At 40.9% G+C, this 72,089-nt stretch overlaps 2 protein-coding genes and 1 long non-coding RNA gene across 5 annotated transcripts; all 3 read left to right on the top strand.

Moving 5' to 3' along the window:
• The first annotated feature begins 3,208 nt into the window (after positions 1 to 3,208).
• Positions 3,209 to 13,910, top strand: LOC118235454 (patched domain-containing protein 1-like). The gene is made up of 4 exons (XM_035432850.1): positions 3,209 to 4,044; positions 4,873 to 5,307; positions 8,621 to 9,281; positions 11,086 to 13,910. Exons 2-4 carry the CDS (start codon positions 4,882 to 4,884, stop codon positions 12,732 to 12,734), a joined length of 2,736 nt encoding a protein of 911 aa, XP_035288741.1. The 5' UTR covers positions 3,209 to 4,044; positions 4,873 to 4,881; the 3' UTR covers positions 12,735 to 13,910.
• A 7,050-nt stretch (positions 13,911 to 20,960) lies between these two features.
• Positions 20,961 to 51,533, top strand: LOC118236758 (mucin-5AC). Of its 3 annotated transcripts, none has more exons than XM_035435367.1 (35): positions 20,961 to 21,401; positions 25,093 to 25,203; positions 25,971 to 26,143; positions 29,613 to 30,197; positions 31,117 to 31,140; positions 32,196 to 33,362; positions 33,478 to 33,537; positions 34,592 to 34,639; positions 35,305 to 35,387; positions 36,597 to 36,676; positions 37,064 to 37,112; positions 37,655 to 37,692; positions 37,771 to 37,904; positions 38,212 to 38,323; positions 38,548 to 38,624; positions 39,268 to 39,315; positions 39,409 to 39,476; positions 39,912 to 39,955; positions 40,224 to 40,260; positions 40,354 to 40,376; positions 42,136 to 42,263; positions 42,424 to 42,541; positions 42,946 to 43,395; positions 43,855 to 44,011; positions 44,241 to 44,390; positions 44,799 to 44,918; positions 45,937 to 45,982; positions 46,148 to 46,251; positions 46,472 to 46,596; positions 46,938 to 47,209; positions 47,472 to 47,574; positions 48,388 to 48,671; positions 48,853 to 48,954; positions 49,162 to 49,314; positions 50,745 to 51,533. In XM_035435367.1, exons 1-35 carry the CDS (start codon positions 21,316 to 21,318, stop codon positions 50,846 to 50,848), a joined length of 5,463 nt encoding a protein of 1,820 aa, XP_035291258.1. In that variant the 5' UTR covers positions 20,961 to 21,315; the 3' UTR covers positions 50,849 to 51,533. The 3 variants fall into 3 exon arrangements, with proteins under 3 accessions (XP_035291258.1, XP_035291259.1, XP_035291261.1); XM_035435370.1 differs by having other exon boundaries at positions 20,962 to 21,401; positions 26,040 to 26,143; XM_035435368.1 differs by lacking the exon at positions 31,117 to 31,140.
• Positions 51,534 to 53,247: 1,714 nt separating this feature from the next.
• On the top strand, positions 53,248 to 54,304 carry LOC118236373. The gene is made up of 2 exons (XR_004767023.1): positions 53,248 to 53,507; positions 54,158 to 54,304. It is a non-coding gene; the product is annotated as an uncharacterized LOC118236373 (long non-coding RNA).
• Positions 54,305 to 72,089: the final 17,785 nt, after the last annotated feature.

The following is a 72,089-nucleotide window of genomic DNA, read 5'->3' as shown; positions in this document are numbered from 1 at the left end:
TTCAGGATAAATCTCCTGTTGTCATATATATATATATATATATATATATATATATATATATATATATATATATATATATATATATATATATGACACTCCTGCATTTATCTAAGAGAGAATGCTCTTAAATGGGAAGGCTTTGAATGGAAGGGGAGGTAATAGCAGCATCATCTTGAAGATTCTGTGCTAGACGCACATGTAAAGTCAAAGACATTCACTGAACATATACTTAGTTCTTCATCTCCATGGGAACAGCTGTTCTGTGCGTCAGGTTCTGTGGAGAAGGAAGTGAACCCTGGTTGCAGCTTCAGCCCTGGGTTACCGTGGAAACAATTTACAGAGCTCTTTTTCTGCCAATAAGGAAACACTACTGGCCCACTAATGGCCAAGGCTTAAATAGGGCCCCACCCCCTCTCACTGGGGAGAGATATAGCCGTTTTAATATAGATACTTGTGCATTCTTTATTAAAGACATGCATTAATCATCCCACGTGTAGGGCCCCTGGGAATATGCAAGATTCTGTCTGACTTTCATAGATCCTGTCAATTATTTAAAATAACCTACCACTGCAGAGACAAGATTGGTTCACATCTCACATATGGAGCCCTGTATCACTGTACAATCCAATCTTAGCAACAACTGTGTGAACCAATGTGGCATCCAAGGAACATATTCACAAAATTCTTTTTTTTATTCTCAAATTTTACCAAAATGAATGCAAGAGCTCAATGTGGAAAACAATTGTTATTCATTTCACAGATTCCATCTAAACCACTGCCAATCTATTAATAAATGGCAATTGTCCCCTTTCCAAAGACTGGGGTAAAGTGATCTTGGACATGTTTCTGATATCAATTCAAAACTGAATGATTTCTGATAAAAAAAACAGCAAAGATCCAGATTATTCATTACTTATTTCTTATATATTTTCCTTACGTGTACTTTATTCCTGCAAACGACAAATGCTATTTTTAAATTAGCTTAGTCAATACAATACAGTCCAGAGGGACTTGCATGGCTTACATATTATTCATTTATACAACAGGCTGAAAAATAAAGCTATTCTGGTACTTAGCTCAATACCTCTCCAAGGCTTCAAACTTGTTACATTTTTCTTAAAACTCAATTCTGCAACATCTCCTGAACCTTATTTTATGTCAGTTTAGGAATGGCTGTGGTGTATGGGTCTGAAAATATTATGCTCCCCCCCCTCCCCCCCTGCAAGGAAATGAACCATCTCAACATCTTATCCTCTGCCATCAAGGGAGGGTTTGTAGGATACTTTCTTTTGCAATAATTTAGTAGTTACAGGGTAAAAACTATCGCCTCACAGCAAGAAGTTCCTGGGTTAGAATCTGGGGCCTGAGCCCTTCTGTGTGAAACTTGCATGTTCTCTGCTTGTCCATGTGGGTCTCCCCCACAGTCCAAAGACATGCAGATAGGCTAAATGGACTCCACGTTTCCCATAGGTATGTGTGTATGAGTGAATGGTGTGTGTACCCTGAAATAGATCGGCAACTTGTCCAGGGTGTATTCCTGCCTCTTGCCCAATGCACAATAGATAGGCTTCAGCACCCCTTGCGACCCTGACCTTGATAAGCGGGTATAGATGATGAATGGATAGTAGTCAAATGCTTTGAGTTCCAAATGGTGCTGTCTTTTATATGCATTTGCATTGTGTTTTTAAAAATTTCTTTCAACTGATACCGATTTTTTTCCAAACAATTTCCCAAATCTAAAAATACCCTGCATCGCCCAGAGAGAAATTCTGAAATGAAAAATGAGATCAATGTGACAAATCATGCTTTGGGCATGTACAGCTGCCATAGGTAATGACTCACTTATATTGATTGATGACGTAACTGCTGATAGCAGCAGCAGAATTAATTTTGAAGTGAACAGAAGCATCTTATCCGGGGATATGTCATTTTTACATGGTGAAACCAAAGAGTATAAATGTCCTTAAATAAAATCTGCACTTTAACTACACATGAATTGTTTGATTACAAATCTAAAATTGTGGAGTACAGAGCCAAACCAAGATTAAAAAATATATTTGTCCCAAACATTATGGAACTCACTGTGCATTTTGAAAATCCACAGACAGCATGATTCACAAAAAAGTCGATATCCTTATCGTAGCAAAGGTCCAGCGAACATAATCCATTGCAGTTTTTAGTCTCAAAAACATACCCTGAAAATATTATGACCCGAAAAAAAGTTCTTGAGATTATGCCTAAGAAGGTTGTTGTTTTAGAACAGAAATTTATTTTTCAATGCCTAAGTCTAAACAGAAGGCTTTGGAGGCATTTGCAGGCCTTGGAAATTATCACTTGTGGGAGTGAATATATTTGAGGACAGTAATAACAGCTTTGACTCCACAGCAGAAGACATTTCAATGAAGGGCTTGATCTCATTTTATATCAGTGAACGTCTATGCACATTCTCAAAATATTTTTATTATTATTCAGTATGCTTATACATAGTAGGCCTGACTTAATAATACATGTGGCACGTGAAATTGTGTGATGTGTTTGACGTGTTGATGGAGATGGGGTATTTGACAAAAACTTAAATCACTGGATTAGTAAACTAGATAGCTAATATAGTTATTTTAAACAATCTTCCGACCTCCTGCTGCCAGAGGTGAGAGCAAGGAGAGGGAGGTGGAGTGGGGGAGGGGAGGGGGGGGGGGGGGGGGGGGTAGCGAGAGGTGGATGGTGACAAGAAATGGGAAAGCAAGCTAATTTCAGTACAGTACACTTCCTCAATGAGAATACGGCATGCGATATGTAGTATTTCACACTTCCAAAGACCCATAATATAATTTGGTTACCAAGTGTCATTTTGGAGCCTCCAAATTTTGGAAACCTGCCTAAACATAGCTTATTAAAAAAAACCAATGCAGAATGCTAATTTATGTGGCATTGTCATAAAATATGAACCAACATTTGTCCAGCATTGTGGCTGTGGCTCCATTTTGTTCTAAATCCCCCAAGAACACCCACAAGCAGCTGTATCCATTAAAACATTTCAGTCAGATGATTAAAAAAAATAAAAAAAACTTTCATGTCCACTGTGTTAATTTGTTTCAGTAATATTTGGAGGAATTCTTTCTTGGGAAAACAAACTTCCAAGGGTTACCTTTCAGATGAGACCAGGATTCTGCCTGTAATCAAGAATAGTAACCATTTTATTTTGGGTATGTCATTGTCATGCTTGTGTCAAAAAAGGGGGTGCTACAGAAGAGGTTCAACTTCAAGTATAGAGATAAACACAACCATACAGTAAATAAATATATAGTGTTCGGTCAATCTATCCACACCGCCCGGATGTGTGTAGTAGAATGCACTAAAGACAGCAAGGGTAGAAAGAGCATTCAAGATCTTGTCCTCCTTTCGATGCAACACACTGTTTGAGGCAAAATACCAGCTCTCGTGCAAGACTGATTCAGCACTTGGCTTGCCAGACAGCACCGGCAACGATGGAAGGATTATATCGACAAGAACATAAACATACACAAAAATCCGCACTCCCATCGTTGACCACAAGTAAGGCGGAGTACAACGGCGTATCACAAACATTATTTCCAGCGATTTATCTTCGCATAAAGCGGTCTGGTTAAATACTTCCTTTAAAAGCCGTGCATACCGTCTGAAGACCAAGACAAAGGGATTTCCAGTCACTTTGAAACAATCGCACGATGTGTGCCGAGGACAGAAGGTTGCCGAGATGCGTCGCAAACCCTGCCATAGCCTGCTAACAAACACGCGACGCAGAGGAATAGCCGGGATAATCACACCAGTGAAAGGAACGCACCTGTGTAGGCTGGTTCGTGACTGAGTTGCGCGGAATTTTGCTCAAGTGTTAAATACTAAATCAACTTCTACATTAAGTGGACGACGATTCTTCTAAATATGTGCAATACAACAAAAAAAAGATTAAATACGTGAAATTGTTAGCTATTTATACAGTCATCCATATGAACGGGGTGATGCTGGTGGAAAACCGCAATTGATGCGCCAAACCAGTGCATTGCCGAGGTATTCTTTTGTTATTTTCTGGAGCAAGTGAGGTTGACAATGCGAATTGATCAGTTGTCTACATCGTATCATTTACATCAGTCAGGTTTCATTATTTGGTATGGAAAAATATGGATTTGTTGATAGGGCTGTATTAAGTGCGCGTTCAGGAGATGTTAAATGATTATATGACACAGCGAGAAATGTGCAGCGACGTGACTGGTCGTATGTCAACGTTGTAAACTTCAGTATGAAGATCGCAGCGATGTTTTAGTGTACTAAATGTGTTGTACCCTATGGTGTTCTGCTCTTTTTGACTGAATAGTTGTTTGTATAAGTGATTACATATTCGGCAAATATAGCCGACATAAAACAGTCGTGACACTTTTCTGCATTCTGTTTTCCTCATCGCCTATATATTTTTTTGGAACGCTTACCGTTTGCAACAGTAATTGTGTACGCCTCTGACATCGGTTTTAAAGAGTCTCTTACGTATCTGCCTGGATTCCTGCGTTTTTTCCCGTTTAAATATATATATATATATAATAACATTTTAGCGACAAAATCGGTCTTACTTTTTACTATAAAAATTGTGTGTATGTTTTGGTAATATACGTAATGTAAATACAACTGGATACAACGTCTTACAGATTTTCTTCAGTAATTTCGTAGCTATATTTTTGATAGGTAATTCGCTATTTATTTTGGGGATGTGCAGGAGAATAAGCATGCTGCCAATAATCAAAATGTGGCAGTGCCTGACCACGGAAACTTGAGAGGAACTGATCTTACTCAAGGCACCGCTAGGCCTTGCGTTTTACACTCTGATATCGGGTTTCCCTATGATAGAACCCCCCGATGGTGGTGTCTCGGCGGTGGGAGAGGCTCGGATCCCGCAGGCCTTTCCTCTCCCTCCCGTTGTGGCTGCAGTCTAGAATGTTGCGGCAGGTTTTGCGTGAAGGGCTGAGGACGTCTTTCTACAAACTCGGCCACTTTGTAGCCAACCACCCGGTGTTCTTCTTATCTGCTCCGGTGCTCGTCTCCATCCTGCTGGGAGCCAGTTTCAGCCGCTATCGCGTCGAAGAAAACATGGAGCACCTATTGGCCCCCAAACACAGTCTGGCCAAAATAGAGGGCAAACTGGTGGACAGCTTGTTCCCTGTCAACAGATCCAAACACACTCTTTATTCAGATCTCCAGACTCCAGGGAGATACGGCAGGGTGATTGTCACCACAGGCCGGGGGAACGTATTGGACCAGCATCACGTCGATCAAATTCTGGAGGTACGAGGTATTTTAAGGCTGTATACAGCTATGTCTTTGATTTTCTTATTATACAATGTAATTAACCACTGTAAAAAATAACACAATTGAGAATATAGAAAAAGAAGCAACACGTATTTGAAATACCCTCATAAAATTGAACAAATAAGAATAAATCATTTTTTCCTCAGATTTCTCTATTAACTGCTCACTTATTGTCAATGTAGGCCTACGTAAAATTAACAGCTATTAATTAGCTACACTGAATTAGGAATATGATAAAATTTACAGTAACTTCCTGTCAGCAATTAGCTTATAAGTTGTTGTAATACACAGTATGTTTACTGTAATAACAATTACAGTACTGGAATTACTACTGTAGCTATTTCTGGGGCCTGTCCTTGCATGAATTGGGCAAGAGGCAGGAATACACTATGGACAGGTCACCAATCCATTGCAGGGCCCATGTACCATTCACTCAAACCTACAGGCAACCTTAAAGTCTCCAGTTAGCCTAACCTGCATGTTTTTGGACTGTGGAAACCCCGGGAGAAAAAACACACGAACTATGGGCAAAAGAAACTTCCACACGGGATTCAAACCTGGGACCTTCTGGCTTGATGTATTTCATTTGCATTTTAATTATGATAGGGTTGTGTCATGTATGGTATGGAAAATAATATGGACTTTGCACTTTTCAAATTGTCAGATGAAGTCTGTAAATTTGTACTTTACTTCAAAACAAAAGAAGTGTTACTCAGTATTGCAAACAATTGTATTAACTATGGCATTTCCAATTAAGGAAAGATAACTGGAGGGTGTATATGGCTTAAACCTGCTTGCAGCACTCCTTGGATCCTCCACTGGGGTCACTAGCACAATCACTAATGCAGCTTTTATTCAGATGCCTCCAGGATGGCAAGACCTTTACCCCTCTTGCTAACTGTGACATCCTTTTTCTTTTTTGTTGTTATGAAATTGGAAGTTTAAAAATGGGATCCGTTTTAAAAAAGTAATCTCTTTGTTCCATCCACAACAAAAGCAGAGTATAATGTCCCCAGGGTGAGGGGTTATGGTCAGAAAAGATTCTGGTTTGCCTGAAAAATGGAAACTCTGAGACTGGAAGCCCTGCACACCCAGGGGAAAGCGCATTTCTGTAGCCCTCCACAAAATACCTCAGTGCCAATACAGAATAGATGCTGACCTGTCTGGCTCAGTAACCTTCAAATCTCCTTTTTAAACCAGATTAGGCTATCAAGTGATAGCTTCATGTCTCCTGTCTTAGCAAAAGAGAACAAAACAATGGTGTGACCTTATGAGTAGGACCACCAGTTTGTCTCAGTTTTCTCACATTTTCTCACTTTCTTCTGCCAACAAACAAGCTTTTTTATTAAACCATGTTTCAAAAAATTATTTTGATTGTACCTCTTGGTTGTACTTCCCCTATGTTCATAAAGTAATTACCTCTAATTTAGCACAGACGAGTATTGACGGGGATGTTTGCAAGCAACAGTCGCATGTTAAATTAAGAGTGATTATTTGGGAGAGTGGACATGCAGTATTTTGAAACATATTAGTTTAGGTTTAGTAAATACATTAAAATGAGAGCAGTTACATAACTCAAACACATACATAACGGGTACTGTTGCTCTCATTACCTAAAAAAATGCTTTTCGTATTTTGTGCATTTGATGTGCCATCCATGTTCACTTTCCTTCCTTTCACCCTCCCTGTGTTAAGTCAGATACAGTTTTTTATATAAATGTCAGAATTAGCCACTCATTAGCCATTTCACTGTGCCCTTCGAGTGCCTACAGGGAGTCCTGGAGGATTGCACTAGTAACAATTAAAACACTAGCTGAAATCCCTGCAGGTTATGTGACTGAGACACACCAGGTGCCCCTACTCCTGAGGAAGAGGCTCGTTCAGTACGTACAGCTGCTTCTGTCCTGTAACTATCTTCATTTATTCATCCTCCAAGTGATGCAGCTTTGTAGATCAAAGTTCATCTGGATTTGATTCAAGAAAATTTGACGATCCAACCTCAGCTCTCCTGCAGTACTCTTCAGAGGGTGCCGCAAACAGAACAAAACTCTGGGAACAGAAGTTGCAGCACTTTTTAACCATGAAGACCGCCAACATGTTCTCAAATGAGTTAAGCCTTCAGATGCACATGGAAGGAAAAACAACCAGCTTCAATGCTGGTGCCAAAAAAGTCTACCAGGGCTTTATAATCCTGCCTACAACATCTTGTACTGGAGCTGTTGGAGGTTCCCCATCCTCAGCCACCAACAAAAAAACCATAACTCTTGGTTCAATTAATTACCGAGATCAAAGGCTACTGTATGTTCTCAAATAGGCTTTGAGCGAGGTCATCTTTCTAAAAATTCCATGTTTTTATGTGTATCATATGCTTAGCACTTTATGTAATTGTCTTGAATATTTGAATCCGAAAGACCATGGGACATTCAACAAGAAATCGGAGATATCTTTTTACAGACTGCCAAGAGCAAAGACCTTCAAAATCTTTACGCAATAATATTAAAATAGTCTGCTGTTGTTGGATGGCAAGGTAACCTAAAGAGCTCAGACATAAGAAACGGGTATCTTTTCTTTAGTTTGGTGATGCACCACTGCAGTCAGCCCAATGCTCAGGTGTGTGACCGTTTGATAAAGGTGTAGCTCTGTTTTGAGTACATTCCATTTCCAATTCAAATCTTTTCAGGAATTAAACTGACATTAAACCCATGAATGTTATTTGAATATTTTTTCAGTGAATTGATTGAAATTTCAATAATTTTCAGAATTTACTGAATCGAAATGGACTTCGACCTTGGAGTGTTGAGTCTATTGCTCACAGGCAGTCTGGGAAAAATGTTGTGTAGCTCCCCATTGCCTTGTCAGAGGCCATTGTCAACAGAGATAATGATTTTCCCACATATGAAGGTGGCTAGCTACGGGATGAGTCACCTTTCTGTTTTCCTCAGCATCCCAAAGAAGTGTAAAATGTGCATAATTAAGCCTTATTGCATAAGGTTCTTATTTTCACAGAGAGGGAAGATGAATTCATGAAGAAAGCAGAGGAATGGATATGAAAAGAGAGGATAGATTGACATGTTGAGAGGGAGAAAGAGAAGTATAGATTAGGTCTGCCTAATTTTTTATGCAGGTGCAAACAGGCTCAAGGTCCCTCTCTTTCCAGTCGATGTTTTGCATTTTGAGCACCAAAACATCTGAAGGAGAGACCTTGTCTTCTGCCCCTCCCTGCCTCACAAAGGGTAGCTCTTAGAAGAGGGGCTGGTTGATTTTAAAGCTCCTGTGTTCTGTGTTCCAGCTCCACAGTGCGGTCACTATGATGCAGGTGCACGTGCTGGGCTTCAACTACACGTTCGCCCACCTCTGCCTGCTGGACGACAACAGCAGCTGCATCGTGGACGACATCCTGCACGTGCTGGAGGAGCTACGGGCGGCGTGGGCCTCCAACCGCACCGCCCCGCCCCTGCGCTATCCCATCACCACGCTGCAGGACGGCCGCGAGGCGTACATCGGGCACCAGCTGGGCGGGGTGCAACAGGGGGGGCGCAAGAGCGTCCGCTCTGCCCGGGCGCTGCAGCTCACCTACCACCTGCAGGCGGCAAGCCCCCTGAACGACATGGTGGCCACGCGCTGGGAGGCGCAGTTCTGCCGCGCCCTGGAGCGCTATCAGGCTAGCCACCCCGAGATCACCCTGTACCCCTTCACCTCCTCCTCCCCACAGCGGGACTTTCAGAAGACCACCAAGGTGTCGGAGTGCCCTCTGCTGGTCAGCCTGTGCCTGTGCGTCTCGCTGGCCGTACTGTGTTGCTCCATGAGGGACTGCGTACGGACCAAGCCCTGGCTGGGGCTCCTGGCTCTGGTCAGCGTCGGCCTGGCTACCCTCACCTCTGCTGGCATTATCAACCTCGCCGGTGGCAAATACAACTCTACCTTCCTGGGAATCCCCTTCATCATGCTGGGTGAGACTCAGACTTCACTTTCTTACATCCATTTATCCATTCAGCCATTTTGTTGAACCTGCGTGTCATGCTACAGTAAGTGAGTATTTCATTCATTCACTCAGTCACCCATTTATCCCCTCAGGTTGAGTTTCCAGTGTGTGATTCATTAATTCATGAGCTCCATTTACACTGCATGCTTCATCTGTGAGCCAGGGACGGATCTAAAAAGTATTTATGCTGAAAGCCCCCCCCCCCCCACTACACACACATACATACACACATACCCACTCCACCTCTAGGGGCCCCCTAGATCTACTTGTGGCTAGAAAATCTTTCCCTGTTATGCCTTCTTAGCTCCACCCCTGCTGTGAGCAGCAGTAGTTGACTGCTCTGGCAGGGGGGATGAGAAGTGGTAGAAGGTCTGGGAAGAAGAAAGAGTTTATTAGAGGGCAATGTAATTTTTTAAAGATCTTGCAAAAATCCATCCTTCATAAAGGACATCTTAGAGCCAATATTAAAGTAATGGTCTTATATTAAAGTGATGGTCCGTGGGTATTTTTAAACCTCTTTTTGTCATTTATCCTTCAGGGAGAACCATCTTACAGTATTCATATAAATACATATTCCTGTTACAAGGGATATAGAAGATACACTGAAATCTTTGGAACCTTATTCTAATTACACAAAAGTGATGACCCAGGGGTACTCCCCCCCCCTGCCCCCCGCCCCCCCACTCAGCAATGCCCTGGATGTGGGTGAGGGTGAAGTGAGTGTGGGTGTTTTAGAGGTCAGTTGGGTTTCAAAGAGAGGATACATTCAGAGGGCTAGTGCTGGCAGGGCCTGGAAGGTTGTTATCCCTCCAGAGGGTCAGCTGACCTCATATCCCTGGCTGCAGGGATACAGAGCAGACATAGCTCAAGTAAGATGCTAATAAAAATGTGCTGTAGTAATTACAGTACAAGGACCATCCACCAGTACAATAGCACTTATCTCTACATGCCAGAAGCCATTCATTTAAGAATCAATTTCTCACAGGCGCATTCATCCGCGAATGGGCTTGCGTGCTAGTGTAGAATGCGTGGTGAATGGGGGCAGGGGAAGCTGGGGGGCAGTTCAAGCTGGGGGCAGGGGTGACTGGGGGAAAGGGAGGCTGGGGTAGGGGGGACTGGGGGAAGGGGAGGCTGGGGGCAGGGGGGACGGGGGGAAGGGGAGGCTGGGGTAGGGGGGACTGGGGGAAGGGGAGGCTGGGGGCAGGGGGGACGAGGGGAAGTGGAGGCTGGGGTTGGGGGGACTGGGGGAAGGGGAGGCTGCGGACAGTTCAAACTGGGGAAGGGGGAAGCTGGGGGCAGTTCAAGCTGGGGGCAGGGGGGACTAGGGGAAGGGGAGGCTGGGGGCAGGGACAAGCTCCTATTTTGCGCTCTTAATGCGTACATCCCAGGGCACTTGACAAAAAATGAAAATTAAAAAGGGGAGAATGATGCTGTTCTTACACTGTCCAACATCCCTGCTGCCTGTATGATTCCAGTTGTGCTCTAACATGATCCCACTGCAGCTCTGTAGTTTCCATTGCCTGAGTATGTGCAGTCGAGTGCTGCCATTGCCATAACATTTTCCTTGATTTGTTTGTTTGTTTATTTGTGTGTGGTGTGTGTGTGTAAATTGGTAAAATGAAAAAAATGTTCTCGTATTATATGTGAAATCTCAAGTGCAGAACTGCTGCAAGTGCAGAATCTCCACACAATATCAGAATATGCAAGAAATATTCTGATATTATGCTTCTTGAATATACTGTATATTCAAGATATATTCTGCTTCTTACCAGGTCATGGGCTGCTCGGGACTTTTGAGATGCTGTCATCATGGCGACGGACACGGGAGGACCAGCACGTGAAGGAGCGCGTGGCGGCAGTGTTCTCGGACTGCATGCTCCCGTTCACCGCCAGCACTGCCTTGTACCTGGTCACCTTCGGCATAGGCGCCAGCCCCTTCACCAACATCGAGGCTGTGCGCCTCTTCTGCCAGAACACTTGCATCTCTGTGCTCTTCAACTACCTCTACATCATCACCTTCTATGGCTCCAACCTGGTCTTCACCGGCTACATGGAGAACAACTACCAGCACAGCCTCTTCTGCAAGAAAGTGCCCAAACCCGAGCTGCTGCTCCAGAAGCCGGCCTGGTACCGATTCCTCATGTACACGCAGTTCAACGAAGAGGCATCTGAGCTGGGGGACCTGCGCACATACGAGAGTCACCTGCTGGTGGCCTTCATGAAGCGCTACTACTGCGGGTGGATCACCAACACCTACGTCAAGCCCTTTGTAGTCCTCTTCTACCTGGTCTATATCTCCTTCGCACTGATGGGCTACCTGCAGGTGAGCGAAGGCTCAGACCTCAGCGGAGTGGTCGCCACGGAGACCAGCACCATCACCTACACCAAGGCCCAGCAGAAGTACTTCAGCAGCTACAGCCCCGTCATCGGCTTCTACATCTACGAGTCCATCGAGTACTGGAACGCCAGCGTGCAGGAAGACCTGCTGGAGTACACCAAGGGCTTTGAGAGAATCTCATGGTTCGAGAGCTACCTGGGCTACCTGCGCAGCCTCAATGTGAGCACCAGCCTGCCCAAGCGCGACTTCACCGAGCGCCTCCGCTCCGGGTTCCTCAAGCAGCCGCAGTTCCTGCACTTCTCAGACGACATCATCTTCGGCCGCCTGGCGGACAGTGAGGTGGACGTGGTGGCCTCCCGCATGTTCCTGGTGGCCAAGACCACAGAGAACAAGCGCGAGGAGATGCACGTCCTGCTGGACACCCTGCGCAAGCTCTCGCTTACCTCCCGCATCAAGTTCATCATCTTCAACCCCTCCTTCGTCTACATGGACCGTTACGCCTCCTCGGTGGGCGCCCCGCTCAAGAACTCCTGCATCGCCGCCCTATTCCTCCTCTTCTTCTCCGCCTTCCTGGTGGCCGACTCGCTGGTCAACGTGTGGCTGACGGTGACCGCGGCCTCGGTGGAGTTTGGCGTCATCGGGTTCATGACCCTGTGGAGGGTGGAGCTGGACTGCGTCTCGGTGCTGTGCCTGATCCACAGCGTCAACTACGCCGTGGACTCGTGCGGCCCGCTGCTCTCCACCTTCGCTCTGGGGCGTGAGTGCACCCGCACGCGCTGGGTGAAGCTGGCGCTGGAGCGCCACGGCGTGCCCGTGCTGCAGAGCTGCCTGTGCCACGGCGCCGCCCTGCTGCCCCTGGCCGCCGTGCCCTCCAACCTCACTGGCACCCTGTTCCGGTGCCTCTTTCTCACCGCCTTCATCACCCTCTTCCACTGCCTGGCCATTCTGCCTGTACTCCTGACCTTCCTGCCGCCCTCCAAGAAGAAGCGGAAAGAGAAGAAAGGGGTGGAGAGCAGGGACGAGATCGAGTGCGTGGAGATGGTGGACAGCACACGAGTGGTTGACCAGATCACCACAGTCTGAGAGGTGCTTGCGGACTTCACGGACCAGGTCGCCAAAGTCTAACAGAGGCTTGCAGGGTTGGAGACCAGTCACAAGTAGAATGCATATTCTAGAAAAGGAAATGTGCATGGGGAAGTTATGATGAGAGAATGGGCTAGCCGCGTAAGCCAGGAAAGTCCTGTTGCTGCAGGTGCAAGAGCAGTGATGTTAGATTGACAGTTGTCACCAGTTATGAATAGTCTGGATGAGTGAAAGGTTATACTTCAATTGTCATGAGAAACAATTGTGAGAGAGAATGCAACATCTCCTTTACTCCCTTCAGTCTGATGAAAGGATGGTTGAGAGAATTTTGCTTCTGGGTCAAATAGACAGGCTATTACAAAGGGATATGCGGGTGATGGCATCAAACGGTTCTTCTCTGCAGGAATCAGAGATGACAAAGGTTATCTTGAGTGGAATGAGGATGTTTTCAGATTTATTTCACTGCCAGTTTTATCACCTCCCTCTGATGTAAGAATAGATTTTGTTTCTGGTAACTTCCCCAAATCTCCAATCTTTCCTTTATTTATGTTTCAGATGTGTGTCTCGTGCATGACTCATGTAACATTTCAAAACAGAGCAAGAAAATGACAATAGCCATTTTGCCAGCCTCCCACTCCCTTTGATTCTCACATACACGGCTTCTGTCAGTTCTCATCTCTCTATTCAATATGTTTCTATCCACTCACCCTTTCTGTCTTTCTCACTGCCGTCACACACATACAGGGCCACCGGGTAAAATTCCCAAGCCTACACGTTCGTACACATTGGGCCCCCCCCTCCTCTAGGGCTCAGGACAACGTACCTGGTTATACCCCCCTAAACAGTGGCCCTACACACACACACACACACACACTCACACACGCTATGGGTATTGTGACTATTTCCTTCCTACTCCCTGTAGGGGAGGGGGGGTTGGGCGGGAATCTAAAAGATGTGACTGAGAACGTATTAAATTACATATTTTATTAAATGAATGTAATGTGATTCTTATGCAGCATTGTGATTATCTTCTTTTTTTTTTTCTTTGGTAAGAGTCATATTTTTATGCATTGGTATATTGAATGACTGTTCACCTAATTCTTAGGAATATTTATTGATCAACATGGAATCTATGAAAGGTAACTGAATCAGTAAATTATTTTTCACTATCATGCAGTTTGGCAAGTACTGTCTCTATATTGAAAAGTAAACGGTCAGTATTCAGAAGAATTTCCTATCATATATTTCTTATGCTTTGATATCAGCATGTGATATTTCCCTTCTCCAATGTACAGTATGACCGATGAGCAGGCATGTGATCTATTACTTCTTGCAACTCATTTATTTCATATCTCCACATGATTCTTATAATTGTGCCAAAGCTGTCCTGCACTTAAACATTTTAATCGGAAATGCAAACACTGAAACCTTATACATAGATTAATCCTGCCTCTAGGACTAGAATTCATTGCTGAACACCCTTGTGTCTGTTAACATAAAAGGCAGTACACAATTGGTGTAAACGGACATTCCACAAAAGCCAAAAGCCCTCTTTTACGAGACTGCTAGTTTTGGCTTTCTTAGATACTGACACGCTTGAATGACTTGTCAGTATGGCGGCATATTATAGTGAAAGCAGGCAATGAACAGTGTTACTTTTGAAATGGAACTGTGCATTAAAACATACAAGGTATGCAATGCCCCCTAGTGGTTGGTGGTCAGTTTTAGATTTTCATCTCAATATTCTGACTTTTCTTTCCTCACATAATATATTTTGTGCCCTCTTCCAACTGTCTGTCTGCTCTTATGATGAATATCCCTCCTCCTTTTCCTCTTACTTTTTCAGCCCAACTAGTCCATCTCACTCTCCTTTATCTCCCTCCATCTATTTTCAATATCATTCTGTTTCTCTGTTTCTCATTATCTCTTTAGTATCTCTCTCTCTCTCTCTCTCTCTCGCTCTCTCTTTCTACCTCTGGTGGATAACAATAACATGTATACATCTGAAGAGACAGAGGTACTGGACTGACAGGAAGTACAGCAGATATGGTCTGGGGAGGTGGCCCATTTGCTGTGTCATTGTTCATGCTCCAATGGCAGATGCTTCCCTCAGAGATGGCCGATGATCTGGTGGACCCTGTACTTATGACAGACAGGAGAGAGGAGTACCAACGTGTTTTTCAGGAAGCTCCGGTGCTGAGTGGAGCAGTCAGTGTGGGAGTGAGGGTGGGTGGTAGCAGGGACAAAGCATACAGCCCAACAACAGCTTTGGGTGTGTTTTCTGTGTTGCAGTGAAGGTTGCAGAAGATGAATTTGATCTGTAATAAAGCTAAAAATACATTATTTTTATCTCACTCCATATTTGTATTCCACCAAAGCTATCTGGGGGTGCTGGGAGTGGGTTTCTTGTAATGGACAGAGAGGCTGTGCACTGGGGGAGATAAGGAGAGAACCGCTATCGTCACAAATTGCTCAATGGGCGGAGTGTTTACTGGTGGCTAAATCATAGCGTAAAGTACATTGGTTCTCTTGGTGGTCATAGCCATCCCTGATCAATGAAAATTCAGCAAACTGTTCAAGTAGGATTGCTTACTAGCTTTGAATGCTGGTAATTAAACCTGTTGTCAAAACCAGTCTGCTAGAGCAGTATTTCACGTATCACAACATTATCTGGGAATCAAATGTATTTTAATATTTATTTCCACACAAATAGAATTAAAATGTAATATTTTTATAAGCACTTTACAAAACTTTCAAGGTTAAACACATCAAACATGTCCATGTGAAAGCAAATTATTTCATTTGAATTCATTCAGATTTATTGTTTATGCCCACATTGAAATTATTTCCTTTAATTTATTTATAGTACCTTTTAACCTTATATGATGTCACATGTTCATATAGCATACATTTGTGGGCTTATAGTGTATGCCACATCACATGCCCATAAACTGAAACAAAATGCCATAGGTCCATATAGTTTAAAATGGTGTTAAAAGGGCCTTATGCTGTCTCACACTTGTATGCCTGTTTATTGAAGCACAGTGTGAAAGGACTGCCGTGTCTTGTTAACTGTTGCCACCATACCACACAATAAAAGGGAAGTATAACTACAGCTCATCCTTAATGTACTGTATATGTACAAGTGTCTCTTTACTTTGTAAGGCTTTCAGATCCATGTCATGTAAATCCAACCTGTCAATGGTCGTAGATAGATAATAACTTCTCATTTTAGACCAAGCCTTTAGTATAATATAAAGAATAATGAATCCTCTGACCTTGGTTAGAACAGCTGTATGTTTTGTGCATTGATCTCAGATATGATGGTAGGTTCACCCCAAGCTCAGTGTTGAGCACGCCTGTCTATGAATGTGTGGAGGGTAAACGCACCTGCCTGTGAGTGTGAGGGGAACTGGTAATTTAACTGTGGCAGGGTGCACGCATGCCTCAGGAAAAGATCATAATCTACAGGTAATACAGATATCTGATATAATCTTATTCTTCTATTAATGTTGTGTGGGTGTGGGTGTGTCTGATTTTATTACAGAGAGAATACAAAGCTTCAACATGTTCTGTTCCAAAACATTTTGATCTGTTTATCATTACCATGGAAACAATGTGTCACATGATGAGTTCTCATGTAAATGTGCCTGGTTTGCGCAAAAAGGGGTGGAGGATGTGGAGGAGAACAGCAGGAAGTCTGGCCAGACAGAAATTTGGGCAAAGGAGATAAAGCCTGTCTACTAGGATTGGCAGGTTATTCTCCTCTAAACCCATAAATCAGAGTGCCTGTCTAAGAGACAGATGCAGTACTAATGGGATCTGTGCCACCACTTATCCCCCCCCCCTCTCTCTCTCGCTCTGACTGAAATCAAAGCACACATCCTCTCAGTATTCTGAAAAAGACCTCCATAATCAGCTGGCCATATCGCAATAGAAACAAAGAAATGGGAGTACAAAAAATACATGCGTGCACAAATGACTTATACATACAATATGGCAAAGTGCTTCAGTAAATATCCAGCAGCTTAAACAGACAGGTAGGAAGTTCATGAATCACAGTTACAACAAACCAGGAACATGATGAGTTCCTGTTATCATGTTATCACATGAGCTCCTGGACATTCAGGCAGACTGCCCTGTAAGTTACAGCAGATGATGAACCCTGACAGTGTAGATGTGTGAACAGAGGATCACTATTCAAATAGCCAATACTGTATCTCCCTTATCTTTCTCTTGCTCCTGCTAAAGCCACCTACCTCTCATGTCATACTCTGAAAACGGCCTCCTTATCCTACTTATCCAGGACACAAATGTACTATGTAGTATGATTTCAGGGAGAGCTTGCAGGTGCCTCTGGTTCTGCTCATCCTTCCACCCCTCAGTCCTCTATGTCTCTACCCTGGTGCTGCCCCAGCCTCACAAATGCTGGGAAGAAGCCTGTCCCTCGATTTCAGGTGGATATGTCAGTGGGATGTCTATGTTGGCATTGCATGGGAAAGATGTGTGTCAGGGCAGGTGTGAGGAGGGGGAGGATGGGGCATTGGTAAAGAGCATTATCTCTGTCACACAGAAGCTGTCTGTAGCACCATTGATAAGACTGATAATCAGGAGGCCCAGACATCCAGGTCTGAGTTCAACCCTCATAACCCCTCTTTATACATACTGAGAAACAATCAGTTTGTATATCAAGCCCCCCTCCCAGCTCTCTCCCTCTCTCTCTCTTTCCCACTCTATCTCCTTCACACACAAACACAAGCACATGCACAAGCATACAAGTACGCCCACACAAACATTAAAAGGCGCAAACAGAAACACACACCTCAAGTCAGGGTGCAGCATATACTCCTATAGTGTCCTGCAGATTGGCATGAAAGCGGAAAGAAAAAACACGTTTGTTCTTTTGCGATATTGTGGCTTAAGCTGTCAGGAGGTGATCCTTTAATCTCACAGTGTGTGCACGTTACCTTTGCACTGAAGCTTTTGAGGTTTCCCACTGAGGTCAACATACAGTATTCACTCCAGTTCCCACACCTTTATCCAGTAAATGAAATGACTGAATCCAAGGACATTCCAAGAGCTGTGATAGCATTCACAATTCTTTGAACTACAAACACTACACGTAGATGCAAACACTGCATTAGCTATCACTCATTTTAATCTAAGGCAGGGTGTCATATGGTACAGTATGGGTTTCATAGATGTGATGCCAGGTCTGTCTGTAACAAATTGTTTCTCTCTAGTCAGTTGTTGGGACCAGGCCACGTCACACAATAACATACATTTCAGGCACAAACAATCCAGGTCAATAGATCATAATAACTCTCCCTACTGGCTTCAGTGGCCTATTGGTCAAGACTAAGCACTGACTCCACAAGGCTTACCAGGGAATCCCAGATGTCTCAGGCTAATGTCTGACTCATAGACTAATTTCTTACTGAATTCTGGACATGTCAATCCATCAGTGTCAATTCACCTTTCCTTTCTCTGAGTGTAATTTCCCCACACCCTGAACCAAGAAGCATGACACAAAAGCCGTACGTACAGTATCCAATGACATTTGTGTACATTTAAAGGCATGTGCAGACTTTTAGAAAAGCTCTCAATCAGGCGTGTCCAATGTTATCTGAAAAGGGGTGGGTGCAGCTTTGGGTTCAAGCAGAGCACCTTATTCAACTAAGTAATCATGGTCTTCAATCAAGACCTTGATAAGTAGAATCAAGTTTCTTAGTGCTGGTTTGAAACAAAAACCTACACCCATCCTCAGCCCTTTCCAGACAAAATTGAACACCCCTGCTCTAGATAATGCTTGATCCCTAACTAAGTAAACCCTGTTCAGTGGCTTTGACTATTTTGCTGATCTGTTCATCAGTTAACAAGAAAAGCACATACAGTACTGGTGTTCTTGCTCACTCAGTCATTGAGCCAGTATGTGAGAGACATTATGGTTTTTGCTGCTGGTTCCTCTGGCTTCAACCAACAATGAAACTGTTCTTATACATTTTTTTCCAAATGTGCTGTTTTCAGTCATAAATATAATTATGCTCCACTTTTCAGCTCATCTTAAAAACACACTCCTTCACTCATTTTAGTTCAGGGGTTGATGGGTAACCAGGTGGTTATTCGGGTTAAGGCACTATGTGTGTGCATGAGCCCCACGGTCTCAGATCAAAACAAGAGCATGGCAGTGACGACTGTGGCTGGTAGGCCCATATGTCAACATGTAATTGCAATTGCATCACCCAGCGTACAGGAAGGTTCTGTCGGTTAGGGGTCTACATTTCTTTGCTGAATCTAACTGAAAACGCATTTCACTTACTGAAGACACAACTGAAGGCAAAACACCCCAGAAATGAACTGGAACTGAAGATAGCTGCAGTTCAGGCCTGGCAGAGTCACCACGGAAGATACTCGGCATTGGTGAGGTCTATGGGTCAAAGACTTCAGGATTTGCAACCAAGTACTATGTAAATATTATTATTTCAGATTATGTTAATTTGTCCAATTACTTTTGGTCCCCTACAATTCGGAGCTATGTGTAAAAAGGGCTGCAATTCCTAAATGGATCACCTGAGATGGATGTGTGTACACTTAAAGCTGGAGTACAGAGCCGAAACCACAAAAAATTGTGTTACTCTCCCATCACATTTGCATTTAACTGTGCAATGCACCATACAAACAGTGCAGCTGACTGGTGACGTGTGAGGTGTTATTTAGGCCTACTGCATAATTTCTGTTTTGTGAAACTTGACACTAGAGTTTCCTTCCCGTTTTCTCTTACTCTCTGTCGAGGTCCAGTGATGTGAAACATTCTTGGAATTCTGCAGTGTCACAAAGACATTTTGTCAAGAGACCACTGTGAAGAACACTGGCAGTGGCATAGACCAAAGGTGAGGGCAGGTGTTCCAGTTCCCATTGTTTAGTCACCTTGAAATCAACCTAGCAGTAGTGGAGGTTGACTTGGCTCAGGTATGATTCTCTCTGTGTCACTTCTGAAAACAGCAAGTGGGGACGGAACAAGTACGAACAACAATGCGTCAAAAGGTGCACACCCTCTTGAACAAAAACAAAACTATATGTGCAGTTCTAATCCTCTTTTTTTGGCAACAAACTGTTGTGCAGTGGAGAAAAGCCGCATGACCAGTTTTGGGAAGGCTGTGTAATGACATATCAACTGCATAGTAGCTTCAGGAACATAATTCAACTCAACTCAAGTTTAACAAAGAAACTGCGATGAAATTGGCGGGATCTCCCGAAAATGTAAAACTTTAACATTTGAACATTAAACACAAAACATTGTGTTAACATTGAACACAAAAATACAGTATAAACAAAAAAAATATTTTATACAGTGTTCATAGAGTGTGCAAACTGTGTATGTGATGAGTGAAAGCTGGGGAAGTGCAAAAATGAACTGCTTGACTTTTTATGGTCAAAGAAACATTATTTTTGACACTATGATGCCAAGACATTCACCTCCTCCCTGCAGGCTAATTGTTGTTTCAGATCAGACATACTAAAGTGGTGTGATCTGAAAATTTGACGATGGCACTAAAGACTGCCTTTGAGGTCCTGACATGTCTGTAGTATTGAGACTCTTCCCTACGGACAATTCTCCAGACAGCTGAACATCATGTGGACCAACCCCCCCCCCCCCCCCCCCCCCCACCCGTTTGCACAAAAACAATTCTGTCCTGGAACAAAATGCTTATCCTGGTTCCTGCAGCTTATCATCCACAGTGATGTGGGGGTGGTCCCTTCACATAGCAGCAGTGTTACCATGGCAATGGCAGTGGGACAGTGGGGCAGGCTATTCAGTAATAAGCCTTGTATCCTCCGTATCCAGGATCTGTGCTTTGGGTTTCCGTGATGTCCAGGGGAGGGTATGGTTGGTTATGGGCAAGGGCCAGAATTCAACATAATGGCATAATCGTGTTTCATTATAAAAGCAGATTCTATGCAGTTTAGGTGGACCATTTTTCAGTTCAGTTTTTTTCTTTAATTCACAGACATTCAAAAATATAAAAGCAACCAAAATATCCAGAGACACTTGGTTTGAAAAGGCCACTAATACATATTTAGTAAAACTACTATATTTAAAAAATCCCTGACTTTATTGTGGAGTGACAGTTGTGTAAGTAAGACTCAACTTTTCTGATTCACATTTTCTACAAATTGACAACAAACCAAATGCGGTGACACAATATCAGTATGATTTCAAATCTGATTGATATCTGTGCGCGTTGTGCTATGCGTGTGAGTGTGTATTGCAGGCTTCTCCTGTGAAATTGTATTTGACGTTAGAAAGGCGTGCCTGTGCTTATGTCTCTATTGTGATGGGAGTGTCTCTTAAAACCACTGTTCTGTGCCGAGCGAAACCTTTGTCATAATTCAAGCATAACTTTCGAATCCTGTGGGAACTATTTTGCGCTCTTCTTTTTACGGGCAAGTGGATTTCCCACTGACATCAATCATAATTTAATAGTTAATTACGGAGAAAAGGCTGGCGCCATCTAATAAATCATTGAGTTGGTCGTACCTTAGGAAAGTCTGGGAAGATTGCTACGCCAATGGAAAATACATGCTACTTCGGGGTCGAAGCCTACCTTCAAGTTTCTTTAAAGGATGTAGTGGAACGGACCGTGTCCCACGGGTCACTGTCACAAGGTAAGTAATTATCCATTATTAAAAGGAAATGAGTATACTCCAAAGACGAAATGAAGTCGCAGTATTTTTGTACCCTTATAAAAGAGGTGTTGCGCGGTTCGTCTTACTTTTACGATTTCTTTTTGTAGCTATTACCGTAAGTTAGCGCAAACTTTGGAGCCAGGCTAACGTATTCCATTGTCGCGTGAACTGTTGCTTTAAAAATATTTAAAATGTGATATCTAATTCATGTCTTGAGGCATATTCCTGCTTCACCTGCATTTCTCGTTTAATCATTCTAATCAATAACAATTTTTTAACAGTATCATTGGACCTGTGCTGCTCTGAACAACAGAAGTCACAGGTCCCAGTGGCACTTATTAGGCTAGGTGTTAGTGCTCATATAAAGTAATTTTAGAAGACTAGAACTTCTTATCTTTAAGATAAGACTCTCATTTAGACTTGCCTAGATGGACAAAATGTTATTTATTTATTTATTTATTTATTTTGTCATATAAGATGGATAAAGCCATTTACACTGTACACTGAACACTGTACACTGAAAAATCCTAAATGAGAAAATAATTTTAAGAATACGGTTTTTTTTTTTTTTAAACACCACTTTGATAAATAGCTAATGTCTCATTTAGGAACATTTCAAGATTACAAGACCAAAATATGTCTTGTATATGTGAAGCAGGTGACAAGGGAGTTTCCTGACTTTCAGTGATTAAAATTTCATTCAGTTCTGATGAGAATCATAAGAATATTATTCATATATGAGGACCATAAGGAAGTGTGTGGCAGAGATGCACAGGAAATTTTATGATGATATTACGGAAGTCTTGCTGCTGAAACTATACATCCTCATTGTTGCTGCTGCAGGAGAAAGGAATGGAGTGAAAACAGGAATTCACATACAAGTGGCCTCTGACTGATTTGAATACAGAGGACCATTAGATACTATTTGAATTCCTGTCGGGTTTTTTTCAATTCAGCACAATTTCACAATTTGTGCAATTTTGTAAAGGCTTACTTCCAAACCTCCCCCCCCCCCCCCCCCCCCCCCCCCCCCCCAAATATGGTTTTATTTAATTGTTGAACAAAGTTTTTAAAATAAATGTTTTGTTTGTCAGTAATCACTGACTTTAGTTCTCCTTTATTTCTTCTTTCCACTTTCCTCTCGTTCTTCCCTCTCTCTACAAACACAAGCACATTCTACGGGTGAGAAAAGATTATCCACACTTTATTTTTTGCCCCCCATACTCCCTAGGAATGCTGATAAAGAAAGAAAGAAAGAAAGAAATAAAGAGTTTCTTTCTTTCTTTCTTTCTTTACTTTCTCTCTCTCATACAATCTGTTCCTTGCATTAGTGTCACTGATGGGAGGCAGGCACTTTACAAAACTGTAGAGAACAGAGTACAACAATTAGAATTCTAAGATTGAGAACAGAGTGAGGATCAGGTGCCTCATTTATAAAAAAAAAAATCTTAGATTTATACTTGAACTTAGTCTTAAGATCATTTCTGACGTGCTTACATTCGATTCATAAAAGATACTGAGCATAAAAAACCTTGCTAAGCAGGTTCTAAGAAGCCCATTTGTAACTTACACACCTGTGATCTATAAATCTCAAATTAACTCACCTGAATGTGCCTTACAATCAGCGATTTCCCCTTATATAATGCTAGCACAAATGAGGGTTTAGTCAGGAATAATCATGGACCAAAAGAGAAAAGAAAACCTTTTGGAAGACAAGATCACGGCGATGATAGAGGAGATTGAAGACAGGCAAGACATATTATTCGGTGGACTAAATAGTGGGTTGACAAACAAAGCCAAACAGGCAGCTTGGTAGTGTGTTGCCACTGCAGTGAACAAATTGTTCATAAATCTAATGCAACGTTCACCACAGGCTTGGACGCATATGCATCCCAAACTGCAATGCCCCTACATAGCCAGCAGGAAAATCACTTACATAAATTCTAGACTTTGTGTAGAGATAAGATCATTTCCACATCAAAGTAAGGTTTTATAAATAACTACTTGTATGTGATTTTCTGCGTAAATCATACTTAAGATCAAAATTGATCATAAGTCCGTTTTATAAATGAGGCCCCTGGAATGTAAAAATTCAATTTCAAATATAACCACAGGTGGTAATTAACCAAGCAGCATGTGGCAATGATTCATTTCTAAGCTGTAAGGACACGTAACAAATGAATGGTAAAAATTTTCAATCTCTTTCCAAAAATTTGACATGGTATTCTTTCGTTTAGGGGTCAACATACATACAATTTTCATGATCAGCCATTACTACTCCTGTCACATGGTCACTGACAACAGATTGGTAGCTTGTTTGTTTGGTTGATTTTCACAAATTCCTTTCACAAATCTACAGAAATATTTCTGAATTAGCTTGTGTGAGATGCAATGAACTTGAAATAGAATGTAGGATGCCACAGTAGGCTATGGCTACAGTTTATGAGATTGAAATAGCGCTCTATATGTTCCGACATCAGGCACATTGGGATTCTGAAATTAAAGTAAATTGTTATGTTTGTGTATTCTGAGATGTTCACTTTGATTTGATATAGCGGAATGCTTATTAATTAGTGTCTCGATGCAAACCTCAATGTCAGGTTCATATTTATACTGGCTACTGTAGCCTGCAACTAGCCTACTTGTACTTGAAACTTACAAGCTATTTTACTGACCATGACTGACCATGTTGGTCACCAATGTGAGCCGACCAGAGGAGGATGGGTTTCCCTCTTGAGCCTGGTTCCTTCCGAGGTTTCTTCCCATCTGCCACAGGGAGGTTTTCCTTGCCACTTTTTAGGCTTGCTCCTGTGGGGGTTTAGGCCAGGGTTGTTTGTGAAGCGTATTGTGACAATTGCTGTGAAATGCGCTATATAATTTAAATTTGATTGATTGATTGATTTATTAATATTTTACACCTGTAAGGCCATCTGCAGGCCGCATGTAAGATCTGTGATTGGCTATGAGACTGTTTGAGGGCTCGAAAAAAAAAAAAAAAATGATAAGTGCCCCATGTAACTTGGTAATAATCAGCAACACAACTCTATTCAGTGTAGCACTGAGTGTAGCACAGTGGGTAAGGAACTGGGCTTGTAACCGAAAGGTCGCAGGTTCGATTCCCGGGTAGGACACTGCCGTTGTACCCTTGAGCAAGGTACTTAACCGAAATTGCTTCAGTATATATCCAGCTGTATAAATGGATACAATGTAAAATGCTATGTAAAAAAAATGCTATGTAAGTCGCTCTGGATAAGAGCGTCTGCTAAATGCCTGTAATGTAATGTATTCAGGCATTATTTACATACCCAGTGGCACGGGGTTTATCACTATATTATCATAGACCCTAAAATACCAACACAAGAATAAAAAAGCTGTCACAAAAATTCCTGTATGTAAAAAATTGAATTCTATTCACGTGATTGACACTGGCAATTACAACGAACACCCGCTGATCATATGATTAGTCTTGTCCCCACTCACATTTGTGTGAAAAAACCCCTTTGATTTCAATACAAGACCTTTGTACTCTGTCATGGCCTTAAGTATGTTGTGTCCTCCTCACACTTAGGGAGCATCCCAATACTCTAAAATTGTATCATCCTTTCCTTCACTACCACCTCCTCTCCTCCATGCCCCAGAAACCAATCTTTTGTGTCCCCTCTCCCTCCAGTGCCCCAATATTGGAGGTGACGAACGAAGAGGCTTCAAACTCGGCTCCACACCTCCTCATGCGAAGGATACATCGATGTATACTACCGCGGAAGTCTTTTCACATTTCTAGGTGACATCATCATGCTCACGCCCACAGGGATTGAAAGACCAACCTACAGAAACTGACACAATAAAAACTTTAGAAAGTGGTGATGGCAGAGAAACTGTATTTTCCCCAATTATGCAAGATATTTAACCAAATTTGTGTGTGGTTTGGTAGTTTATGATCACATATAGTGTCCTATCTGAATGCTAGATTGCCTACAACAATTCATCAATAGCCGTCATCACCTTTGATAACGGAGAAGCAGATAAGCTGTCCCAGTTTTATTCATTCTCTCCTTTCCTCCACTTCCTCCCCTCCACATACTTCTGGGTAGGAGGTAAGTGGTAGTGGGGGAGTGGAGTAAAGGAGGTTTTTCAGAATTTTGTGAAAAAACACAAACAGGGTGTGCAAACTGCATGTAGTGAAATAAGAATTGTTCTTGGTTTTTAATATACAGAGCAAGGCACTGCATAATGTCCTCCAAACAAGCAGGAGCATGGACAATACATGCATATAGATGCTTGCACTCAGCATGTTATACGAATATTAACCCAGTATTATAGCACTGTACAATGGTTGTACATGAAGGACAAAACTCCCCTATTGTAAAACACTTTGAAACATGCATTGAATGTGTTATGTGAATGCAAGTGTATATTCATGTTATTGTTTTTCCCTAAAATTAGAAATAAAGTTGGAAGATTTTTCCTGAGAAGATGGATTATGCCCCCCTTTTGACCTGTTAGTAGACTCCAAATAAAGTTGCGGCCCCAAACTGTCGTTTCCTGCAGCTTTTCAGACAGTAATCTGCTGGGGCACGGTGCCAAGGGAAATAACATGTCCTGGCTGTTGCCTTACAGAGGGATGCCCGGCACAGACCCGGATTCATGGAGAAGATCAAAAAGTGAATTCATCTGCTATGTCCTCCTTTCCCTGATGCTGCTCCTATGTCTTGTGGTCCCAGGTAAGAGCATTATTCTGGTTTATAAATGTCTTTGTCTTTCATAAGATGGAGTCACAGGTCAGCATTTCAGATGCTGGAGACTCATCAGACTGGTGTTTCATGGACTGTTTTAACCTTTCATAAGCTTGAATTATGTGAAATGATCATTTCATTACTCTTTGAGAGAGAGGTTGATAGAGATTGTATTCACATATACTTTTTCAGTTTGTCAACTGTTGTTGCAAACATTGTACTTACAAGTCCTGTTATGTGGTGGCACATATTTCACTGGAGGGGTGGCACTACTCTTGTGTACAAGGGAAGGAACTTGCATTTCAGGCAAGTGATAGCTGATTACTACGGCAAGATTGTCTGGGACCATTCTGATGCCATGAGTCATTCATTTACTCTTTTATCAGACCTGCTTCTGCCGGATGTCCCTGTTGACACCTGTTTGTCACGTGTTCTCTCTGTGGCGAATCCTTATCAGCTGGTGACTGTCTTGCATTTGTGAGCCATGGAATTCTCAATACAAGCCCTTCTGATATTTCCAAAGCAGTTCTTCATGTCACTAGTGCAGTTTCCCACCACGCATCTGCTACTCCGTTCTCAACTAGGTTAATGCCAGGTTACATGCTAAGCAGTGTAACCGATATATTCCCTACCTGCTTCCAGTGCTCTAGTCACCTGCGGTCAATGCTCTTACTTGCATCCATACTGTAACTGTCTTTAGAATGACAAGGGGAGCTGAAGTGGTTATTTAGAGGATGTATGAATGTGTTATGTGAGTCCTAGTCAAGATCAGTTGATGTAAGATTTAAATCCTCACTGCTGGTTTGGTCTTGCGTATGCGTTGGACTGGCACAACCAGAGAAGCCATTAGTTCAGTGGCACAAGTGTCCCTTTGTATTACTGGTTACAAACACTTTTACTCTCTTGTTTTCTGTTAATTATCAGCTCTCGCATGGTAATAAATCCATGTTAACTGATATATCATTTAAGAGCACTGACAAGATAATAATTTTATATTTTATTCCTAGATGAATGAGTGACAATGACAATGTATCAGCGTTCGTTCTGTCCAAATGAGTAGCAATATATGCTTGTCCCAGCATGGCAAGGTAAAGAGATTAAATTAATTTAACTACTGATCCCGTCAAACTCCAGAGGACTGTTGAGTTTGTGACATATTAATGTGCTCATGCAATATTAACAGACAAATGGCATGTTCATGTTTTTCACTATCTTGCTTAGATAAAAGAATGTACTTTTATGACAAAACTTTGCATGACTCCTTATGGGAATAAGGTATATTGTAATGTTTGGAATTAAATATCACAATCAGAAACTATATTGTGACATTTCACAATATATAGACAAGTACAACTTATTGCTGCTTTCAGATATTGCAATATATCTGGGAAAAAAACAGTTCTATGAAACATACTGACCGCTGTTTACAGTATATGCTGTGTATTAAAATTCTGTAATGAAAGCACACTATGGGGGCATTGGTGGCCAAATGGTAGAGCTCCCGCCTGCCACGCCGGTGGCCCGGGTTCATATCCCAGCCACTGGGGATGCGCAAGTCAGTGCATTCATGTCTCTCATGCCAATGCAACTTTTATTTTTATTAATTTTTCCCTGGGTTAAAATGAGCAAATTCTATTATAGTCAATGTAGTCTCTTTTACCGCACACTGTTGTTGTTTGGCTTCCTCTGTTGTGATTGCCTAGCTTGACTTGATGTCCAATCAGCATGGGAATCCATCGTTAGACTTGTAGATCAACCCACAAGCCTCACCCAAAAATTACATAAACTGCTCTGGTTCTGGTATGGACAAACAGTGTATCAGCCTTGTCTATTATACATTAATTAATTAAATTAACTTTAACTTTTATTTTTTCCCAAACCTCAGTTGACCTCTTGAGATATTTAAAAAAATTACTTGGAGAACAAAATATTTGCATTGCCTGGTTTAGCAGTGGTTTAAGTGTGCTGCCAAAGCAACAAAACCAACAAATGTATCAAAATAAAACCCTACTTCAGCTTACAGTCTTCAAGATGAAAATTAAAACAAGTTGCTTTTGACACTGTTAGCTGAATATGTGTGGAATGTAGGCATGTTGTGGAACATTTCTGAAGAGTCAAAAGTATAAAAGCAGTTCATCTATGTTACCAATCATCAAGGCTTTCTGAACATGCTTCAGGATCAGACATTACCGCCACACCTACTGGTGAAATCAGCTCCAGTAATAGAAAACCTGAAGTTCCAGATTCAAAGGGAACAATTACTGCATTTCAGAGTAAAATGTTTAGTCATACAGAGGACACATAATAGGAGAGTCAGAACTAGTTGAGGAATGAATTAATTTATCGAGAAATGTTGTCACCATGTGAGCAGATCTGGCAGCTCCTCTACTCATATGAGACCGGTATGACCGTATCAACATACTGCGCATCTTAGTGAAATTATCACACTCTGTTAGTGACTGCGTAGCTCCACATTCCTGTTCTGCTGCGCCTATAGTCTTGAACCTGTAGGGCAACTTATGCAATAAAAAGTTAATGATAGCTATGTTTTTTTCAGTGCTAACTTCCATTTAGTGTAGGTGGCACCGTGTTTCCCGTTCATTTATCATCAACTGTTCAAAATACGAAATAAACAAGATTTATGCCATTCAGGCTGGTGGTAGATAAGGGTGTATGGTAATCTGTATTGTTCAGTTTCAATATTTAAAAAACAATAAAAGTAGACGCATCAGGATTTCTTCATCCATCATAGGCTAGTGGACAAGAACATACAAAATGATTCCACTCATTTTGTTACAAAAATTGAATACATGGTGGTGTTAGGCCATACCTGACAAGTGCACCTTTACTGACGTTCTGTGGTCAGTTGTAGGTTAGACTTCAGCAGTGGAAATGCCGACCATTATTTCAGATACCATTACTCATAACACCCATGCAGCTACAGCGGATCCAGTCTGGCTATTCAGTCCTGGTCCTGAAAGCCCATTATCCACTTTTGAGCTGCTCTCCACGATGATAAATCACTCTCCAGATGATTAGCGAATTCAACCGGAAAATTCTTTAAGGTTCAGAAAAGGCCATGAATTCTATTCTCTACTACACTGCAATACTTTATAATATGCGGAAGAACTTTTGAAATGTGAAAAAAATCAATCAGGAATATTGCCATTCTAAATGGCTATGTACTCCAAAAGACATTTAATGTAATTGTGAGGCAAATTAAATACAGAAGAGAATATGGAAATGCTGCAGCGGATGACTAAATTGAAGCGTGTAAGATGAATAATGATGAGAACAGAGCCTCAAACCATGATTCCATGCAGTGTTTTTTACTGTTTATAACAGATTCTGAATTGTGAATGAAAATGTCAAATCTGTCTTCACCTTCATTCTTCCATCCATTCTGCCTCTTCCATTGTCCTCTCCTCCCTTTTCTTCTTCTATTGTCTTCTTGCAGCGGAGGCCAGCTTCATGCATGACTCCAAGGTGCATTTCTCACAGGACAGCGGGGACCACTGGACTCTGCGGGACAGCGTCCAGGTTCCGGAGCTGGTGCACATGACGGTCTGCGTGCACGTGCGAGTGCTGGTGCCCGGCGAGTGGACGGCCTACACGTACGGCCACCCCCAAGCCCAGGAGCGTGAGCTGGGCCTGCAGGGAGACAGGCAGAGCCTGTACGTGTGGCTGCTGGGCGTGAGGCACAGCTTTCCAGTGCACCTGCTCCCCCGGAGGTGGTACCACGTCTGCCTGAAGCGAGACGCGAGCCGGCAGCGTGTCAGCCTGGACGTGGACGGGTCCCCCTCTGTGCGCACGGTGGTCGCCGAGAACGTCCCAGGAGCGGGTGAGCTGGTCCTCGGGTCCAAGGACCGAGGCGATTCCCCCTCGAAGGCCGGAGCAGGAGCGGTGGAGCTGTACCTGTTCCGTATTTGGGATGACATCGGTCGCCATGGCGTCTGCGAGGACGAAGGCGTGGTGGGGTGGAGGTCAGAGCAGTGGGAAATGGGCAATCATCCCCCGCTGCAAGATGAGAGCCTGTTGTGTGGTGAGTACCTAACCCACCTCTCCGATGGGTTCTGTAGCATGAGAGCATCTGATGCTTGCTGGAAAAGATGGGAATCCATGACCTTTTCCTGTGGAAATCACAGTAACATGAGATTCTGTACCTGACACTTCAAATAGATAGTTCACTTTCTTTGGTTTTTTGTCTGTATTTCAATTTATATGCATGTTTTAAGTTAGGGAGTATTAAAGAGGTGGTCATTGGTCTCAGGTTTCATGTGCCATAGGAAATAAAGTCAACTGAAAATAAGATTAAATGTCTTTTCTAAATAATCAGGTAATATACATACTTACAGTCTATGGAGGCATACCTACAAGCTGCTTTGGAGTTACCTGAAGTGTATTACTAAATGCTAAAGTTAAAAGCCCCTGTACCGGGTATTATAATGCTGGCAGGTTGTCAGAAACTGTATCTAAAATATCCTTCATCGCACAAAAAAACTCTTAGCCAATCAAAATCATACTCTAAAACTGAATTAATATGCTAGATTAAAATATCCAGTGTGAACTAGAGGACAAATTTACTAATTCACTATTCACTATCACATTTCCCAAAAATTCAATAAGTTATCATTCTGTATGCCATATGGAGCAGTGTGATCAAAGTGAAATCCTCTTCCCGTTGGATCCTACAGACCAATAACTGGTTGTTTAATCATGTAGTATCAAATAACATGCAGCTTATAAACAGCTGTATCTGCACTTGTGTGTGGGTATCTGAGTTTATACACAATGGTGGGAATGTTTTGGTGGTTCTTATTATCCAAATATATTGGATAATATATTGTGACTGTAGTCATCAGATCTGCATTACTAGGGAAAAAGGGAAACTATAATTTAGAGTCTTGAGAAATAGTCTCCATTTTGTGTGTTTCATGTTGGTGTCACGTTTAATCCTTTAGGCACAAGGAGGATGAGACGTGAAGGTAAAACTGCCGGAGTGTATTTTTCTTTGTGCTAATATCAGGAGTCTTTCCTGCTATTTCCTATTTTCCTCATAATCTTCCTCCCTGCTTTTCCTGAAATTGAATGACTAATCGCAACACGCTGCAGACATAAGTAATGATGTGAAAACCCACAGCAACTTCAGAAAACTCAATTCCTGAAAATGACAGCATATGTTACAACCTGATTCAACATTCTGTTTACAAATTTGAAACACCCAACAATGACTGATAAGTGGTCTTGATCTATTTGAGTATGTTGTGTGTGATTGGATAATCTCTGTGTATTTTAAAAGTTTAATGTAAAAGACAACAAATACTTATTTGTTTCATGTATGGTTGACTCCTAATATTTATTACACTTGGAGCTAACCAGATTATGCACATATATACATGTGATTGCTGCTGTACCAGTTAAATATTATGCAATATGCAGTTTTATGCAGTGATAAGGATCTCATCCTTATTGTTTCTATGTAGTTCACTTTTGTTGAATGGTTCTAGCTTTCATTGTCAAAATTGGTAACAAATGGGTAAGGAAAGAGGTTTTGGGTGGACCACAACTGGCATTCGACTGCTAGCCTGTTGCCTTCTCCTTTATCATCTTAGTATGAAACTAATTTTCATACCAAGATTACTTCACATAGATTATTTTTGAAATTCTAACAGTAACTTTAGCACTGGGGAAAAGAATAGATAAAATTATGGGGTGTGGAATTGTGGAAGTAGTTGATTATTCAGGAAATGCATTTACTTCTTTTTTAGTGATAAGTAAAACATTGACATATTTCATGTTCTACAGTAATAATATTGTGCATTTAATGTTCTGCTATGAACTCTAGTTTAACTATTTAGTATAAATCTGTATCTGCTTTTAACTTTCTTCTTTTCCTTTCCTGTTTTGATCTCTTCAGAATTGCAGGGAGAGATAGCTCAAATGATCAAAACAAATCAGTTTTTGGTGATCATGGTGATGTAACTGGGCGGGTCTGTATGACCACACCACACCAATGTTGACCCATGTGCCTCTATTTCAGCAATTCTAACATCTGCAACTGCTGGCATTCCTCCTACTCCACACAGAACAGATATTCCACCAATTCCACCTTCAACAAGAACAAATCCTCCAGCTCCACTTACCACATCCCACAAAGTATTGTCAGCCATATCCCATATAATAGTAGACTTGTCAAACACGTCAGACAAATATCAACCAGCATTGTCTACACAACCTCCAAACACAGTTATCATACCTGCTCAACCCATATCCTTTGCACCACATTCAGCCATATTCAACACATCTCTTCCACCTACATTCTCCACACAACCTCCAGCCGCAGTCCTCACATCTACTCAACCCACACACTCCACACAATCTCCAAGCAAAGTCATTACATCTACTCAGCACACATCCACCACACCACATTCAAATAGATTCCCAGCATCTACTCAACGGAGATCCTCTAAAGAATCTCATTCAAAAGCATCTACTCAACCCACATCCTCCACAAAATTTCAACCCTCATTCACAAATTCTACTCAACCCACATCCTCCACAGAATCCCAAACCTCATTCACAAATTCTACTCAACCCACATCCTCCACAAAATCTCGACCCTCATTAATAAATTCTACTCAACCCACATCCTCCACAGAATCACGAACCTCATTCACAAATTCTACTCAACCCACATCCTCCACAGAATCTCCAACCACATTCACAAATTCTACTCAACCCACACCCTCCACAAAATCTCGACCCTCATTCATAAATTCTACTCAGCCCACATCCTCCACAGAATCTCAAACCACATTCACAAATTCTACTCAACCCACATCCTCCACAGAATCCCCAACCACATTCACAAATTCTACTGAACCCACATCCTCCACAGAATCTCCAACCACATTTACAAATTCTACTGAACCCACATCCTCCACAGAATCCCCAACCACATTTACAAATTCTACTGAACCCACATCCTCCACAGAATCTCCAACCACATTCACAAATTCTACTGAACCCACATCCTCCACAGAATCTCCAACCACATTCACAAATTCTACTCAACCCACATCCTCCACAGAATTTCCAACCACATTCACAAATTCTACTCAACCCACATCCTCCACACAAACTGCATTCTCTGAATCTCCAGCCACATCCAATGTATCAGCCACGTCAATGGAACCTATGATGAACAGTAAGTCACAGAAATTTCATGCATGCTTTGTGCTATTTGTTGACCATATGACCACAAAGAACACATTTTAACAAATGAAACATAATGATAGTAAATGCCTTATTTTTCATTTTAGCATCCACCACTCCAAGTTTCACAGTCCCTACTATGGCTACTTCCTCCAACAACACAGCAGGTTAGTACTACAAAAGGTCTGTATAGGTGTAGGATCAGGATGGTGATCTGTAGCAGTTGTTTGGACTGCAGGTGTTCAGGGTTTAGCAGTGCAGCAATGGTATCCTGTGTGTTTCTCAGTGGCTGGGAGCACAATGACTCCATGTCATTGCTTTGTCAGACTGGAGGCAAACAGAACTATTTAATTTTCCAAAATGTAATTTAATATAATAAGTAATAGCAATGATGTAGCTGTCTATGATGTCAGACATGGCCTGTGCACATTCCATATGGTAGGATTAGTTTGTTCAGTTAAGTTAAATGTGAAATACATGCTTATAGTTTACTGTACCCTGAGCTCTCTGATATAATAAGAATCATAACGATAGAAAGCTTACTTTAGCAGTAGAAAGTGCTATACTCATGTTATACTCAAGTGTCATCCTTAATATTTTCTGTTGACTGTGCAGGTGTGAGGCACTAACAGCATCATAAACAATAAAATCACACTAGTAGTAGTATAATTTTAATAAGCCAGATTTTGTAGTGAGGAACATTTAACCATGTGCCATTACATGCATGGTTACAGCTTTGAACTGTCTTCCTTTCTGAAGTGGAGGAACAATATTGGATTTTTTCTTGTTTGAGGCAGCATCTGCCAAGCTGAAGGGTTATGATTTAGTAATAGCAAGTTCTCATTGTATTAATTTCCTTCAGCGCAAATGCATTGCATTCTGCAAAAATAGACTTGGAAGAAGTCATGTTTGTTCCAAAAAGTTCTACTTTAAGCTCTATTGCATTACAGTATTTAAATGTGACTTTTATCATATAATTTCATTAATTTTCTTGAAAAAACTGTCAAATTGTAAAAAATCACCAAAATCCTATGGAAGGTCACAAAGAGACTCGCAAGGCTAGTTGAATATCAGCCAGGTGTAAACCCTGTTGATTCAACAAGTGTACAGCCCTATTCATCTCGATGAGGCTCAAGAAATTATTATACTTGGGTGTTTAGTTTCTCATTTTTAACACTGCATGTCCTCATTTCTACTTTTCTGTCTGCTTCTGTGTTTCAGGCCCTGCAATGCTACATTGTAGCTTCTCAGATTTATGTGCCAACAAATGTGAGCTATCTCATTTGTCGTTGTTGCCTCCTGTTGATCCTGTTAGAAGTGTATTTTGGAAGTAGTGAAGCAGCACTGTTGTGTTTTCATCAAGGAATCTAGTGAAGGCACTTGCAACATTTGGCTTGGGCCTCGGTCCTACCAAAAACTTTCCTCAGGTTTGGTAATGTAATAGATGGACACAGGAATGGAGCATGTATTCCCCTTGGCCCTTTCATGGATTTCACAAAACTTTTGCTTTTGACTCATGTCAACATCCATGAATGTGTATCACCCACCAGCATGAAACATGCCAGCCATTTTAAGCAAGAGCAGTCGCTATTATGTTACATTCATTTAATTACATTAATTTAATTTAGCAGACACAGAGTGGCATGAGAACATAAGTGCATCCGCATGGCTAACAACACTCCTAAACCAGCAAGTATATGTGCAATATCACTAAAGATCTAAATGTTACTTAACTATGCCAACTCGTAACCATGATACAAATTGTAAATGGATAAAAAGATACTTCAATTACCATTTAAAAAATCAGGAATGAATTGCATCTTGTCTGAATACTGTGTAGTTACTTTTAATAGGCTTGAAGTAACCCAGAATTCTGAGGTTTAAAGCACACCTGTAAGAATTCTTTCTGAGAGTTCTGTGTGTTTGCATTACAGCTGCCTTCTACTGGATGGTCCTGGAAGTGCAACCAATAAATGGCAAGAACAACGAGTCAATATCTGAAGCCATGGAGACCTGGGTAGGCATAGTCATGTGACTCGTGTTTTTCAGGGCCCAGGCCTCTTTCAGTGCCAATTTTGTATTTGCAGGGTTCGTGCGGTCATGAAAACCCTGGAAGGGTCATTGAAATTTGAAATGCAATTTCCAGGCCTTGGAAAAGTTATGCAAAATAATATTTTTTGAAAAGTAATGGAAATATAGCTAAAGTTGCATCAAATATAATTACTAATTAATCCAATCATAAAAATAGTATGTATAGTAATAAAACGTAAATTGGCACGTAACCTGCGCGGTATTTTGGTGGTGTGAGAAGTTAATTCGGTCCGGCTCAGTCTGTTTACAGGCACGCCCCACAGGCACGCTTCTGCTGATGTAGCAGTTAGTAAACGTAGCCCCTACTATGCCGACAATATGCCAGGGAAGTGCAGCTTCAATAATATATCAGGGTTCAAAGTTAACATTTTTACTTGGTAGCACTGGTGCTCCCAACTTCAAAAAGTTAGGAGCACCCACCAAAATGTGAGGAGCAGCAACAATAGCCTATATACAATAGATTTTTTAAACTGTCACGCCTAAAATGTGTCGACTCTTCAAGGAATTGCGTGTTATGCATTCAAACGACAAAGCGTTTCTCGTCACATTAATACCGCTAATTAAATCAACCGCTAGTAAACTGCATCGGAGAAATTAGCTGTTTCAACCGGGTCGCTACACAAAACATTACGTTAACGTTTTAAAAAAAATGCCGTAATCGTTCGCTTCAACTTTTCAGCTTTCGATAACGCTAATAAATTGAACATAAACTTTTGTCTTCAGGTAACATTAGTTAACGTGTTAGCTCTGTGTCGTGATAGTGGAGTGCAGCGAAAGGGTGAGATTGAAGGCTAATATTAACCAATTTAAAAATCAGCATTAAAGGCAAGAATGTCAAGCTCACGATTGGTTAGAAGGGTCACCGTCAGCTCACAAGGCACATACTGAGTGTAGGCTACTAGCTAGCGAATGTACAGAGAAAGACACGTTCGACTGGAAAAAGAAAAAAAAAGGTCGCACCAGGCCAATTATTTGCACTCGCACAAATGCTCCCAATTATATTTCGAGGTCGAACAGATTAAATTTCGGGAGCATATGCGACCCATTTTCAATCCCTGTATTAGTTTTGATCAACTCTGATTGCACCTGAATGATCAACAATGCAAAGTGACATTGTACAATGAATCTCTTTCAGCTTCAAAGTGTGTTCAGTGTCTCTGCTTGTGTGCCGTCCAATGTGGGAGCATCCTCAAGCAACAGTGCCTCCTCAGTCAGGTAGACCAACTGAATGCAATCACCAGGGTAGTGTTGCCATGGACTGATCCAAGAAGGGCCATCCCCTTAATTAAATTTGTTTGCCCATTTTCAAATAATGTCCCTGTAATAGTTATGTACCTGTACATTTTAGACATTTGACTAATTTTAGTAATTTTAGTCAACATACAATGCTCTGTCAACATGTGGTCACTTCACCAAATTACATGTCTTTGATATGTGCCCACAGTCATATTAAATAATGACATATGCATAATATGATAAACCTGAGAATACTTCAAATGATTTATTGCAGGTAGTAATAAAAATAAAACGTATCACTGAAATTATGAAAAATTGTAATACTCTGAGACGATTTTGCATTGTAGAAACATTTCTGTTCTGTAGGGAAAGAACGTGCAAGAATGAAAATGAAACTTCTGTTTCCCTATTTCAGGTAAGGACCATTCTCTCAAAAGACAACATACTCATTTATTTCTTAATGATGTAGTGAAGTTTGGTCAGGTTTATTCAGAACAACAGAGTTCATCAATCAGAATTTTGTCTGTAGAGAACTTAGTCAAATAACTGACACGACAATGATTTGGAAATACAGGATATATATTTATTGGCAAGGATAATGAATATGTGAATAGGCTAATTGAAAACAATAATTTGCATAATATGAGGAATAATATACGATTTTTAATCAGAGGAAGTTTTAATTCTGTGACAGCTAAATATAGAGGTTAACTGATAGGTAAACCATTGATTACTGCTTTAATGTTTAAGTGTGTTAAGTTGGGCTGCGCATTTCCTCCTAAAAGGGGTGTTTCTGCCCTAAGCTGGTACTTAATTGATCAAGCAATGAGTTTATTATAGGGTCATAAGAGGAAGGGATGCATAGGTGTGTGTGAGTGTGTGTGTGTGTGTGTGTGTGTGTGTGTGCATATAGTATGTATATGCATGGCAATCACAGTGCCACCATTTCCTTTCTAGGGAGTCGAAGTCATGTGTGATGACAAAGAGAATCAAAGGTCAGTATTTGAAACACAGCATATTTGGTAACTTCTGAGCAGAACCTCCGTGCTCTAACACTCTTTCCCTGATTGCAGTTCCAAAACGACTGTCTGCACGGTGCTGCTCCAGTTAAGCCAGCGCACAGACCCTTGTGTGCTGCACCAGGCGCTAGAGACCAAAAAGGGCACATCCATCAGCGCCCGTCTGCTGGGGAACGTGGAGCGAGTGGGTTAGTGCCAGCAACCTGCAGTCAAATGAACGGGCAGATCGGAGACAGACACTGGAAGGCCTCAGTAGGATTTTAACTGTGTTCACTCATTATCTCAGGGTTTCATTCCCCATAAAAATATGAATGTAAAATATTTATTTTTATGGCATGCATATTGTTTTACTTTATGAATCAGTATAATTATGGGGGAATTAATATTTAGCATTAGAATGATGCATTAATAATATTTCCATCAGGCTGCACGAGGCAGGGTTATGATATCATCACATTGTTGCAGGAAGTCACTGGGTTATTTGGTTCCATACAGGCAAGGGGCTGTGCACCAGTGAAGAAATGCTGCCTGTTGGTGGAGGCTTTGAGAAATGCAACTCCTCCCTCCCACTTCCTGATGACTGTCACACTGAGGGACCTGTCACATGGTAAGGCCCAATGGAAGGCTGACCTTTTTATGGAACCAATAATCCATAATATTTTAGCAATATATGACATCACTTCTAATGCACAACGATAAAAAATACATTTTGCATGAAATAATCTGAGCACAAAGATAGAAGTAATGAATTAGCCTGTTTTTTTTCCAACATTTATGATAGATGTGCAATACGGTATATAATGTTTGTGTGTGTGTGTGTGTACATTTTAGTAAAAGGTATGCAGAAACAGTGGTTGTTCCTGTGGAGTCTCTCTCCCCAGTGGGTCAAAACTGCACTACAAGAAACGGTGAGTTCATGTCACAGCTAATATAGCAATTGCATACACTCAATCGTGATTACTGACCACGGTTACATTAAAAATCACATTGACTCAACCGTGATTACTGACCACAGCTACATTAGCAATCACAGACTTATTTATGACTATACTGACCTCAGCTACATTAGCAATCACAATGACTCAACCATGATTATTGACCTCAGCTGGATTAAAAATCAAATTGACTCAACCATGATTACTGGCCACAGCTACACTAGAAATCACATTGACTCAACCATGATTACTGACCACAGCTACACTAGAAATCACATTGACTCAACCATGATTACTGACCACAGCTACACTAGAAATCAAATTGACTCAACCATGATTACTGGCCACAGCTACACTAGCAATCACATAGACTCATTTATGACTGTTGACCTCACCTGCATTAGCAATAACATAGACTCGACTGTGATTAGTGACTTCAGCTACACTAGGAATCACATTCACTCAACCATGATTACTGACCTCAGCTGCATTAGCAATCACATAGACTGGACCATCATCACTGATCACAGCTGTTCCATCAATTAAGCAGCGTCTGCCATTGAACTTTGAGTACTGGATATTTAATGAAAATGCCTGCTGTCTGTCTGGGTTTCAGTAAGCGAGGAGGTTGGCTGTGACTGCTCTGCTTTCTGCAATGAAACAGGTAAGCAGTTCAGCAATATGTACCCCAGGCTCCAAAAACAGTGACCCATTCCCTTTCTCACCATCTCTTTTTCTCTTTCCTTCTTTCTCTCAGCTGCATACTATACTCTGACTCTGGGAGTCACTAACCATAGCATCCTATTTGAGAACATTACGTCCTTGGTAAGTTCCTATGCCGTGCTACTCATTAATTGATTTGTTTTATTAATGCAATTTCCCTGTTAATATTGGATATGATTATAATGATATCTCGTATTGATAGCCCAATGCCAAGAGGGACTAGTCTTATTTTACATTGCTACATGTGTGTGCTGCAACATTTTATGTGCTCATAACAGCAAAGGTCACAAGAATTGCAACACTTTATGTTTTACAATTGTTCTACACTTAGTATGTAATAATTGAAGGATCAATTATTACATACTAGGCTTGTGCTTTTGTGTAGGCATGACTGTCTGTACATTTGCACTTCTGTTTGTGTGCGTGCATAATCGTGTGTGTGTGTGTGTGTGTGTGTGTGTGCGTGTGTGTGTGTGTGTGCATGTGTGCACATTTCAAAGAGAGGAATGATTTTGTTGACCTTTCACAATCTCTCAGATCCACGAGCTGGGTTCAACCCCACGGATGTGCAACAGCTCAGAGTATGTTCCTTCCTATCCAACCATCTACAACCAGTACACACAATATATATATATATATATATATATATAATTGCGCCAGAGTCCAAAACAGTCATAAGCATATGATATCTATAATCAAACAAACATCAGACATGCATGCAGTCTCAATAATTAAACTAGCCTCACACTATACCTATTATGGATATACAATCAAGACAAGTGACACGTTTTAATTTTATGAATTCTGTGACACACCTTTGCTGATCATTGACTCTTTCTTCAACAATAGTTGCACTGAGGTTCCCATCATTTCCCGAGTCTATCAGGTATTTTTATATTAAATGTGTCTACACACAAACTATTCCACAGTGCTGGCTGAAGGCCTGTGTGGTAAAACCTGTGTTCTTTTCTTTTGCTAGGAGTGCTTTGGCATGGGAACACAGTAAGTTTCTTCCATGTGTCATTAAAATAAAATGAACAAAAGCTCTGAAATAAAGACTCATTTTTGTCATTCTTTGTGAGAATAAAGGTTCTTTATGACAGTAAAGAATATAGCCGTGTTTCCACCGCAGGAACTTTACCCAGGAACTGGGAACCTTTTGAGGAACTCAGTGCTTTTCCACCGCAGGAACTAGGGTCTAAATTTAGTTCCTGGGGCTTTATTTTACCCCCCAAGAAGTTCCTGCTCGGGGGGTAGTACTTTCCGAAAGTACAGGAACCTTTTGGGTGGAGCTTGCAGCGCTGAACATTTCTGATTGGTCGAGTACTCGCAGCATTTTTTTGTATTTATTTTCAGCCGCTATGTTTAAAAATATGCAGCCGCAAACCAATTTATTGTCATAATAACTTCAAATCAAACTTGTATGTTATGCGGCGCAGTAGCCTAGTTTTGGTTATAGCTTGCCAACGTCTTGGAATTATAACGTGTGCTCTTCTGTTCTTTTCTTGCTTTAGTATTCGTTTTATAAAATGCTAAGCATTCATGCTGCTACAGCATATTATTACGTACCAAAACATTCAAACGGATTAATTCGGTTGCTGAATATTTTCTTCCGGATTTTCTTTGTTAGCCCGTTGTAATTGACTTAAAACGTTTGATACAGTTATGTGAGGTATGCGGTAGTGCTGCGTAATTCACATTGGTGATAAGACTAATTTATGGTGCATGGTTCGCATCTGGAGGGCACACTTCGCTGCTCAGCTAGCAGTAACTTCGAAGGAAAGCAAACGGTGGCTGTACCACTGCTAATTTAAATTTTCACGCAAGTCCAAGTTTTCGTTCTATTCTTGTCATTTTGCGATTAGCCTATATGGAATTGACGATGAGGAAGTAATCAAGCAGCAAATTGTTTACAACGTGTGCATGTTTTCTGCTGTTGTTGCTAGTTATATTGGAAATGTGAATGCATTCTGTCGCCTTGGATGTCAAGACATGAAAGTGAATGTTCGCATAAAAACATAATGAATGTGTTTGAGAGGATATATAAAACAGTTACAATCTGACTATTGGCCTGTTATATCCTATTTGTTGCATAACAACGGTCCAAGTTCAACTACCAACGACAGTTTTTCTTGACAACGGTAAAATATGCCCAAACGGCTGCAGAAGAATATTTCAATTCCAGGTGATTAAATCGATAAAAATTAATAAATACAAAAGTAACCATATACAGTCATTGTTGTTAGCCCGTTGTATATAAGTGGAATAAACCCCTCCGGGCTGTCCCGGTTATTAGAAAATAATGTAGGGTTACAGAAGAAATCATAGGACAGATGGACCGACGACAACGTCGCTTTTTCATACGTCAGTGGGCTAATTTGCCTAATCTTCGCGGGACCGCGGTGGAAACGCAGACAACCATGGGCTGAAGGAACCTTTTAGTTCCTTGAAAAGTAGTTCCTGGGACTAAAAGTTCCGGGTACTTTTGGTGGAAACGCGGCTTATGACTGTAGGTGTTATTTTGTGCACAAGGAGCTTTGGTCTCATTTTCATCATCTCCCTCTTTCTTTTCCCTCCATCTCCATGCTGTCTCATCCCTCCTCTCTGCCACTCTCCATTTCTCATTCTCCTCCCAATAATTTTTTTCCCCTGGCTTTTTGTTCTGCACTCTTCCTTACTCGTCTACCTGCTCCACTCTCATTCTCTGCCTCTCTCATTTTGCCCCTCCATCCCTTCCCCCCTTTTTTCTCATGATCACCAGGATTGACAATTGCACTGTGGTTCTAAAGCTGGCCAAGTCTATGGACATCTGTACGCTACGAGCTACCATTGTGTCTCTCATTGAAAAGAAACAGGGCGTCTTCTACAATGGCCCCCTCAGACGAGTGGGTAAGGCCACAAGAATAGTTGTCACTGTGTGGCGTGCGTGCATGCGTGTTTGTGTGCGTGTGTTTCGGTAATTGGTATACAGAAACAGCGGTTGTTCCTGTGGACTCTCCCGAGTTGCCGCTTTCACATGCAAATGCTATGTGCTCTCTTTCCTTGTCAGCGATATGTGGCTGGCCTGCAGGATCTTCTGGCATTATGTCAATAGCCAATTTCACCTGGATTGGCACCAATCTAGAATACTCTCGGATCTGTCAGGACAACAGCATTAGCTACAAATGGTCAGTACAGCACCGCCCACTTTCATATATGCCATTAGTGTCTACTGTCAATATCCACTTAGCATTTAATGTATAGAGTTGATATACTAGTGTGGCTTTTTATTTTTTGGTTATGAGCAATATTTTTGTATTATGTTATTAATATGTATTATTTTTGTACATAAACTGAATGGTTTTAGTATTGGGTACTTATTATTTTATTTATGTGTATATTTCAGTATATTTTATGTTTGGATATTTTTGTATTAATGTAAAAGTGGGATGTTTTATGTACACAGTCATTACATTTAATATTTCTGCAAAATCAACATGTGCTATTGTTATATTCATATAACTTTCATAGGTGTGTAAATTAAATATCTTTTTTAAAGTATATAATCAAGATGTTTATGTTCTACCTTTAGCAAAAGTGGCGAAACTCTGGGCATGCCCCTCACTGAAGTGTGTCTGCCAGACCCTCCTATGGTCACAACTTCCTCACAGCCAAACACCACAATACAACACAATGCAACTTCGGGTCCCCCACAGAACACGACAACTCCATCCATCAAGCCCAACACAACTGCGGTGCCTCCAGCCAACGCAACAACGTCATCTCTAAACGTCACCAAGCACACAACCCAAATTACAGTTCCCATGACGACCGCAAGCGCAGAGGCGCAGGCGGCGCAACTGCTGGAACTGACGCGGAACGTCTCGTCCCTCAACTCCTCCCAGGTGGATCAGCTTGTCACCAAGCTGGAGGGCCTGCTGTCTGGGCCCAATGTTAGCCTGACCCTTGGGAACACCTCTGTCACTATTGTCAGCAACCTCCTCAATGCCCCTGTTACAACCTTGGCCTCCTCCTCCAACAGGTGGGTCTTCAGTTTCCTGCAGTGACTGTCTCAGATGAGGTCACAGTTCACCTGTACCCACAGACTGTGCCTATCACCCATGTGAAAACAATGTGTACTCCTTATTTTCATATGCGAAGACCCACAAATGTTTTCACTGTGTTTAAATAACTGTGCACATAACTTGAGTATTACAAGAACAGAAAATGTTTATGTTCAAATAGAAACATTGTTCTGATAGAATTGCTTTAGGAGAAAATAGCAGAATAACAGCAATATGCAACCACGTGCAACTTTACATATTTTGTTAAGTGTTTCATTCAGCTATAAAAAACACATCAATGATGGTATTGGTATACATAAAGTACCCATGTATCGTGGGGTCCATCCAGCTACCATCCACTGACTGTGCTATGCATTACCTTGACAAAAGACTGTCAGACAAATACATTATAGCCAAAACTTACTTATCCCTATCAGGATAATTAGATTGGTGGATACTGTTGGACTGAAGCTGGTTGTGAAAGGAGAGACAGAGACCATCTTGTCTGACTCAGTTGCATTGGCTGTGAAGAAAGTGGATGGTGCCAACTTTCAGGGGACAACCTTCTTGATCACAAACCCCTCCAATGTGCAGGTATGACTGTGCCTCAAGACATAAAGCATAACACATGCAGAATGCTGCTTTTTTCATGCTCTGTTCCCACCACACCAATAATGCAGTATAATGCAGCTATCATTACTAGTACTGCACCAATGCAGAAAAATAATCTGCTTGATGCATACTTTGGTGTGTTTGCTGAACGGTATGTGTTGATGTTTGATGCATGTTTTCGTGTGTCTTATGTGCTCTCAATGTCCTACAGATCAACCGTGCTCTCAGAGCTCAGACACCCAGCTCCCCACAGGGTTCCATTACACTGCCCCCCAACCTAACTATTGGCCTGACCCCCCAGCAGCAGTTGCTGGCCTCCAGGATCCAGTTCAACTTCTACCAGAAGAGCACTGTGTTCCAGGTTGCATCTTAGTTTGTATTTTTGCTGTTCTTTCCTTGGCTTCTCATCATTGAAAATGGCATTTCATATTTAATTATTACCTAGAGGTTATTCATCCACTGTTTCAGATTCCCATAGTATCCTCAGGCATTCTTTGCTGATAGATAATTAACTAGTTGGTACAACTAAGTGGTACAACTTGTTATTCTTTTAACCCCTTGTGTTCAGAGACTGGTAGTGTAATGACACACACATGAAACTATGACCCCTTTAGAATGGAGTTGAGTTGCCCAAGTCTGAAGTAGTTTACACATTTAGTATGCTTGATAATATTTAAATGTCTCCCCCGAGTAATTTTTATTTTAGTTAAGTGGGGAAGATTGATGTTGACAACTCAAAAAAAATTAACAAATCTCTCTTTCTCTCCAGGATAGAAACCTTCGAGGAAAACTGAACAGTGGTATTCTGGGAACGAGTGTGGCAAACCTATCGATTACCAACTTAACAAACAAAGTATTCATCACCCTGAGGAACAATGAACCTGTCCCTGTAAGTGCAGTTAGTCCAGGAACTTTCATTATTTGCCCTTTTTTGGGGGGGGGGGGGGGGGTTCTTCCCTCTGTCTCTTTAATATTTGGTTGCTGCATTTGGACCACAAAACGTCATGTTCAGATTAAGTTTTGGAACACATACATATGTTTTTCAGACATGGGATTACAATAACAGATAATTATAAATTATATATACAGACAGGTGACAAATTAAAGGAAAAACATGAGTAAATGAGTGGAGAAACATAACTAATGCAGATGCTTCCATACTGGTTTACTACATGATACAATTAAGCTATTAACATCCAATCATGTTGTCATGCTCATGTATACAAATGCTTAGCAGGCCCAGTTGACCTTGATTTTGGATCAAGACAGCAAGAGGAACATATCTTTGCCTTTGATAATTGACTTTGAAAGAGGATTCATTATTGGGCCACATATTGGGGCTTCAGTCACAAAGACTGCTAGTGTTTCAATAGGAACAGTGGCTAAAGTGACATCTGTATTTATATCTATGGGAAGGACATCAGAAAATGGGGTCAGAAATTGTGGTCGAAAGCTCACATTCAATGACTGTGGTGCTTGTGCATTAGTATGATATGTATGCAAAATCAGAAGAGCAACTCTTCCTCAGGTGACTGAGAATGTCAATGCAGGACGTAATCAGACTGTGTAAGCAAGAAGTCCGTTGACAACGAGAGGGGGATATTATAGTAGGGTTTCAGTGCATAAACTGCTCATTACAAAGACAAATGCAAATTGAGAATTCAGTTGTGCAAAAACCATAGGCACTGGTCTCCAGAGATGTGGAAAAAAGTGATACGGTCTGATGAGTCATCCTTCACCATAAATTTGACAAGTGGGCGAGTGCATGCGTGGCGTACACCAAGAGAACTGCTTGTCTGGTCTTTTATTAATGGCTGGTTGCAGGAAATTAGTGTTTTTGTGTTTGCATTTTGATTTGCATCATCAGAACCAACCAACCGACCAAATTGCTCTCCCTTTTCCCACAGGCAAACTTTGTAGCCTCTTGCGTTTTCTGGGACTTCCGTATGAATGGTTAGTTCTATTGTTTTTTGCCAGCTTCTTAGAAAAAAAAGAAATAGGTATTTTCATAAATAATTATATCACAAGTTGGAACTGATTCAACTGATATATGTCACTATTTATGAGTTGCGTCTATGTTTTTATTTTTTTGATTTGGTTTGGTTTGGTTTTTGGCAGGTGGGTCAGGAGGTTGGAACCCAAGTGGTTGCTCTGTTGAAAAATCAACAAATGAAGAGACAAACTGCAGCTGCAACCACCTCACCAGCTTTGCAGTGCTTTTGGTAAGTTTGACTCAACCAGGCAATTTGAATGAACTAATTGGCAAAATTAAATGAATTTCTCATATGTTCTAATTCCATCTCAATAACAAGATCCCCTGGTGCTTTGGAACCCTGATGAAATTTCATATTTTTATATTCTTTCATTCTCATCTGTGTGTGAAACAACTGGTGATTCTGATGTGGAGTGATTTGTGACTAATTGGCAACTTTTCTATTGCAGGACATTTCTAGAGAAGGCATAACAAACCGTGTACAGTCAATCATCCTTACCTACATCACCAACATTGGCTGTGGGATCTCTGCCATCTTCCTCTCCATCACTCTACTCACCTATCTTGCCTTCGAGTTAGTCATGCAACCTTTCACCTTTCTCTCTGTGTCAATTCCTATAGAACCTATTGTACCTACAGGGAAACCAGATGATTTAATATCATAATAATGGAGATTAATAGTTAATAATGCAAAACATGATAATACAGATGCACATGCAAACACATGCAGTATATCAGAAGTATACTAAGAAATCCCATGAAAATCAGTGTCATAAATTCAGTTAAACATCTCTGTGCATGAATAGAAGCCCTGATCCTGTTCAGAGTTCAGTGTTCATGTTCAGTGTTCATTCAACTCTATCAGAGTAAAATTAACTCTATGTGAGCTGATTTCACACTGATTTTATTACACAGGAAATTGCGGAAGGACATCCCTTCTAAGATTTTGATCCAGCTGTGCACAGCCTTGCTGCTTCTGAATCTGACCTTCTTGCTGGACTCGTGGCTGGCCCTGTACCCTGAGGCCAAAGGCCTGTGCATCTCCACCGCCTTCTTCCTGCATTACTTCCTGCTGGTGTCCTTCACCTGGATGTGCCTGGAGGCCATCCACATGTACCTGGCTCTCGTAAAGGTCTTCAACACCTACGTGTCCAGATACATGCTCAAGTTCTCCCTCGTAGGCTGGGGTGAGTTACCCATTGGTGCCTCAGAATGGTCCCCTGTATGGGCCCCCTGGTCTTTTCTTCAGATTTTACGTAGGTTCAGCTGTTGTCTGGCTAAAGAATCTTGAGGAAAGTGTTTCATTGAAACTGGTATGCATTTGCATTTTATGTCTGCTTGGCTACTTTATCTAATACATTCTGAATGTATTTCCAACTCCAGCTCTATGCTTTGTTCATATATGCATTTTGTAACTATTGTTTCCCTTTCCTTGATGGCATATTTCAGGTGTCCCTCTTGTTGTGGTCATCATTGTCATTGCGATTAATCATGCGAAGAACTATGGCCTTGTTTCCTATGGAAAGTTTGCTAATGGCACCACGGATGGCTTGTAAGTCAGATTTCTTTTATCAAAAGCCTCTATCATATTTAACAGTTTTTGGGGAAAATATAGCAGACATGAAAAACATTCTTCTTTGGATGCAAGCAATGTAGGTACACTGGTATCATTTAAATCTCCCAATTTGTTGATAGGCAGAGCCACCTGTTGGATCACCCTTTATCAAAATGTTTAACGCACACCCAAATAATAAAAAAATTCAGCTCTCTGGGCGGGCACGGTTGCATAGTGGTTAGTACTGTTGCCTCGCAAGAAGGAGGTTCCGGGTTTGAATCCGGGTCCGACCGGGTCCTCTCTGCGTGGAGCTTGCATGTTCTCCCCATGTTCGCGTGGATTTACTCTGGGTACTCCGGTTTCCTCCCACACTCAAAGACATGCATGTTAGCTGCGCTCCTGCAGTTGCCCTTGACCAAGGCACTGGCCTCAGAACTGGAGTTGGTCCCCGGGCGCTGCACTGTGGCTGCCCACTGCTCCTAATTAACTAGGATGGGTAAAATGCAGAGGACAAATTACCCCACGGGGTTCAATAAAAGTATATCTTATATCTTATATCTTATATCATAAAATTTGATTGGCTGCACAACCCCTTACAATCGTTGCCCACAAAGATTCTGAAGTAGTCACTGCAAATATGAATTGAGTTATGTTTTTTTAAAAATCTGGTTAAATAAAAGAAAGAAAAAAATAAACAATTGAGAGTTGAGTTTGCCATCCATATGTACAAGCCCAGCGGTTGTTTTATAAATAGTGCACATAGAGGAATGTGTGTACCAAAAGCTGATGTTATTCCACCTGCTTCGTTAGCTGCTGGGTGAAGGATGATGTGGCCTTCTACGTGTCTGTCGTGGCCTACTTCTGCGTGGTCTTCCTGGTGAACCTGACCATGTTTGTAGTGGTGCTAGTCCAGCTGTACCGGATCAAGCGGCAGAACCCCCACAACACACAGCAACGCTCCACGCTGCACAATATGCGCAGCGTGGCCGGGCTGACCGTTATCCTGGGACTCACGTGGGGCTTCGCTTTCTTCGCCTGGGGGCCCGTCAACCTGGCTTTCATGTATCTGTTCGCCATTTTCAATTCGCTGCAAGGTGAGACCTCTAAGTTAGGTAGACATGAGTCATTTTCTCACCTGATTAAGAACTTCCTTGTTAACATCCATTCCCAATATGTTTGCATTCCAGAATGTTTTGACTAGTGCGGAGATTGGCACTGACTGTCTCTCATGGCAAATTAATCATGGGTAATGCTGGCTCTCTCTGTCACACACAGGCTTTTTAATCTTCATCTTCCACTGTGCTATCAAAGACAATGTGCGCAGGCAGTGGAGGACCTACCTGTGCTGTGGGAAACTGCGGCTGCTTGAGAACACAGGTTTGGCTTCTGACCTCATCAAATGTCCCGGGCAACACACGGGCAGAGAGCAGCCTCCGTAACTCAAAGGAATTAAGCTCATTCTTCCACAGCTGATTCACTGATGAGAACTGGCTTGTGCATTCATCTAGGATAGGTGTTAAACCCCTGTTCGCTGAGCTCTCTCAGGTCCTCTGTCTAACACCTGCTTCTCTTGTGACGCCTCAGATTGGAGCCGCACTGCTACCCACCACCGGACGACCAACAGATTCAGAGATAACAAGGCGACTTCCTTTGGGTCCAGCAACTCCCTGCACTCCAGCAACACCTCCAGCAGCTCTTTCCTGGCCAGTGACAGCAATGGAGGAGCCAGTGGCATTGGTGAGCACCAACTGATTACTCACACTCTTAATACTCTGTCAAGCCTTCATTCGCACCCAACTGTGCCCCCCCCCCCCCCCCCTCATTGTTTAATACTGTAGTAATTTCAAGGAATTATAACTGCATTTGATTCTCTGGGATCACACATGTATTCAAGCAGTCTGTAGCACTTTCTTGTAGCATCTTATTTTAAAAACACTGGAATATTCACTGAAGTATTCAACTAGCATTTTTTAAAGCTAGGTACTGCTTAATCGTTATCTTGATTAATCATTTTTCTTGATTTGACTCTGTACTCCACAATTTTAGATTTGTAATAAAAAATTCACATGTGGTTAAAGTGTACGTTCATAGCTTTTATTTAAGGGTATTTTTATACATTTGAAATTGCAGAACTTTCATACATAGTCCCCCAGGAAAGCATAATATTTTGGACAAATCAATGTTGTGTAAATTAAAGTCATGTGTAGTACTGCAGCCATCTTTAGCTCCTGCTTGATTTGGTGTCTAGTTGCCTTAAGTTTTTTTAGCCAGTCAAGAATTTTCCTGTTTTTGGCTTTGATGAACTTCAAAAAAAAAAAAACATTTGTTGCTTTAGCAATGAGTTTGGAAGCATTTGTGTTTGAACTTCGACAGATAAGATGTTTCTGTACACATCAGAATTCATTCTGCTGCTGCTATCAGTGAGCCAATACCTATAGCAGCCACACATGCCCAAACATCCCCACCAGCATGTTTCATAGATGGGGGGGGGGGGGGCTTTGGACCTTGTAACTGTTCATGAAGTCTTCTGCAGACAGTAGTCACTGACACATCCAGGCCTACCTCTTGAAGAGTGTTCCTTATCTGTTGAACAAATGTTTGTTTGTTTTTTTATTATGGTGAGAATTCTCTCATCATCGACTGTAGGGGTCTTCCTTGGCCTACCAGGCCCTTTGCAATTAATGAGCTCACCAGTGCTTTCTTTCTTCTTAATGATGTTCCAAGCGGTTGATTTTTGTTGGCCTAGGTTTGGCCTGTCTCTGACTGTTTTTTCTTTCTTATTTCGCAGCCTCGTAATGCCTTCCTTGACTTTCAGTGTCAAAACTCATGTTGACAAGCACTAATTACAGACTCCAAAGGCAATAAAAAGCCTAGAATCAAGACTAGATGCTGAAAGCTCCCATACCACTAAAGAAGCAATTCAACACACATGACTAATCAGAAAAACCTGTGAAGCCCTTTGTCCCAAACATTATGGTGCCACGAAATGGGTGGACATGTGAACTATAAAAAAGTGCTATAATTCCTACATGGTGAAAGCAAAATTTATAAAAATGTGATAAAAAAAAAATTACTGAGAATGTGCATTTTAACCACATGTGCATTGTTTGCTTACAAATAAATGTATCTTTGTCCCAAACATATTTAAGTGTCTTCACCTGCTGTAGGTGGTGTGTATGAAGACAGGGAGATAACCGCTCTGGAGGAGCCCAATGGAGACGTGGTTCTGAATGACATCCACAGCCGACACAGAACCCCAAGGGGGCAGTGAATTCTGGGGAAAAGACCTTGCATCGGAGTGTAGGCCAATAGACATTTTAAAGTGTTTCGATGTATGTATGAGGTAGATTTCTATGTTAAATAGGCATAAGCATATTAAATTCACCATCTGTGTGATTGCTGTTGCTTATTAACTGCTGTATTGTGTTTCTCCTGATTGTGAAGCAGTTATTTTCTGTTTCAGTACACACACACACACACACAAACACACACCCAACCCTATTCAACCCTCTAAAGAGACATATATGCAGTCACAGGCAAACACAGAGTAACCTCTATACCTGAGACGTCAGTTTCCCAAAAATTCCCTCATACTAATGAGACAGCACAATGTATTTTAACTCTCTGAATAGCATTGCAATGCACTAATCTATGTACACTGACAAAACAATGCAAATTGATAAAAACTACAAGGTATTGTAGTATAATTATGATAGATATTTAAAGATCTCTTCAATTACAATGTTTATTTGCAATTAATTTTTTATATTATTGTTTTCATTTTATTTAAAAATTCCATATATTATGTAGGGCACGCTGAATAATCTGAACAATGTATCTTTGTCAGATAAGCATGTATGTTTGTGTCGATGTCCATGATTAATCAATGTACAGTTTAATGTTATTAAATCCGTCAGACTAAATCAATGTAATAAAGTTTATTTCGGTTTCTCTTCTGAGCTGTTACAATCTGTTTTTGTTCTCAGGTCATACTGTAAACTCAATCCAGATTTTCACATATAGTGCACACATGCTCTTCATTTTACACTTCACGTACAGTATCTGAATATAAACGATTACAATACTAGCTATAGAAAAATGATGTTGAACAATTTTATTGTGCTAACATCAAATGCATTTGTACTATACAGAATTCAGTCTCTTGTGTAGTTTCTCTCTGGTGATAGGGAGAACTTCAGCAGAGACCCACTGGGCTGTCTTTTCCCATACTACGGTGTGCATGCCATGATGTAGACATTGTTTCAAGTGGTGCAAATGTTCTTTGTCCAAAGTTCAATGCGATCAGTGCAGGAATTTCATTCAGGGTAATTCCCCTAAGTCTTCCTCCCTACAGACTGGCCAGATCTCCCAGGGTTTGCTATAGCACTGCAAGGTGTTCATAAATTACACGTTTGAGTAGAGGTGTTGAAGTGTTGACATTGTGCAAGTGTACTGCATTGTGCAAGTGGTCCGGAGGGGTTTAAGGAAAAGGATCTGAGAGTAGGAGTCAATCATATAGCTGATGCTCATGATGAATTTTATATAGTTCCTAATGGAGGGTCTGCAATGGAGCCTGGTCCCCTCAGTGGGCATTGGCTCAGCCGTGTTCTGAGAGAACGTCTGCTGGCCTGCAGCATGGGAAGAGACCCTCTTTCTTTTTCTCTCAGTTTGCCAACAACCAAAATCTAGTCAATAAAGACATAGGCAGACAAATCTTGTGCTTAGACAAAAAAGCACTTTCTTGAAAGACAGTTGAAAAACAAGATGTCCTGACCCCTGACCCTTCATCCTTTGACACAGGCAATGGTGTCTTCAATTTCTTAATCTCCTAAACTATAGTGAAGTCATTGACTGCAGTGTATTCAATGACAGACAGGAATACAACGAGGATCACATATGGAACATATACGACACTTGAGACATGGAGACTGACACACCCGTGATCGTGATTAACATGGCAAACACTGAGGTGATACCTGCACAGGTGAGAGAAGCACATTCACACAAACACACACATGCTAATTATAGATGTGATTTTGCTACCATGACAGTATGAATGCGATCATATATTACGAAATCTCTTAGTTACTGATGTAGGACTGAGCAATACTGTTATATGACCTGGTCATCGCTAGAGGGCAGTACTGTAAGAAACATTCTCATCATCTCTTCTGTATTGCATCTGTTTCTCATTGAGCTGTTTTTCTCTCTCCAGTGCTCAGTCCTCGAGTTCCTCAGCTTGAAGCTATAAGCTTGTCTGTTGTTCAGCATTATTATACCTTGTGAGATCTAGTTTTTGATTGTCTGCCTTGTGTTTCTTTGCTACTTTGACTAATGACATTTTTCAACTGTTACTTTTATCTCCTGAATTATCATTAACAGTTTTGAGCAGGGTCTCAAGTATTTTGTTGGTTTGATATTGCATGTGTTGTTCCTGCCTTTTTTTGCTCATTTAACTGTTTGAGCTTACATCTGATAGCTGGTCTGTAACTTTCTGCAGTTAGGTCCACATTTTAGCTCCCCACGTAACAAATTCAGGATGTTTGTGAAATTTCCAAAGCATGCACTATCAGCGCAATAGTCCCCTGCACACACATTTATTGTGCAAACTGACTGTCACAACAAAGTCCTGTGCATGAGTGAAGCTGCTTAAACTGCCATGAAATCATTGCCCTCCAAACAACTTCTCCCTTGAACAAATGGTGCTTTCAACTTAGTTTTGTCTGCTCGTACATGTGAGGGCCGCAGGCCAGGATAATGAAAACCTGCAGGTGTACTGTGGTCAGCGAGACCAATAGATTTACCTACACTGCCTCCTGCAGAGTCCTGGCTGGATGTGGCTTTGCCACACTTTCATTGCTGAGTCACCGTGGTCAGAGTTTCCCCATGTTCTCATCAGGGTGTGTCTGAGCCGGGCCTGGGCTAAAGCTGTAAGTTTTTCTTTTGTAAATTTTTCTTAACTTAATCAAAATCTAACTGAATACTTAGTCTGGTTAGAACAAATCAATTTTTGCCCTTAAGAGATGAAGGTGCAATTTCAGGTCAGGGAATAAATCATCAATGTACTATTTTCAGAAAGTCAATTTTATTTTATTTTTTTGTCATACTGTGACTGATGAATGCTAGTTACCAATGAAACTGTGCCGCATAGTAGCTTCACAGTTATGTTACAACAAAATGAAGTGCTCACACTACAAGCCTTCCGCTTGGGCAAAGATTCCAGTTCCAGAGATCAGGAGAGAGTGGACCCAGTGAGAAGTGCGTCAGGACAGCCCTCCTGTCAATCCAGACGGACAGAGAGAGACTATATTGTTTATATTTACTGCTGTTTAAAGACAATTTTCACTTTATTTACCATCTATTTACTATGGAGGGTGGAAAAGGTATGCATTCTCAGAGAGAGAGAAAACAAAAATCCTTATTTTAAAATGAGACAAACCAAAGAAAATTGTTCAGGACATCAATGACAAGAACAAACAGGGACAACTATGTACTTTTTTATTTCTTTAAGAAGAACAAAAAACATGAATTTTAAAAAGCCTTTCTGAAGTATGCTGAAAGATGTAATCTTTGGCCACAGCCCAGGCAGCAAGGACCAACCAGTGCCAGCAACACGGGCATGGAAGAGAATTGAGAACCTGCTCAGACTCATGTGCACCAGGCTGATGGGCTGGGTACAGTGAGTGCACACCACCTACTATTTACAACTTAAAATAATCTATTTCCTGTTAAAATGACCTGGACTGGACTGCATTTTTTATTTATTTATATATAGCGCTTTTATCCAAAGCGCTTTACAATTGATGCCTCTCATTCGCCAGTGCAGTTAGGGGTTAGGTGTCTTGCTCAAGGACACTTCGACATGCCTAGGGCGGGGTTTGAACCGGCAACCCTCCGACTGCCAGACAATCGGTCTTACCTCCTGAGCTATGTTGACCTGTTCAAATGTGTGTTTTTCCTCATTTTAAAATGGCTAATTTAGTCAAACTGATACATTTGTTGTAACTCCCGATTGTCCTATCTATCACACTGTGGAACATCCAGGGTATTCACTCATTCTTATTTGGATGTAAAAGCAAGACCCTGGAGTTTGGAAAAAACACTAGAAATATAGACATCATGATCCTATAGGAAACTTGGTGTAAATCAGACTCCATCACTCACTGTCCCCTAGACTGCAAAGAAGTCATATCATCCACCAAACACCCCACAATTAAACAAATTTCATAACAACAATTAAAACACAGAATTCACACATCTGGCTTAAAATCAAGAAAGAGAAAATGAACACAACAAAAGACATATTCCTCTGTGCAGTCTACATTCCCTCAAGTGAAACCCCATTATGAGGACATGTTTTCTAACTTCCAAAATGGCATTTGCAGGGTAAGGGAAGCATGCTAATCTGCAGAGATTTGAATGCTCAAACAGGCTCCCTACCTCATTTCAACACTGAAACAGGAAATATTCACATAAAGGGTGAGAATTACGTTAAAAATTATGCTAACGTCCCTAGAAACAGCTCTGACCAACAGGTAAACAAGAAGACGAAAGACCTCCTGCAGCTCCATTGAAGCCTGGTTCTGTACATTTTCAATGAAAGATTATGAGGGGACTTGCAAGAAACGCCTATTGCTCACCGCCTGGGAGCAGTACCGTTGATTACATGATAACAGATCTAGACCTTTTCTCTTTCATTGCATTCACTGTTAAAACACTAACTCCTCAGAACACAGGAAAATCACTGTGTTCCTCAAAAGGACAGAAAATAACAAGTCCAGCAAGCTGTACAATCTTGTGAGATCATACAGAATGGGCTCAAACCTGCACAGAGGAGTTCCAGGAAGCAATCAATAGACAAAACACTATTAGACAGTTTCCTGGAAACCACATACTGTACATTCACGGTAAAAAAGGAGCCAATTTAGCAGTGCAACATTAACCACACATTTGGAGAAACTGCAAAAATATCCCAACTGAAGCAAATAGGAAACAAACCAAAACACAAAGAGAAAAACTAGTTTGATTTGGACTGTTAAAATTTTAGAAAACAACTTAGAAACCTATCAAATCAAAAACATAGAGACACAAATAATAAATATGTATGCCTTAATTACTGTGAAGCAATACAAACGTATGCTCAGAATGAAAAAGGCACAATATACCACAAAAAATGAAAACATATGGATTAACCATTTTAAAACATTGTATGAAACAAGACCATTAGGCATAAATTCAGACCAAAATCATTACATTGTGACATTAATTAGAAATGGCAATGAAATATCATTAAAAATCCACTGGACTCAACCATTACTTAGTAGGACCTGAAGGAAAGACTTCAGAATCTCAAACCTAAGAAATCAAGCGGGCCAGATGGTATCCTAAATGAGATGCTTAAATCAGTGGTTCTCAAACTCGACACTGGAGGCCCCATGCTTTTGAGGGATTATTTACTCTTTTAAACCACATTATGCCAGAAATAGCTATGTATGCCATGAGGAATAAAAGTCCCGAGAGAGAGAGAGAGAGAGAATTTGTCTTTATACACAATGAACACACCAGAATGTGAGTACTGGTACTGTGCTTGTCTGTTTCTGTGAAGTACAAAAAAGACTGACAGAACTTGTGCATCAACAGGAAATAGCTAAATCCATAGGAGAGCACAGCGTGAATGTCAGAAACTTCTCTGGGATGTACACATGCGCCTGTACTACTTGTACTGTAGAAGGCTCATCCAAAATAATCTAAATCCTCAATAAAAAACTGAGGGAGCACAATCTCTTCAGTCCAGAAGGAATCATTCCTGTTCTTCCAGTAGAGCATTAAGTCCAACTGTATGCATCTGTGAGAACAAGGAAGAATGAATAGGTAGGTATTTCTTTTGAGAAACATTTTCATGTTGTCAAATGATGGGCAACATGCCACAAGGAATTTGAGAAACACACCCAAGTCTGACATGAAGTGATTCTCATTTGTTCCATATTCTAGTATTCATACATGCTAAATCTCATAGGCTATAATGTGCATGATAATTACCACTATGACATCTATTTGAGCACAGGACATTTACATGGGCCTGCGATATATTGGCGACCTATCCAGGGTGTATCCTGCCTCTCGCTCCATGCACGCTGGGATACGCTTCAGCATCCCCCGCGACCCTGACCAGGATAAGCGGCTGTAGATAATGGATTTATGGAAGGAAATTTAGAGGATGTGTGTTGACTAGTTATTACTCTAGACATTTTCAGTCTTCACTGTAGACAGTACATTTTCATGCTATATGACTTCAGCTGTGTGTGGATGAGTGTTTGTAGATGCAGTGATCAGGTGTATCGTTCTGTGCGTGTGCATGCAGTGTTCAGAAGGATAGATGAGTGTGTGAGGATTCAGTGTTCAGGGGGATAGATGAGTGTGTGGATACAGTGATTAGGGGGATAAATGAATGTGCATGGATGTAATGTTCAGGGTTATCCTACCATGTTGTTGTCAATGCTCCCTTCCCGCACTTCAATGCCTATAGGGATGGCTGACTTATTTAGCAGATTGGAGATAGCGATGTCACTGTGATGCCATGGTTGTTTACTTTATTTTTGGCAACCAAACCCTTGAGCACGCATGCTTGTGCCAAATGTATAACATGTTGACACAGGTATTGGATATAAGTCACTTTTAAAAGGAGATGTAAATAGGCAGTGAAGATATATAGGCAGAAAATCGAAACTGGGCGTGTAAACATAGCCTTAGGTAAAAACAAATGAACTACAGTCACATTAAGGTATGCTTCATGCTCCCTTGAGAACCTAATATTGAATCAAATTTTGTCCAATAATATATTGAAAGTTCTATTTTTATAAAGCTAAACACTAACTCGGAAGCATATCCACTAGCTACATACTTGCATACACAAAATGATGCAAAAGCTAACAGTAGCTTATATTACATCATATGACTTTTAAAATTATAGTTCAGATCAGCAGCTTGGCTAGCTAATGTTGGTTACCCAAATTAATTTTTACGCTAGTTAGCTAACATTCATTTATTTAAAAATGAGAATTTTAAAGAAATTTAGGAGTTCTTACGTTTCCAGATCTCCTCATGAACTAATTTCATCCTGTTCAACTGAAGTGATTTGACACCTATGTATTATCTTACATATTTAAACGCTGTCAGAAAAAATGACTTAATGCCTGTGCTCAGAAATAAACACAGATGATTACTTATCTGACAACTAGCAAAGAAATTAGTTTTCTTTTTAATTTTAATAAAAAAATAACATTTTTACAAACCCAAAATAGCATTAAAGTTTGTCTTTTTGGTAGACTATACTTGGACAAAATGGACAGAACACACTGTCTAGTGTAGGTGTAGGGTGAGCTGGCTGCTGATTAACTCATTTCTTTTAATGGCATGAATGGTCAAACCATTGTTGGCAAAGCAGATTTAATTTCTTAACATTTATAATGATGATAATGATAGTAATAATAAAAATAACAGTTATATTAATAGTATTAAGTAGGCCAAATAATTCATCATAGAAATAGAAATATGGCATACCGTGTATGATTTAGATAATAGGCTATAGTCAAATTCAGAATGAGTCACACATGCATAAAAGCTCGAATTTAAATTTGAGTGCGCTCGTATTGTGGCTCTGGCCTGAGCTACTGCATGTCTGCCTAATCCGTAAGCGCACATTTGCGTTCCAGATGTAGACCAAATGCACCTTGATTCTGCAAGGTGACATTGTCCAATAATTGTGCGGGCCACTTCTGGCACAAATCCATGGGACAGGCTTGACTCCTCTGCAGATTTGTTGAGACGCAGGCAGACTGCTATCAGGGATATCTTTATCTTGTACTCTTCTACACTTTAATGCAAAAAGTCTTACAGAAGGATTTGCAGGGTTTTTAAAAGAAGCCACTGTACAGAAAAGGATATATGATAGCCACCTCACCTCAAAGGCTTCTTTCAATACAACAGTGCTAATCTCAATGGTTGCCTCACAGTTTAAATGCATGCCCCAGCTTCTGAGAAATTCAAGGAACTGTGCCAACATGCGTCTGATTTCACAGTGCACTGTGTAATAAAGAGTAACTGACGCTATGATAATTATCACTTAAGCCAAGTTAATAGTTAGGGGGCAGGACTTGAATCAGTTTCCAGATGGTTTTGAATTTGAATAGTAACGTGCGTGATACTACCTGAGATTGTCCTTTTCTTTCCCCAGCTGAATAAATGAAAGGAAGGAAGGAAATGTTTGTGCAGTGAATCATGGGTGTATCCCCATTTGAAAGTGAGGACTACAAAGTACAAACAGACTGTCTTCATAAAGAAGCCCCGCAGCTGCCTCACAGAACTGTACGTGGAATGGAACACTGTATGGAACATTCGCTGGCTCAGTTCTGGCCGTCTGGCGCTCAACAGTACTGTGGAACATGTGACTCACTCTGAAAGGCATCTGGTGCCGTTCTCCAGAAAGGAAACCAGCATGAGACACATAACTGCTCTGTTATGCCAGGTAATTTACTGCACAGCGCTCTTAGCCAGAGAAGAAGGGGAAGAATGGGTTCTACATTAACACATGGCCCATGAGGGTGAAAGTGAATTCCTAAAGAGGCATTGATTGTTAAAGTACATTCTCTGCCTCACTGTTGAACTGCCAGCAGTCAAACAGAGAGAATACGAGAGAGAGAGAGAGAGAGAGAGAGAAAGAGGAAAGAGAGAGGAAGAGGGAGAGAGAAGGTAGAGAGAGAGAGAGAGTTTTTATACTCAAATTACACCATTGGGCCTGAGAATTGAATCCTTTACTAAACACAGAGGGAGGTGTGTTTGCTAGTCAACCTGCCTGTCCTGTCCCAGGTTCCTTTCACTCAGAGGGACAGCCCCTCTGAGAACAGGAAAGGAAGGTGCACGTCGCAGTTAGAACAGAGTGCACTATTCGCTGCAGAGAAGCGGTGGCACTTTAACGTGCTGATGCATGCATATGGGACAGCTGGTTGATATCTTCTCATCTCCACCATGGTTCGACACATCTGAAGCATTTCTCACTCTGAGCTTCCTGAGTAGAGGGATCGTGTGGATTTTCTTGCTTGCTCTTTTGGCCAGAGTCGGTGAGGGATGCGGACAATAAATGCACCTTTCTGACAGCAGCCCCTGACCCTGTGAAAAAGGCAGATATTCCCTACAAAGGCTGTGAAGAGGAGACTACAAGGAAAAAATATTTGATAAAAAGCTTTCTCCTCGCTCACCTCTGAGTGAATTCTCAAAGCAACAACCATGGGAACAGCAAATATTCAAGTCTGCAGTTTGATATGGATCTTCACAATGGCAGCCTGTAAGAAGATTCCAGGTAAAGATTAAGCCACTTTTCTTGTTCAGTTTTAGGGTCAAATTAGCTTTCACAGCAGCTAAAAGTCAACATGTCAAGGAAAAGTGGTGAACATACACAGTTCTGTAGAAATCCAAATCCAAATTTTTGGTTATTGTTCATTGGCACTGTGAAGTACATAACTTGGAGCATGATGGTTTATTTGTTCATTTTGAAACCTTCAGCCCCGTCTTGGTCTCTGTTCAGAACCATTACCTGAATCAAATAATATTGATAATGTCCCTTAATTGTAATGCTGAGGCACTATTTCTGTGAGCCACACGCCTTAGCAGGCTGTCTGACGGGACTCCAAAGAGGAGAAACCATGTGTTGAAACTGAACCAGCTGGGGCTCTATGGAAGTTCTATGCCCTAAATTCCGAAGTGATATTTCTAACGATCACAGCACAAGGACTAGGAAGACCTTATACAAACTTTGCACATCTGAATCATATCACACTCTTAACATTTCGCTGAATTAAAATTACTTCAGCATTGACTCTAAGGAAATACCATCAATCAGTGACATGTTGAATGTTGTATTTTTTTGTCAAAAGGAATTTTTAATTGCTCAATACATTGTAGACTTTCCTTTATGCAGCTCCATATTATAACCTGTGATTTTATGGTCCAAAACATTTCACTACATTTCTTTCATAACTATTCAATACAAACTGAACAAAAGTCTAAGATGAGTTCATTTTTGGAACTCACAGTTTTACAAGTGTAGCATGCACAGGCATGTTCATGCTTTGTCAATGTTTTTATCAGTTTTGACATCATGAGATACAGGGCAAATATATGAGCTATCTTGTGCAATGTCTTTTTAAAATTTTGAGCCCAGTGTGGGGCAGAGCTATCTATGTCTGCAACCACAGACATTTGTTGTTCTCCTCCAAAGAGTGGTAATAATAAAATAAATTGTTTAAGCAAATGATATATGATAATATAAAAATTATATATGTAACACATAGAGACGGGTGACAAATTAAAGGAAAAACCTGAATACATGAGTGTAGAAATATAACAAATGCAGATGCTTCCATACGGGTGTACTGCATGGTACAATTAAGCAATTAATATCCTATCATGCTCTCTGGGATGTATAAAAATGATGAGCAGGCCCTCGATTTTGGATCAAAATGGCAAGAGGAAAAGATCTAGGTGACTTTGAAAGAGTTATTGGGGCACAAGCTTCTGCAACAAAGACTGCTCAACTGGCTAGTGTTTCAATAAGAACTGTGACATCTGCATTTAGATCTATGGGAATGACATCAGTAAATAGGGTTGGAAATTGTGGTCGAAAGCGCACATTCGATGACCGTGATGCTTGAGCATTAGTGTGATATGTAAGGAAGAACAGAAGAGCAACTCAGGTGACTGAGTATGTCAATACAGGATATGATCAGAATGTGCCAGCAAGAACAGTCCATCAACAATTACATAGAGAGGGATATTATAGTAGGGTTGAACATAAACCCCTCATTGCAAAAACAAATGCACATTTGAGAGTTCATTGGCGCAAAAACCATGGGCGCTGGTCTATAGAGATGTGGAAAAAGTGAAATGGTCAGATGAGTCATCCTTCACCAAATTCTTGGTAAGTGGGTGAGTGCATGTATGGTGTACACCAAGAGAATGGCAAAGGCCTGAATGCTTGCCCCTTACAGAGAGGGGGTCCAGTTATGTTGTGGGGGGCATCTTCCTGGCATAGTTTGCATCCACTTGTTCCCTTAGAGGGAGGGGTCACTGCAAATCAATACAAAGTTATTCTGAGTGATCACCTTTATCCTATAGTGAAACATTTCTATCCTGATGGGAGTGGTCTCTTCCAGGAAGACAATGCCCCCATCCACAGGACACGAGGGGTCCGAGAATGATTCGATGAATATGAAAATGATGTGAATCATATGGTATAGCCCTTGCAGTCACCAGATCTCAACCCAATTGAACACCTATTTTTGGACCAACATGTTAGACAGCGTTGTCCACCACCATCATCAAAACACCAAATGAGGGAATATCTTTTAGAAGAATGGTGCCCAGCACTTTACTAAGACACTTTGTGTTTGTTTTTCACTTGTTGTCACCCATCTGTATATACAATACATACACATACATATCTGTATATAAATATATGTATGCATACACAATATGAAAATGTACTGTATGCACTGGGGGGAGAAAGAAAAGAATGTTATTATGTTTCATTTCATGATTCCTTCCTATTTTGAAAGCAGTAGGAACAGGCCTGCAGTCACATACACCACAGATGGTGACAGTAGAGTATGTAAACTCTGGTTGAGAAAGTTTGTGGTTTTTTCTGCTAGGGGAGAAAATATTTAGCACAGGCCCTGCACAGTAAGATCTGTTTGAAAAAACAGCTTATTGAGGAATGTTTCAGTTTGAAACAACAAGCAGAGTAGTAGTTGTAAAATATGTCAGGAAATTTTACATGAACATCGAAATAATATCCTAAAGCCCTTGAAAGTAAGATCTAACAAAACATTTTATTTAGACATTAAGCTTAGAATTATATTGTCATGCCCATTCTCAAACTTCAATGGTGGGGTTAGCAGGGAATATATGCCATCTGGTGGATGTAATTAGCCATTGTAAAAAACACCACAGTAAAACTTCAACATTATTACTCATTTCCAAACTGCCCTCAGGCGTACCTAATGGCATATGCAGTATAATAAAATGTTATATGATCCTACTCATGTTCACTGAAACATTATCTATACTTAATCACATTATTATCATATTACTAGATAATTGTAGTACATTAACACATCTGGAAAATGCACTGCTGTCTGTGCCATTCATTATTTATATTAACTACCCATAAAATGCTCAATGACAACTGCTACTGTATACATGTCTATACAAACATCTCCCCAGAGTTTGATATCATATGGTAGAAAAGCAACTCAAAAATAAGAGTGAGAATAATGAGCTGGAAATAAGTGAAATTATGTGCTGGTGGCATCAGAACAAATTGAATTAATACAATTTCTAAAAACAAGGAATATAATATTAAATTAAGCAAAATGATCTTTCTAGGCAAGAAAAGTAAAAACTAGAAAATCAAGAGATACTGTATGAGAGTAAACTTGTAAACCCCAATATGATTTCATTATTTACAACGTAATGGTCAGCTTGCCTTGAAAGCACATACAGTATTTACATGTAATGTGGCACCCGTATTGTTTTCACACCTGTTGTGTTCTCCCTTCTAGATGTTAATGTGACCTGTATCTTCTCCATGGACTGTGTACTGCCATGTCGTTTTAAACCTGCGGGAGGTGAGGTCATCCAGTGGTACAGACAGGATGCCCTTGTTCATAGCTTCTACAATGGCAGCGACGTGCTGGATCAGCAGGACGAGCACTACAGAGGCAGGACAGTTTTCTTTCAGGGCCAGCTTGCCTGGGGAAATGCCTCACTGCTCCTTCAACACAGTGGCATTGAAGACAAGGGCAGGTACAGGTGCCATGTCCACACAGCGCTGGGGGACCAGGATTCTGTCGTCATTGTCAAAGTGGAAGGTGTGTGTTTTGCCACCACATTTACATCTTAAGACCTGGTTTCCACAGTTTTAAGGGGTATGTTTGAAATATAATAAGCACAACATGTTTATACAATTCTTATTTCAGGTACTGTAGACTGTATTTTATCTGAATTACGGTGATATCCACCTGTCCATCGATTCATTAATTTTTGGAATTTTCTCTGTAGCATTTTACACTTTAGTGTTTTGACTAACAGATTGTCCTATACATTTCATTACTCTAAAATCAGGAACAAGAGTCTCCAACTGTTTCCTTGCAACACCTGTACTGAAAACATTGTTGATATTGTATTGTATTCTTTCCCCACTCGGATTTGTTCCCCTCAGCCTCAATGGTGGCCAGGGTCATCACTAGTGGGGTGAAAAATGGTGACGATTCCAGGCGCCCACAGCTAGGGGAGACCACAGCAAAAAAACCGTTTTGTTTTATTAAAGAAGGGGGGCCCGGAACAATATTCTTTCAGGGGCCCCAGAATTCCTAGCTATTCTCCTGCTGGTGGCACTGAGGGAACAGGAATCTGCGGAGAAACCAAGTGAAGTCACATTTACAATGCAACCTTGAATCTGGTAACACCTGTAACGTGGATGCTGTCAAAACATATGAAGCAGACACCATCTTTGCGATGTTATCATGAGCAGTTTAAAGAAGAAGAAAACATTTCACAGCCATACGAGTCATATGTGGAATACAAGTCAGCCATTTGAGGGTAAATCTGTGATTACCTCACATTTTAAGGGTCTTAATGCTGTTATCAGAAAATTAATTTTTCATGTATTGACTGGACTATATCAATATGTTAACTTTTATGGCTCTGGCTACTTTAATTACATGCTTGCCGTATTACATTTATTTGGCAGACACTCCAAAACAACATACAATAAGTGCATGCTGAAGGTCACTGGAACAACTACAAGAACATAGGTCCGATAAGATACAATTCTCATTAAGAATCAGTCATCCATAGCCATGAACATCGGGGCTAGTTTATTGTGCTACACTGGTGGGTAGTGTAGTCACTTCCCTGCTCTACACTAATTCCTTGGTTTTTTGGTTATGTGTGTCAAAAACGCACACACGCGCACACACACACACTCCCACTCTCTGCATGATCTAAATGCTAGCTCCTGAGGTTAGCTCTGATTAAATGTGCAGATGTCTGTGTGACTTCAAATGTGTCTGAACTTACGTGGATATTACATTCACAATACGCAGATTCAGTGAGAGCAATTTTGAATAGTCTCACTTTCTAGTCCATGTTCTGTGTTCACCGTATCATAGCATGTTTGTGTACAAAGCACCATGGTTCTCAGTGACCTAAGTTGACCACTTCTTATTTATTTTAACTATAGAAGTCCTTCATAACATGCCCACAACTGTCCATCAGTTCCAAGACCATGCTGACTGCCACTGTAGTTACTCCCCTGACACATTGTCTATTGCTGTCCTTGCAGCCCCCATACAAACCATACTGATGACCAGCCTCAGTGGGTACAAAGAGGTAACATGCTCATCTCAGGATATATACCCTGCTCCACAGCTGTTGTGGTCCACTGATCCACCCGCACCATATGGGGCATTAAAACCTACCACACGCAAAGTAGCCAATGCGCAGGGCCTGTACACTGTGAAAAGCATGCAGAAGAGGATGGGAAATCTTTCTGACTTCACCTACATCTGCACCCTCAAGTCCTACTATGGCACACAGACATGGATTGCTTCACTAAGAGAAAGAGGTACAACACACCCGTACACACACGCGCATACACACACACACAAACACACTAACACTTATCTGAGAAACAAGTGCCACACACACACATGCAAAATGAATCACAACCTCTCTAGGCAAACGTGACACATTGTTGATTTTAATTGGATTTGAATTGTTGTAGAAATCTCCACTGTGTCTGGAAAAGGGCTGACCATCCCCTGCCTTGTTCCAATGAAGCTCCTCAACTTCACTCTCACCTGGACGCTCACCAGAGCAAACAAGTCTGAGGTCATCCTCACGTTCGACAGCCTGACCCGACAGTTCTCTAACCACTGGAAGAACCGGGCAAGAGTGGACCTCGACCAGGTTTTGTCAGGAAATGGATCCCTTTGGCTCCAGAACCTGGAGCGCTCAGCAGAGACAGGAACCTACACCTGTGCATTTTCAGCCAGCCAAATCCAACATCTTATTCACAACCATGTCAGCTTCATTGCAGCAAAGACAGCTACTGAAGGTGAGAATTAATTTGATAGATGTGTGGAGCTATGTATACTGCTTAGAAAGCACACACCTAATAACTGTATTATACCCCTGGTATTTAATATACTGCGTTTTACCATACAGGTGGAAAGCAGCAACATCTTTGGATCATCGCTGTTGTAATTGCAGCCTTGGCACTCTTCATTACAGGCATGATTGTGTATACAAATCAAAGAGGTACTGTAAAGCAAGAAGTGTAAATAGTCCTTTCACTGGAAAATATTGCACTTATAAGTTATTGCAGGTGTGTCACCCCTGTGCTCTGTAAATACAGTGTACATAGCAGGGCCCTATCAGACCAAGCCTAAACAAAGTGCGACATGCCCCAGCAGTAACAGCTAACTGGAGGTGGCGAATGTCTCATTTGGATTATACTTCACTCACAGAGTCTGTGTCTGTGTGCATGCTAGATGACCACTCACAACTAAGCAGGACCTCCGAGGATGGCACAGAATTACATCAAAGGAGGCCCGGTATGACCAATTGACCTCATAGTAGTTTACTCTGCCAAAGCTATGCTCTTAGGCAATGATGCCTTTGTCTCAGAGCAAGTATACATATGTTAACAATCCGTTCATATTCAGGCAAATCATTATTTTTTCAAGAAGTAAATGAAGCTGGAGAGCCTTTCTTTGCTCTGGACTGATTATCTTTTTTGTTTCAATGCAGATAAAGGAGGAAATAATGCACAGGCCAATAACCAAGTCTTGTGATGTCACAATGTGACAGCAACCACTATGGGAACCACAAGATCTGCCACTTCAAGACCGGACACCAAATACATGGATTGATATGATGTCATTCAAACAGAAAGTCAGACACAGCATTACAGTAGAATCACTTACTATTATTCTGTGTAGAACGGACTGAGGCTGCAATAAATACAAATACAGTAATGTGTGTCAAGTAAGTTCTTGAAATGACATTAAATGATGACACGGCCAGAAGTAGCACTTTGGTGCAAGATTTTTTTATTGGGTCCAGTTCCCAGAAATTGCCAACAAAAATTGCTCAAAAATTACCAAAATTAACTTTCCAAAAACAAACAAAACAAAACAAAAAAACATAGGCCTAAATACTGAGGAAAACTATTTACAGTTGACTCACTCACAACCTCACTGTACACAGTAACTTTTCCCTGCCAGTACATCGCAGCATATAACTGGACTGCTCAGGTCAAGGAACAACCACCAACATCCCTCACCTCTCCTCAGAGGGATACTTATACCAAGGTGTCTCTGCCCACTGGAAGATACCACTCAATTTTACATCAGACATGCAACTTTAAAGCACCATTTACATAATCATTTCAGTTTAAAGTTACTATCAAAATAATTTAGAATTAACAATATTAATAGTCCATAGCTCAAATACAACACATTATTTATAGAACACAAAATACACGTTAATTGGGACAAACCATTTAATCCGTGAAGAGTTTGCACTCGTGCACTACAGGCACTACAAAGCCACCACGAACTGCGTAGCTCGGGTCCTTCGACCCAGCAACCAGGAAGTCCTGCAGTAATAGAAACAGTGGCCACGGAGAATTGCACAGCTCTAACACGCAATGGTCTTCGCTTTGTAAGACAAGTAAATAAAGCCAGTTTAACTTGAATATTGTGTGTGCGTTTTGTATCTGATATAGGCAACAGGAGCTGGAAAATAACAAAGGAAAGGATCGCTAAAATGAATGTTTACTACATAACGTTACCTAACAACTTGCGTGTGCACCCACAAAGAAGTTAGCCGGGGAAGGGAAAAAGGGTTACGAGGGTAAATGAATGATTATGACGATGCGTCAGTATACTGTGGTGTAGCGTAGTGCAATGCATCCGTCTCACCCCTGCTGCCCGTGGTGAGAGACGGCGCTTTTTGTCACAACGTAAAAGGCCAGTGTACTTGTCATATTTACATTTGTCGGGGGCTATATTGAGACACAGTGAGGTAACACCACTGAATACTTATATTTATATCTTCTCCCCACAATGACTTACTGTAACTTATATGTACCGGTCCCAGAGTGGAGAGTCGGACAGGGCAGGAAGTGGGACAGACAAGCAGAAAGAATGGAGAGAGTTTAAGTAGTTCTAATGTGTTTTGAAAGTGATTCAGTGCGCAAATGCACTTGTTCCAGTTTGAGTCTATTATTATTTTTACACCCTTCTACTACTGAGAGTACACCGAGTACGTTGGTCTCCAGCCGGGTCTCATAAGAATGTTTTAAAAAGAAACACAAATATACAAAACAAATTTAGTCTTTCACAAGATTGTGCATTTGGGATATTAAATTTTTATTGTGGACCCGCAAGATTGTATTAATCTTCTGTTGAGAAAGTACTGAAGTCAAATTTGGGAGCATAAACTGGGATTAAATCCCTATTGCAATTACAATCAATAGAGACTCCACAGTAGCCCAAATCTTAACGTATTGCATACATGACTATTACAGCTATGTTGTTATACTTGTATTAAGCTTATGGTGAAGAAGACACAAAGAGATAACAGACAGGGCACACTTTGCAAATTTCTATTTGGTAAAATGTTATCTGCATGCAGTGTCAAGCTGTGTGTCATACAATGCAGGGTCAGAATTGTAGCGACATTCTTTTCTTTTTCAAAACATGCATATTTTCGATCAGTGTTTCAAATTAAACCAATCAACCTCACTGGGACTGGAGAAGCTTAGATTTGGCAATGATTAAGTGGCCACATACTTTGTGCAAGCATGAGGTAAAATGTTCAACTTTCACTTTTTGACACCAGGCCCATACCTTGACCTCTGACTTCTTTCCTATGTTCCAGTGTCATTGCTCCAGTAGGCATTGGCTATAGGCTAAAAAATGTAATGTATTCCAATGTATGAGTCACAGCTGACTCACACATTCTTCCTCTCTAAAGAATGCCACTAGGTAGGTATCGATATCTCCATCACCACTATAATGTAATATGCTGTTGAATGCCACTCATTAAAATTGAAAAAAGATCACCTATTATTCTGTCAGTCAATGAGAGTTTATAGAATTTAAAAAGCCTAAAAAACTTGTAAAAAAAAAAAAAAAAAAAGGTGATATGAGGGAATTTTTCAAAGCTGTACTGCCATAGTACATTCTGCATGTGGATGTGTGGACTGAAGTTGCAGGTATGTTTATGTATTATACAGTAGATTCACTCTATATTCTCTGTAAAAACATGTTGGAAAAGTGAGATCTGAAGGAGCTTGGCTCCTGCTGATTTACAGGCAGAGCCATGGACATTAAACTTGAGGGTCAGGGGACAATGTGGTTTGATGCAGGTGAATGGTTGAAATTATGACAGTAGAGCATGACTGCTTTGTGAGAGGATCAAACGTGGGAAGAAGATGGGGAGATGGTGACATGGATTTGGGTGAAACTGTAGAAAAGCCGAGGGAATCAGAGCAAAGGGGATGGCTAGGAAATCCCAGAATAGCAGCAACTGACTGAAGAAAATGAGAGGGGCAGCAAAGCAGTGACAGCTCAATTGAGTTGGAGGAAAGAAGGAGAGGGGTGGCCACAGCAGTGCCAATGAGTGCTAGCAATGAAGGGCTGACTAGCAATCTGTAAGGAGGCATGGTGTTGTGTTCAGAGAATGAAGACAATGAGAGGGGGTGTCAGAATGGACAGTAAAACAGCAGAGATTGAGTTCAGTTGAGTTCAAATCTTATTCCAAAGTGGTTATTTTTGGGATTTACAGAGAGCTCAATAACAACGAACTTGGGTTCCTATGTTGAAAAATGCCAATAACAGACTCCAAAGCCAATCAAAAGCGTAATATTGTAGTCAATAATATTAGTCAAATTCTGGAGGAGAACACTTTATCCGAGTGTTGCCGAATATGGTATTTGTATTTGGCACCATCCCTAATACAAGCATGAATGATGACACGTTACATATTACATATTTAGTAATGTGTAGCACAGTGTGTCACAATGTTTTCGCATTGTTTTTTAATATCAATTTCAATGTTTTATCTTAAACCACCATAAGGGATAAATATATATTCTTATATGGTTTTTGGACTCCAAGATACCATGGACCCTTATTCTGATGAAATTCTTATAAAGTAATATCTTCTTGAAAATGATGCAAAAGTGAGTTTCTTGAGTCAAAACAGTTGATTTGTTGTGAAAAATACATTAATTATGTAATAATTTACAGAAATGCAGAATTTAGACATTTTGGGTAGATTTGGAGACACAAAGAAACGCCAGGGCACATTTATTTTTGCTTTATAGGTTTTTAGTATATCATCCTCATTTTGCATGTTTGTGGTCATAACGTTTATGATCCTGAGCATATATAGTTTTATCTGTTTTATATATGTGGTCTCTCAGTATTTCATTTCAAACTGAAGAACAACTTCATTTTTGCAGTTCTGCAAAGATAATAGCATTGGGCCTCATTCACCAACTGTTCTTAAGAAGAATTTTCTTCTTAAAACCCACTTACGCAGTTTTCACGAAGATTCTGACATTCACCAATGTTTTCTTATTTGGGATTTGTTCTTAGGCAAGAACAGAATCTACGCACACTCAAGAGCACACTTACGCACATTTGAGTGCTGACATGTTTGTGCAAAATAATTGGTTATTGCGTTTTATTCAATTCTACAGTTGTATAATATTATAGGATTTAAATTACAATAATACTTTTATCATTTATAATATTTTTTATAATTATTTTCATTATTTTACAAAGCATTAAGGTGCCAGGTTCCACCTCAGAGGGTGGTTGCCTCAGCGGGAGTTCATCTGAAAATAAATGATAAAAAAACAAACCATTTTAGCGACCTTTTATTTTTGGGGGTTTCAATTATGCAATGTTTGGTCTATACTGCCAAAGCATATGTTTAAATATTGAATACAAACTAAGGTACTTAGGTAACACTTAAACACTTTAAACACATGGACATGCTAAAGAAGAGAACACTTATTCAGAGGCGTGTGACACTAGGGGTGTGACACCAAAATGACTAGCAATACATTTTTTGTGCAGTGTTTTGTGCAGCGACGAGTTTACTATGATGCAGCTTACTGCCGGTTGATTTAATTAGCGGTATTAATGTGACGAGAAGTGCTTTGTCGTTTGAATGCATAACACGCAATTCCTTGCACCCACTCCCACCACCCTTTTTTTTTTTTTTTGACTCAGATTTGACATCAAACCATTTTTTTTAACTTCATCATTTGTGCGCCCTTCTCTGGATACAGCATTCACTGAACGAGTAATAGCATCCCATGCATCTTTTTTTTGTCTTATTTTATATCCACTACTGACGCTACTAAATATGACAGGTCGTTTGCTGTTCACTTCCCGCAGCAATACCTCCACTTCAGAACTACTGAAGTTTTTCTTACGTTTGGAGTCCGGTGCTCCACCCTCTTTAGATTTTCGTTTGGGCATTATTGACTTTGTTCGCTCTCGACTTTTCTGTTCGATTTCTGTGTGTGCAAACGGCCCTGCAGTCTCATGCCCTTTTATGGGGATTGGTGGGGCGTTTACCTGTGCTAATTAGGAACAACTGGCATGTGCTTTACATTTGCAAAGACGATGGGATTCATCATTTTAAGAACACGTGCGAACAATTCTGCGGTTTAAGAACACGTCGTGAATTTTCTTAGGACCTTTCTTAAGAACAAATTTAAGAAAAAACTTAAGAAGATATTGGTGAATGAAGCCCATTGTTGCCACTTCATTTCTACCTAAATTATGAATATAAAGTAGTCTAAGTTACTAATCTATAAAGTCATTTTAAAAGGTACAAGTGTCAAGCTTCATTTAAGCCATTTCCCAAGTCTCTGTGATGTTCACATCAGCAGTTATCAATCAATCAAATTTTATTTATAGAGCACATTTCATACAAGTGATGCAGCTCAATGTGCTGTACATAAAAATAAAAAAGGAGAAAAATATTAGAGGAGAAAATAGAAAACAGTACAAATGGTACAAAGAGATACCAAAAACATGATACCGAATGAGCTAAATAAAATTAAATTAAATTAAATTAAATAAATTAAATTAAATTAAATAAAAATGTAAAATTTTAAAATCGGGGGCAGCAGAGAGACGAACACTAATTTGCCATAAATGTAGTATAAACTGAGATATAAGAGCATTCTAAGTAAAGGCCATGCTAAAGAGGTATGTTTTTAATTTCCTTTTAAAACCATCTACTGTTTCTGTGTTCCTCAGATCCTCTGGCAGGGTGTTCCAACGGCTGGGGGCATAGAAGCTAAAAGCTGTGTCAGGACGTCTGCCTGAGTTTCCGTTGTATTTTCCTTTTTTTTTTTGTAT

This window comes from Anguilla anguilla, chromosome 9 (genome assembly GCF_013347855.1).
Source record: "Anguilla anguilla isolate fAngAng1 chromosome 9, fAngAng1.pri, whole genome shotgun sequence".
Taxonomy (NCBI): Eukaryota; Metazoa; Chordata; class Actinopteri; order Anguilliformes; family Anguillidae; genus Anguilla; species Anguilla anguilla.
This window is presented reverse-complemented; position numbering and strand designations above follow the sequence as displayed.

What these genes read in the sequence shown, in the direction of transcription:
- LOC118235454 (XM_035432850.1), top strand. Translation starts at nt 4,882, where the DNA reads ATGGTGGTGTCTCGGCGGTGGGAGAGGCTCGGATCCCGCAGGCCTTTC. An exon ending in ACGTCGATCAAATTCTGGAG is followed by an intron (nt 5,308 to 8,620) that starts GTACGAGGTATT and finishes TCTGTGTTCCAG; the next exon opens with CTCCACAGTGCGGTCACTAT. An exon ending in AATCCCCTTCATCATGCTGG is followed by an intron (nt 9,282 to 11,085) that starts GTGAGACTCAGA and finishes GCTTCTTACCAG; the next exon opens with GTCATGGGCTGCTCGGGACT.
- LOC118236758 (XM_035435367.1), top strand. Translation starts at nt 21,316, where the DNA reads ATGCTACTTCGGGGTCGAAGCCTACCTTCAAGTTTCTTTAAAGGATGT. An exon ending in CCAGCTTTGCAGTGCTTTTG is followed by an intron (nt 46,252 to 46,471) that starts GTAAGTTTGACT and finishes TTTCTATTGCAG; the next exon opens with GACATTTCTAGAGAAGGCAT. An exon ending in TGGAGGAGCCAGTGGCATTG is followed by an intron (nt 49,315 to 50,744) that starts GTGAGCACCAAC and finishes CACCTGCTGTAG; the next exon opens with GTGGTGTGTATGAAGACAGG.